Below are 72,089 nucleotides of genomic sequence, written 5' to 3'. Positions count from 1 at the left end.
CAGAAACGGAGCAATCAGAAGAAGATGAGTCCGAACAGGAGGAATCAGAGCAGCCGAATGTGCCAAAGGCCTTCAAAGCTCCGAAGGATACCGATGCCGCAAAGTCAATAATGGAATAGCTCAAGGAATTCATCTTCTTTATTGAATTTCTAGAAAGAAAGGTATACCTCGGTTCAGGCCTCAGCCCCGAACTCCGACTCACACTTATTGAGTTTTTAAAAGCTAACACCGAATTCTTTGCCATATCCTATTTGGACAAGTATCCCACCGGAGGTGGTTATCCACAAGCTCAGTGCTGATCTGAATCATCCCCCGGTAAAACAGAGAAAACAACTACTTTCTTTGTTCGCAACCAATTTGTCAAGGCGATGTTAACTAAATTCCTTAAAATAGGGCCAATCAGGAAAGTACGATATGCGGATTGGTTAGCTAATCTAGTTGTAGTTCCTAAAAAGCTCAAAAAGTTCAGGATGTGTGTAGACTTCAAAGATTTAAATAAAGCATGTCTGAAAGACTCATTTCTCTTGCCTCACATCGATCAAACAATTGATGCTACGGCGGGACACGAGTTGCTCAACTTTTTAGATGTCTACTCCAATACAATCAAATCATATTGGACCTATCAGATCCTTTGGAAATACAACATGAAATTGAACCCGGAGAGAAGCATGCCTCACTTGCAAAAAAGAAGAATTCTTCATTGCACGAAGAAAGTGTAACTCAGGAATGTTAGTCCAACCATTTCGAATTGCACCAGCAAGGAACAAAGTTAGAAATGCGGCGTGATAGGTATACCCAATAGACTGTAAGAACTTAGACCCGAAAAATATGATGGAGTCTAAGCCCAAGACTCGTCAGAAAGTTTTTGTGGCTTCATTAATCACCAAAATTGGTGAGTGTGGCAACATCTTCCAGGGCTTCCTGTCATCATTATCTATCAGGTAAGCTAACTTTTGAAGCTCATATATATAGATGGATCGAGAGGGGCACAATTTTAACAAAAATTAAAAGGAACAAAATGTTAATATGAGCACAAAAATCTCTAACACAAACATAAATTATAAGTTTAGTCCAAAGTTAGCATTACATATGAAAACTAAAGATCAAAGTTAAAAGATGCACGTGACCCTATTTTGTGAAAAATATTCAAGTCCTATTCACATCTAAGGTCTTCTTGATTTCAGGTAGGGCTTTCAGAATATTGTTTATCTCAGTTATATCCGTACGAGATTTTAAATACAAAAATGTCTTTCCTTTTTATTTTTCGGAATTTTACTTTTTATCTTTATTTAATATTATTTAAACAAAAAAAAAACCTACACATCCATAGTATTAGAAATTACATAAATTGGTTCCCCGTAATATTGGTTAAAGCACTTGCCTTAGTGGCTTGTGCTTGGAGTCAGCCCTGAATGTAATTAACCAGTCAAGCACGTCAACCAACACATCATAGGCTCTCATTGACGGGTCCACTAGACCTAACAATGATCCCTCGCAGATAAAACTATTAGACCTAAAAAGTGGGCCTTCGCAATAAAAACTACTAGACCTGAGAGAATGGACCTCATGGATAAACTGCGAGACCTAAAGCAATATGATACTGGTATCAACTTAATAATACGGAGCATCTAAGATATACAATGCGGTTTATCATTATTAATTGATGCACAAATAATCATGTCATGGAATGTCACTACATATGTAAACGTGACATATCATAACATGCGACTAATCAATGCAATTATATACCATCCTCAGTTTATCATATGTATCACGTGCTTTACAAGTATCATGTTCTAGTCATAAGGAGTATAACATAATCGTGTAAAAGGTAAAATTCTCAAATACCGCATATTAGCTCAAAAGTATCATACATGTCCTAGTAAGACCTTGCCCAACAACATACTTGTCACGACCCAAATCGGAGGGCCGCAACCGACACCCGATGCCCTGCCTGGCCGAGAGTCACCATACTATTCATTCTTTTTCCATTATCCTTATGTGAGCCCATAAACCATTTATTCTTACTCATTATCAACTTATCATAAAACTCAGCAAAACTCTTCGTAGAGAATATACATGAATATGCAGATCTATATGACTGCTATTGACACTGTCGACATCTGGACACACTATACACAAGGCATAGTATGCAAAGTCTCGAATATAGACCAAGATACCATAACATAAGTCAGGACAGGGCCCCGACATACCCATAATGCATATGAAACATATATGTACCTACGTACTCCGACTCGGCAATACTCCAAACAAAAATAGAGTTCACCAATCCAGCTGATAGCCCGGGAACATCCTACTGCAAGTGTCCTCTACTCTTGTCTACATCTACGTGACATGAAACACAGTGGCCCTAGGGAAAGGGACGTCAGCACGAATAATGAATCGAGTATCTAAGGCAGAAACAAATCAATATATCAGGACTCAACTGATAAGAAGAACGTAAGAATCAACCTGTACCTGTGACTGCCACTGAAGGCCATGAATATGCATACTGTACTTTTAAAAACATTACATATGTATATATATATATACCTTTACCCATTCGCTCCGTCGAGCATCATATCATATCGGCCCCTTTGGGCATCATAATCATCATATACCAGCTAATCAGGTGCCTAGCCTTTCTCTATCCCCATAAAATCATGATATATATATATATATATATATGTGTGTGTGTGTGTGTGTGTAGAGAGAGAGAGAGAGAGAGAGAGAGAGAGAGAGAGATGTATATGATGTATGCAATGCACGACAGAACTTATAAGACCTGTAACTCCCTTCGGAGGAACTTTCAAGTTGAACGCCTTCGAGTTACATAATGAGCATCATTATTATTAAGAGGTGCCCCCTTCGGGATGTTAGAACCAATCATGAAAGTGTATCTGAAAGATGATAATTCTATGTATGCCCCTTAGGGACTTAGGAACTCAAGGAGCAACATACTTTAAAGCTCAATTATATGAATGACAAAGAATAGACCACTCTAATGCTCTAAGAGTAGAGTCGTTATGGAGTAATGTTCAATTACGTATCGTTTCATCTCATATGGGTCATGCCAAAAGAAAGAAGGGATAGCCTTAACATACCTGGTTCACTTATCAGTAGTATTAATCCCTTCGTCGCTCAACGTTCGTCAATCCAGACAAGACAATCAAGAACTAAAGTCAATCCATTACTATGTCCATAAGCTACATTCAAACTAATAGGTGTTACATATAAATTTGGGCAGCATTTCCTCTATAATATTGACTCCCATCCAACGCCAAATTTAGCCAACCACAATACCATAATATTTACAATAGCATACATGTAATCGTTTCACAAAGATATTCCTTAAAACTTTATAATCCTATCCAACATCCCACAAGTAACATGCTTAGTTCTGCTTCCCGATTAAAGAATATGCCTTTATTTTTGGTGATCTAACCACGAATGCATGAACATATATGCAGCAACATCATAAATGTCTAATTCATACCATTAACCACGTCTTTCATTTAGTACAATACTCATAATCATCTCAAATCAGTCCATCAATATAACACGAACATATATGTAGTCTTTTACTTTAGTCTCAAGATTCATCAACTAGGCAACATCATCAACACTTTTAGTCCATCAAACATGTAGATAAGGGTTGAAATATTACCTTTGTAATGTTACTTCATCCCAAGCTATCCTTTAAAATCAGCAACACAACATAAAAATAAATGGCCGGTTTGGTCTATTAACTTAGGAGAGGTTTGGAGGTTGTGTATAGAGAGTTTTAGGGTCAGGAGCGAGGTGGAAATAAAAATAAATGAACTGGATATCAATATATATAACCACAAAGGCCGGTTTGGTCGGCCACCGCCTAGGTTTCACGGTCCGTATATTGCAATCGTGCAATTTTGTATGAGCCTTAACTTTCACCATACTTCTCCAAATTGCGATCTATCAGTTGCATTGGAAAGAAGACTCGCTGAACTTCAATTTACATTGGTTAAGCACTCCATAACTACTGATATTCTAGGAGATATACCTCCCTCAAGTTGGACCAAAAATCCTTTCCAGAATTCTGTCAAGTTTTCCCAATGTTTCGGCAAACTTAATTTCTTTGATTCGCTTGATCCTGGAATCTTTAGATACTTTCTTAATAATTGTTTAAAGTTTTACTTAACCTTATAAGGGTTCCGTGGGTTATTCCACGGGCCGTTAATCCCACCGTGAAACAGTCCACTTGTCAATTTCCGACGAAACGTATTCTTTCCGATTTGTTTAGCTTCCAACTATTACATCCTCTAGGAAACATTTTGATGATCATGTACTACCTTAATACGTGCTCGTAGGCTGCTTGTATGAATTCCCAAAAGGTTCTCAACACGAGTCTATATCAATTGGATTATAACGATACCTCAACGTACAAAGAGGCTGGAGTGCAACCCTATTACCTTTAGGCAAAATAGATCGGGACCACCCTGAACTTGTCGATTTTTATTCAGTGTACACATAAAATTTACGTTGGCCTAATTACCCCCCTAAACTTGAAAATATGATAGGCATGACCCCCCTGGACGCTGACAACCCATGGAGGTGGTCAACACGCGCTGCTACATGGATTTTTTTGTCCATGTGGCATTTTTTAAAGGATAAAATATATATTTTTTACTTTTTAAGTTCAACAATTATTTGAATCATCTTTTTTGGGCCAAATTTGTAAAAAAAGAACTTGAAAATATTTTGACTATAGTTTTTTTATTTGCCTAAAGATAATGATATTCTAATCAAGTTATTTTTATATATTGTCTAGGAAAAGAAGAAATACACATTAAGAACAAATAATCATTGAATCTAAAAAAGAAATCAAATAAAATATTAACCAAATATTTTACGAATTTGACCCGAAAAAAAATAATGCACAGTTGAAATAAATAGTACTTCCATGAAAAGAAAAATACACAATATTTTTGTAGACAATACACCGTCTAAACTTCATTACTTTTGCTAAACCTTATTTTTATTTGAATAAAATAAATAGAATTTCAAGTTGAAACTTTCAACTAAGTTATTTAGATTTGGATCCAAAAAAAGAAAAAAAAATACATAGCTGAAATAAATAATCATCATATCGAAAAAGAAAAAAACTCAATTGGGATAAAATATGCAATGTATATTAAGAAAAACCAATAAGAAATACAATTGGATCAAATAAAATCATTATATTGATTATGTGGCAATTAATAGTTGAAAAATACCTTATTTGGAAGCTGATTTTTCGATTTTCACCCTTCCACGCGCCTAAAAGAGAGTGTATTCACGCTCTTTGTCACATCAGCGTCTAGGGGGGTCCAGGCTATCATATTTTCAAGTTGAGGGGGGTAATTAGGCCAACGTAAAGTTTAGGTGTATACTGAATAAAAATCGACAAGTTCAAGGGGGTCCTAGACCATTCTGCCATTATCTTTACTAATTTTTAAAGGAACTTTATAACTTGCCCCGCTTATGTTGGCTTGCATGCGACTCGAATAACGCAAAATTTTCCAAGGTGTAACAATACTAGGCATTTAAAAGCATTAAATGCAAGTTTTGAAACATGCTTTTAAAAAATCATGTAATCCAATGATTAAAGTCTCACTTACCTTAGAACTAGCAAGTTTGCTAATTTTGAAAGCTCAAGTCACCTCTTAGTTGATCTCCAACTACCGCAATCTATAAAAAAAAAATCGATCAATAATGTCCATTATGCTAATTGAGGTCAAACCCCTATTTTTAGGTCAAGCCTAAGTTAAAAGTCAACGCAAAATCAACCCTCGATTAAATTAGTCAAACCCCAAAGTAAATTACAGATTTAGATTATCTATAAGCCAGCGATTTCAAATATGTAAATTTATTCCTAATTAAGATCCAATTACTTAGTCAAATTGTCAAATTTCAATTTTGACATTCAAATCTCACGATTCTATGGTCAAAATTTCTCTATGTTTGAACATAATCATCATAGGATGTTAACGAATCATTACTATTCAACAAGAAGTCACCCACAAGCTCCTTTTTGCCAAAAAGGTAAAAGCTCAAATCTGATTCTGTCACTTTTGTAATTTATACTATTCAGGTAACTGACCATGATCACGGTCCATTGGTGCTATCGTGGTAATCATGGATTGGGCCTTAAGTGTTATCACTCTCCTTCAGCACTATAGGTGTTGTCCACTGACTTTGCTCAGTGCCAATCATGTCCTTCAGTGATATTAGCATTGTTCACAGACTTTATTCAATGCTAATGGCGCTCCTTCAACGTTATTGGCATTGTTCACAAACTTAGTTAATTAGCATCATTGGCATTGTTCACATACTTTTTCAAATGCTAATGGCTCTTCTTCAATATCGTCGGCGCCCGCACCAGACACCAAAATTTTCAGCTTCTGTTTTAAGTTTCTAACTACTCTGATACCAACCCCAGCCCCTCAAATCTCTATCCGAGTCTTACCAAAAGTCCCAAAACATAATACTAACCTATTCAAAGTCTCAAAATATGATTTAGAACACAAATACTCAAAATGAGGGATCAGATTGTTGCAATATAATATATTGAGAAGTGGAGTTTTGACCGCAACGATGGAGAGTTCATTGAGTTTAAAGTGGGTTTGATAGTGGTGAACTGGAGGGAATGGAGATGGCCGTGGTGGTGGCAGAATTAAGAAATTATTTTCTTTGTTCTTTTTTTTCTTTCCCACTCTCAAAAGAGTGTGATTTACACCCTATGTCATGTTAGCAAATTGTGTTCAATTGGTATACTTTTATTGGGTTGGAGTGTTTCATAGATATTTATCTAAGTTGAAGTCTCAATTAAACGGGAAATGGAGTCAACTTATATATCATATTTGTATTTGCCCTTAACTTTACTTTCTTTGTGCCGAACATTTTCCACCAAACAAACCAAAACAAAATTATAGAATACCTTTAATCAGATATTAAAGAGGCTTCTCTTGGAAAACATTTGAAAGAACGTAAGAGATATACTTTACTTTAAGCATTCAAGTCAATTTATCATGTGAACATATAAGGGATGGTATTATTTCTGTAATAACCATACCAAAATTTGAAGTTAAAATGTGAAAGATTATTATTATCATCTTGAATATAAGCTTCTCTAAAAATCCTATGTTGATATATTAGACAGTGTATATCTTTAAACCTTCGTATATGTGTAATTTGATTCTAGAGTTTACCTTTAACTAAGATTCTCTTTTGGAGAAGGCGGGAAGATTGAGGATTTTGATTCTTCAAAAGGAACTCAATAGACTAAGAATGGGTCTACAGCAATGAAAGTAATCATTACAACAAGTTGAAAGGGGCTTTGAGTAGTATTGGTTTTGAATCTTTTGATACAAACACAAGAACAACATACCTAGTGTAATCTCAAAAGTGGGGTTTGTTACGGTTTGCTTTTACGCGGGTAAGCATAAAAGTTATTACGAGGTTGTTGGTGCTCTCATTGTATTTTAGTATTTTTTTAGAGTCGCCACCTAATTTATTTTGGAAAACTAGGAAAACCGGGTTTAAAGATTTTTCCAAAAAATAAGTAAAAATCTTTTGGACAAAAGTTCGAGGTAAGGGTTCTGGTGATCCCCTAGGAAAGGTTTTACGCACCCTAATATCAAAGATCCGTAGAATACGGTTGACCTACGAGCTTCAATGTGTGATTAATGTACTTATTTGTTTACAAATGTTTAGTTTTTTGCAAAAATGTCATTTTTTGATATCATATCATAATTTCAAGGAAAAAATTGGCAAAAAGTCCCCTTATAAAAGGAGTTTTTGGATTTCAAAAAATCCCCTTAAGTGTTCAACTCACTTTGTTGCCGGACTAGAATACACTCGGGATTTCTCCCGTGTAGAGTCACTACTATTCTAGTCCTAACAAAATGGGTTTAGTACCTACAGGTTTTTATACATATATATGAAAATATGGAGTATATCTCCTTGTTTGTACTTATATATTTACATATCTATATATGAAAAAATATAAGTTATTTATGAAAAATCAGTTCCGTTTCCTTGTTTATTTGAAGCCATAGGTCAATAGTATTCTAAGTCCAAATCCATCTTATTCTCATATTTGGTCCAAAATGCATTTCAGTCCAATAAAATCCTTGGGCTTTTAGCCCAACAGTCGAAATTGTTTAAGTAAAAAACAGTCCATTTCCATCAACCCAATTTTCTCAAACCTCAAGTTTCATAGTGTTTAAAACCATTTCCAAAATTTGCTCAAATACTTAAAATATCTCAAAGTCTGTTGCCATCAGAATGAGCCTTATTCCACATTTTTCACCCAAATCCATTCCTTAGCTTAACATTCAAACTCGCAAATAATCAAAGCCAACGAGCTGAAGGCCCAAAATCGTTTCCCCCCTTTATTTTAGAGTAAATTGTTTCTAGATTCTCTTGCCAAAAGTCCAAAATTTTGCTAATTAACCATTTGAGAAAAAACCATTTAGAGCATGTTTGGATGGGCTTAAAAAAAGCATATCATAAGCTGAAAACAACTTATAAGCAAAAAAATAAAAAAAAAATAAGTTAGGGTAGCCCAACTTAGTTTTTTTGGCTTATAAGTTGTTTTCAGCTTATAAGCTGCTTGGTTTAAGCTAAGCCAAACGGGCCAACTTATTTATTTGAGCTTATTTTAAGCACAAAATGGCTTATAAGCTGGCTAGCCAAACACTTAAAAAAGCTGAAAACAGCTTATAAGATAAGCCAAACGGGCTCTTACTTTATCCAAAAAATGTGAGTTGATTTTTTAACTTTAGGCAAAATCGGATTAAGTACCAATTTTAGTCGTGCAAAAACTAGAATTGACCAGGTTTGAAAATGTTTTGAGTGACTTCCTAAAATACTAAGCGTTGATTTCCTAAATTCTACACATGCATAGGGGTTTCATTATTTACATATTTGATACATATACAACATCTATACATGTCAAGTAAAAATAGAGAAGAGAAAAGTAAACTTTTAAACTGATGGGCCTACCCAAGCCCATCAGTGCCATTTTCACCCATTGGCTGGGCCTTCCAATATGAATATTTACTTCCCTTTCCATTTCTTTAGCGGACTCGATCAAAGAGAAGGAGGTTGGGCCTTAGGCCCAACAAGTATTGATGCAAGAAATAGCCAGAAGGGCCCAAGATTGGTTCCCATGAAACATACAAGAAGACTAGGATTAGTACTTGTCCAATTAGAATACTAAATCCCAAAACAACTACATTCAAGCCAAATCAGTGCATAAGCTAAACAAGTAGGTCATATAATGGCAATATAATTTTTTGGCAGAAACAGTGTAAGGCCCATAATGTTAAAGAAAATCCCAAAGCCCGCATGGACTATTTACTCAGATTCAGGAGAAAAGAAAAAAACATTCAAACCAAGTATAGAATTTGTCTAAAATACTAGAGGAGGCCCAAACTTTAATTTAAACAGTCGGCCCAAGAGACTAAGCTGACACAAATATGGGATCATATTCACAAGTGGCACGAGTGATATACCTTAAGTATACTGGATATATCCACTTCTATACACCTGTGAGGGTATAGAGGTTAATATACCTTGTATACTTTGGTATATCACCTAGTATATAGGGAAGAAAGCTAATGCATCGAGAGGAGATGAGGAAAAAAAAACTATTCAAGGTCTTTTTAGACTTATATAAACCAATCAGTAGCAAATTCAGAGCCCAGAACCAAAGGGTAAATAAACAGACACATAAGGCTACTTTCCTAAGCAAAAAATGAATAATGTTAATCAAACAAACATACACCACCACCAGCCAACATACCATAGGTTTACACACCCATGGAGAGATTAGAACAGCCCCAAAAGGAAAGCTCTTACCCTCTTGTTCCTGATGCCACACAAGATCCAAGGGGTTTCCAGTGTCACGCCCTGAACCATGGCCTGGGCGTAACACGATACTCGGTGCCTGACTGCATGTGACCGAGCGAACAACATGGCTTGTTGAATCATCATGCGGCATACATGAGCGGAAATATAACATGAATGTGATGAGCTTTTATAAAAAACATGAGAATCATAACTTTAATAAAATACTGATTTAAAACATGAATGCGAAAATATCGTAAATGAGCCAAAATGGCTATCCGACTCTGAACATCTGACATGATATGTCTGACTAGTCTAGTCTATGAAACCTCTACATAAGTCTGAACATGAAAACATACTCGCTGGGTCAAGGTCCCCAGCATACCTTTAAATGTATATCTTATCATGAAACTAATAAATAATAAATGTCTAAGCCCCGAAAGAGATGGGGCTCACCAACAAGCTGATAAGTGCAAAGTCCTACTAGGCAGATGCGTCGTCCTATAAATCAGTACCTCCGTCGTGAAATGCAGGCCCCCGGGCAATAAAAGGGGACGTCAGCACGTTGAATGTACTAGTATGCAAAGCAACTGAATGAAATAACATGAGACATGGAAATAACATCATGAAACCTGAAACTGAAACTGAAGTCTGGTCATGAACATGAATACATATAGATATAACATGTGTAAAAACATTATAAGTAGGGAAAGCATTGCATAAACCGATAATATGATATCACCACGTGGGCAAGTGGAGTCTGGTACCTCGCCGGACCAGCAGAGCTCCCACACCTTGCCAAGGGTATGAGATGAAATCGTGACATGAAAGGATCCATTCAATATAACATGAAGGAATCGTCCTAACTGGGCGGAGCGATCCTTATCCTACGGTGGCTAACGTAGTTTTAGGCTACTTGAGCCTTCTCGATAATCTGTGTAACTCCCAAAAACATGAACATGATATAGTTGGCTAAGAATCCCATGAATTATATAACTTGCTTGTAAACATGATTTTTGCTTGTATTAGAACATGAAGATAATATATAATATAACTTGTATGGAAATATGGAAAACATGTAGAAGTTCATGAAAATAAACATAGTAATTAATAACTTGCATGTAAGAACCCATGGAACACAAAGGATGGGTTTTCATGGATTACAGACAGATTTTCAATAATCAAAATGATGTATCAAGAACACGATAACAAATTAATAATAAGTCAATACATAGTATAACATGGTACATGGACCTAGGGTTATCATGAACATGGTTAAAACCCTAGTTTTGATGGTTTCTGGCATAATCATGGAAGAACGTGGCGTGAGAAAGAACAATGATGTTCCCACACGTAGATAGAAACTCTACATACCTGGTAATGTTCCAAACTTGTATTAAAAATATGTTCTTGGAAGAAGAATCCGAAAGCCTAGTCTTGAATTCCCTTTAGTTTGGGTTTTCTTGAAAACCCTATGTTAAGAACATGAAATTCCTACTTAGAATTCATGGGTAATTGATGGAATTCACTTAGGATTGTCTTAAGGAGCTTACCTTGATGCTTGGAGAAGTTGAGAGGAGAGAACTTTCATGCTAGGGCTTGAGAGGAATGAGACTTATGAAATAAAAACTGAATTCCTGTCTTTTAATTGTTGCAGTCGCGGCACTGTTACGGATCGTGTTACGGTCCCTAACACTGGACCGTAACGCGTGTCAAAATTCCAGAGAGGGTTAAGAGAAGAGGTTGGGTTACGGAGACGGTCCGTAACGATGAACTGTCCTTTGGTCCAAGTTACGAGACGGTGATTTTTCGAGCCTCACCAGTTACGGTATGAACGGCGGCCTATAACACACGTTATGATCCGTCCCTTGAAGCGTAACACCGGGTTTTCTGAACTGAAACATATTTTTGATTCCAACACTCTCCTTCTTGGGTTTCTAACCTCCTGAGTCATGAATATGGTTTAGTACAAATTTACGAGATGTTACATCCAGGAACCCCAGGCATGGTAGACACGAAGAAAGGTTTGAGCTTCATCCCCAAGTTCTGTTTTGCCTCTCCACTTATGTGTTAGGCTCACAGTATTATGGGAGATGAAGTGTACATAAATGGTGTCAACAAACAACCTCCTAATCAATATGTCTAGGTATATATTTAACAGATTTGGATACCTTAACATTAACATCAACATCCTACTAAATTCAATCATGACTAATGAAGTGCTTAAGTAATCTATTTATACAGTCAAGACAAAACAAAGAATGAACCATAATTTCATAGATACAGAATCAGTGTCTAACCTATTCATAGCATCAACACTTAACTAATTCAAGAAGGCATTCCTCAATACATGAATTTAAATAATAAGTGACTAACCTCCAAAGAAAAACAGTTAATAGATATTAAGTGTCACACACAAGTTATCCAAAGAAAAACAGTTATTAGATATTAAGTGTCACACACAAGTTATCAAGTAAGCGACAGTTTCCAGAACTTGTTCATCTCTCAAAGAAGCCAAGTTTCAAATCAAACATCACTTGTCAACATGAGAAAGTATAAGGACTGCTGCACTCACTTAGTAGACTTTAATATACTCAAGTGAACTACCTAGAATTCTACTTTGGTTACCCTTCAGGTGAGACAACAAAGCACAGTTTAAAACCAGTATTTTATGAAGGACAAGTGCTTATTTTTTACCTTAGTAAATAAGTGAAGACTATTTGAGCCAAACAAAGTGATAAAGCAAGCCACATAACAGGTTGTCATTTACTTAGGTTAGACTATCTCAATATCAACATAGCCAATGAGTCTCACCAAAAAAGAGGTTTGACAGTTCTTAAATGACTTAAGATATTCCAGTTTCAAAATCTAATAGTACCAACTACAAATTAAACATTTTTTCCCAACAGAAACTTCTAACACAAGAGAGCAATTAGGAACCCAAAGGCAAATTTAAAACCTAAACAGATCATCATTCAGCCAAAGGTGTTTAACTCTTTTAACAAGAAAATTCAACCAGGCACAAGATCAGACAAAGAACACTGACCAGGTAAGTTAATCCTGAGTGTCTCACTCTTAAGCAGTGTCCCAAATAAAAGAAAGAGTAAAATGGACTTGGTTTTAAGCATGGTTATTCACTAGTCTTTAAAACCTTTTTGAAAACAGAACTTAACCAGAAAATTATTGCATATTTATTTAGTTTCAAATTGTTGAATGGATCATGTAAAAAAAAACAAAGCTGGACTCAAACAGGGAAAATAGTGGCTGTCCATGAACCAAGCTGAGTCAAACATCAAACAGAACTGGTTTTTAAACATGACAAAAAGACTCCAAAACATTAACTAAAACACATTAAAACCAAGTAAGGATAATGAACTTTACAAGCATGTTGTGACCAAACAATTTTAAAACTATCAGATGCCTAAGCTTACCTATTACCTTTTCCTAATCACTTAGTTAAGTAATAATCTTCACTTTTATTCAAACATCATGTGACAGTATCAAACTCTTCCTTTAAAGTAAATGATTTGTAATCAAATGCATCCTAGAGTCACAAACATCCCTCATTCCACTCAACCACAAAAGGAAATGATAAACTAAAAAAAGACTAATGATACCCCTCAGATTCCCTTAGACTCAGACTAACATGCCTTTCAGGCTCATAAACTAACAAGTAACTAGGATTCAATACTACAAAAACAATTTCATACTTAGTCATATTAAAAGCCAACAAAATCCATAAGATAAGACACTAACAGGTTAATCATGGCACATTAGTTCATTCAAAATACAAGTGACTTAAACTTAGTCAAATACTTCAGATTTCATGGGTGATTTTTATTCAAAACAGACCTATTCTCATAAAAAAAAGACAAGCAAATTATAAGCCAAGTCATTGTTTCTGATCACAGGGACATATCAACTAAAAAGTATGATCAACATCCCAACACATACATCTAGTGAGCTTACAACAATACATTAACAGGAGACAACGAAAATGGGAAATGGTTAAGTAGATCCTAAAATTTATCACACATCACTGACCAGAGTTAAACAGACACAATTAAATTAAGAGATTTTAGACTTAACAGACTCATGATTAATTAGTTTTGAACACATAGGTCACACTTCAAACCATCATAAGATAAAAAGAACATAGCTTAACAAGATAACTTAAACCACTGATTGTTAAAACACATCTCTTCATAAGTTAATAGGACACTTATCTAAACTGATTCATAACTTAATCAAATGATATACCAATGAGTTCTTAAAGCCTACATAATTAATATATAAATGCACACAAGACTAACCTACTACAGAACAAGATTAAACAAAAACAAAACTAGCTTCATAAGACTAAAAGCACCGTAAACAACCACAACATCAAACCGCACAAGTTGTAGAGCATATAAATGACTGAAATGAACTAAAAACTTACTAAGGGAAAAGAAAATCACCTTTTTGATGCGCAACCTAGCCAAGAATGAACTTTTTAGAAAAGTTTCCTTCCACCCTCAGCTACACGCAAAGAACAAGTATCTAATATTTTAACTAGACCGAAAAATTAAAGGTTTCTAAGCAAATTGTCTAAACCCTAGTTATTTCGATCTTAATACGCAAGTGATATTTTTTTCAAATGCCTTTTTCAAAGTCTGCTCAATAATGTGAAGTAAAATGTCCTATATAAAACCCCAGGTCTGGAAAAAAAAAACAAACCTCAACTCGATGTGGGACTTTCACAAACCTTTGAGAATCAACCCTTGCTTCAACATCCAAAGGTCAAGATTCACTCTCAAAACACATCAAAGGTCGAGATGGACCTAAAATTTGGTCAATCCCTTTGGTCTCTTATGAACCAATCAAAACCCGTGATTTCAAACAAATGCAAACAAAAACAATTAAAGTTTTACAGAGTTTTGACCGTTTAAAATTCAGAAAAGCAAAAGAAAAGAGAGAGGAAGAGGGTTATACAACGTTTGTGGTTGGATTAGGTGAGAAATGGCAAAAACATTTAGTGTTTTGCCTTTATCGACCTTGCAAGACCTGCACAAGGCTATTGCCTTTTAAGAAATTGCCATTTCAAGCGTGGATGACAAAGAGAGAGAAAGTGAAATGCCTGGCGGCGCTAGGGTTTTTTAGGAGAAGAAGGGGTAAGGGGGTGTTTGGCATGAAAATGGGGAGGGGATAGGAGTATTACTCCTTATTAAATGAGGTGGGCCTGGTCAATCCCTTAATGGGTTGGCCCGGCCGAATTTTAAAGGAATTATAAGGGGCCTAGTTTGATATACATGTATACATGATATACATGTGTGTATTGTATACACATGTGTATATTCATGTATACATGTATACAGGGAGGACATACATGCAAATTTAAATAAGTAGCCAAATGGAAATAATGTCCATTAATTGGATATTTCAATTATGACTGGATAATAAATCAATTTGACCAAATTGAAAGCTAAGTTGCAGGAATGACCTTAATTGAACTCGTACCATGAAATTGGCTACCTAAATTAAAGCCATGTTTGAACTAACAATTAATTATCTCAATTGTAGCCCTTATTAACCGTATAGTAAACAATTCATGAAATTGACCACAATTAAACACTTGATTAATTATGTTAACTCAAAAATTGCACAAAAATGCAAACTGACTATGCAAATTTTAAAAATTGAAGGATAAAATGATTAATTATTTTAATTAATCAGGTTTCTTGAATTAAATAGAGTGAAATACTTACTAATTGCCAATTTAAAAATTTAAATAATTAAATAAATAATTATCATAAATTATTTTCTTCCTTGGTTAAATTTGGCAAAAGTATCATGATTGTAAAAAAATGTAAATTAATTTCCAAATGATTTATCATTTTATCAAATAAGAATGAAAAAATATTATCTAAATAATTTATAAAATTATTTTGACTTCTGAAAATACATATTTCACTCTGTCTATTATTCAAGGGCTCTGGGTAATTAAAATAAATTACGAGAGGTAAAAAATTAGGTGTCAACAGGGTTTAAGGAAGGTAGAGTGTACGCAAACCTTAACTCTACCTTGGGAGGTAGAGAGACTATTTTCAAAAGACCGCCTGCTCAAGAAAACACATGAAATAGGGTCAAAAGAATTGACGAAAGTAAATAAGCCATGATAAAATACTATAGATAACCATTATGAAGAAAAGTAACAGTAACTGCAGCAAACTAATACGATAAACGAAGTAGAAGAGACAACAGATAGTAACAGATAATCGAAGGGCAGAAAACTACAAAGATATATAATACTATGCCTACTAGTATGGAAGGATACAAGAGACAGCGTTCTACCTAATTCGCGTCCTCCACAACCTCCTAACTAAGTTCATGTCCTCGGTAAGCTGTAACTGCACCATGTCCTGTCTAATCACCTCTCCCCAATACCTCTTCAGCCTACCTCTACCTCTTCTAAAACTATCCATAGCCAATCTTTCATACCTCCTGTAACGACCTGTTTGGTCGTTTGGGATTTTGACCTTTTTACTTCTATTGACCCTTCCCCTAGCTTCGTTAGAGCGTGTTTGACTCGTGGGGATGGGTAGCACGGTTCCCTAGGTGATCGGGACTGGTTTTGGGGAAATTTCAGGCTTAGAGTGAAAAACCTTTGACCGTGTTGACTATTGGGTAAACGAACCTTTTTGGAAATTTTGTCAATTCTATGAGATTCGGAGAGTCATTTATAACTTGGTTGGATGATTGGTTCGGTTCTCGAGGCACTCGGGAACGTTTTGGGTCCTTGGTTGGAAACTTGCTTTTGGGGTTTTGGGGGTTAACCGGGTCAAAATGACCTCCGTTGGGAATTCTGAGGACACGGGTGAGTTCGTAGCATGTTCTTACCTTGGTCTGTATATTTGGTTTGTATCTGGGAGGTCTTGGATGGATGTTGGGTGTTGGGTTTAACTTGGTGAAAAACCAGATTTTTCTAGTTTCTGGTGTCCCGCTTCTGTGGGTGTGGATTCTCCTCTGCTGGTCCACCTGATGTGCCGTGAAATTATGGCATATTTGATGCTTTTGACTATAAGCTTTACTTGATTTTAAAGAAAGTTTTGGTTGTTTTTGATGTGTTTGTGTAGTGTGCAGGAAAGTGGAACTGTAAGGCAGGAAAAAAGATGTTTTTCAGAAACTGAAGGCAAAGTTGGAGAAGTACGGGCCGTACATCAATGTACCTCTCGTACCTCTTCCCCGTACCTTGTTGGAAAGTAACAGAAAGGCTCGAGTTGATTAAGGTGAAGTACGAGATGCAAAGTACGGGCCGTACATCAATGTACCATACCTCGTTCACGTACATCAGCAGAAGTTACAGAAAGAAGTGAAGTTGGAAGCTAAAGAGAACAGAGCCCGTACATTCATTGTACGGGACATATTTTAAAGTACACCCCGTACTCTTTCCGATGAATATTGGATTTTTGTAGTCCTGAAAAGATTGAATTTGTGTCTTATAAATAACCAATAGGGTTTTTTAAAACAGTACCACTTCAATATCAGTTTTTAGTTTGAGACTCAATTTCATAATTTTGGTTACTCTTGGTCTTATGCAAGGCTTTTGGACAAAATGATTAATTTCTTCAATTCAATTCAATTGTAAGCTTTATGATTTCCATAAATTCTTATTGTTCTTCTTTTTCTATGAGTAGCTAAATTTCTTTACTAAGGTTGTGAACCCAAGAATGCGTGTTTTGTGATTGGGGATTGTGATTGATATACGCATAATGGATTGTTAGGGTTTATTTGTTCTTCGTTTTAGTCATATAATTAGTGGTTGCAAACATTAGCTAACACCATAAACTGTGGTTTATTTGGGAAAATAACTAGGGTTTGGTAAGAACAAATAACAAGAACGCAAGGCTTTAAACCTTGTTTAATAAATTCACTTAGGAATAAGAGGAATTTACTTAGCATAATTAACCGTTCTTCATGCATACTTTCTTATCTTTGGGAAAAGCATGGAAAGAAATAATCTTTTCTTATTGGGAAATAGTCTAGATTCACATAGAGGTTAAGTGCATTCATACAATGATCCATTAGAAGTATATCAAGATCAAGAACCATGATCATATACTTTATCTAAGGGGGCACAACCTTGGTTCTTTTGACACATATATTTACAACTCTAAATTACTAGTCTCTCTAAATTAGTCCACAAACCAAAACTCTTATCAAACCCTTTTTCTGGAATACACCAGGACCGCAAGATTAGTATAATACTTATTTAGTAAACTTTTCACACCATATTCTCTATGGGATTCGACCCTAACCTTGTTGGGTTACTATATTTGTCATCGTCCGCTTTACGCTATTAAAAGGTGTAATTTGAGTGTATCACCGCCCATGTGCGACTTGGCCCATAGAAACTAGGGGATGATGTGTCAAGTGGCTCCGCTGATGCGAGCCCCTTGTTCGCGGAGGAGAGTATGCATCTGCGAACAAGGTGTCCCGGGATGCGGAAAACGCTGAACAGAAACCTTTTAAGTTCCCAATTCGAACCATTTCTATTCCATTCACAAAATTGAGACTTAGAGGAGACGTTGGAGCGATTTGTGGAAGCTTGTGAGTGATTCTTCTTGGGGTAAATTCCTTACACCCTCTTTTACTTTTAATTATGGCTCAAGTTTGGATTCTATGGTAGTTTTCATGAATTTGTGGGGAAGATGGGGTCATAAACCCTAGGATGACTATTATAAATCCCTTTTCAATCTAATTGAGTTTTGTTGGGAAATTTACTGATTTCTATCATCTAATCAGTGGGTAATTAGTCACTAGGCTTGAATCCTCCTTTTATTTCGAGAACCTAAGTCATGGAATTTGGGGGTTTTCTCTAAATTTGGGGGGTTTTCGATTAATGAAAGAATTAATGCTAAATTGGAATTAGATTGTGTAGATTATTTGTGTTTGGACTTCCTAGCCTTGGGGTTAACCGTTTCCAACTTAGAATTTCCATTTTTACCCTTGTGGGAGCGGGCTTTTTCTTTTAAAGTTCGTTTTCGATTCGAGTAATTGTATGGCATTATGGGTATCGTTAGTTAAGTATTATAACATAGATTACGTTGTTGAATAGACTTTGACCGTTTGGAAGATCTTCGTAAGGGAAAGGCTCGTGTGGGATAGTTCATGACACCTGCTCGACACTGAGGTAGGTTACTGTAACGACCTGTTCGGTTGTTATTGCATTTCCGGCCCTTTTTGACCTTTTCCCGAGCTTGGTTAGCACACTTTTGACCCGAGAGGACCGTTGACATGCTTCCCGATGTGTCTAGACTTGATTCGGGCGACTTTTTGTGAAATTTGGACTTAAAGCGAAAAAGAGTTGACTCAAAGTTGACTTTTGCATAAATAGACCTTTTTAAAAAATTCGTCGATTTCGAGAGGTCCAGATGGTCAATTAGAGCTTGTGTGCATATCTGGTTCGGTTCCCAATGCACTCGGATGCATTTTGGGATTTGGGTTGGGAAATTGGAATTGAGGTATCGAGTGTTGACTCGGTCAACGAGACCTCCATTGGGAATTCTGAGGCCACGAGTGCGTTCGTAGCGTGTTTTTATATGTGTCTGTGCATATGACTTATGAGCAAATGGCTTCGGGAGTTAGTCAAAATTCGGGTTGAGTTGCGAAAATTGGAATGATTTTCTGGTGTCTGGTGTCCGCTTTGGCGGTAGCGGTACCGCTGTAGCTGTCACCCTACCGGTGAAGCGGCCGTGCCATTTAGGTATGACCGCTGGAGTGGTCACATTGGGCCTACTGCCCAGGTGGTTTGGCCAATAGTAGGCCAAGAAATATTAAATGGTTAAAGAACCTAACATAGCTAAGTTATCTGTCATTACGTGCGATTATCTCCACTATAGAAAGAAAAAAAATCTAGTAAAGTAACTACTAGAACCAAATAGGCTTTCTACATATGCATCGTCTAAAACAACGATTTTTATCAGCTGTAGCAAAGAAAGAAACTTGATAGAAGTCAAAATAGGAAAAAATAAAAATGCCTAGCAACTTTTTTCTATGGATATAAGGCTTTAATTGATAGAGATAGAGGAAGCACCGTAAAGATCAATTTGCGAGGTTTTGGGTCGATACAATAATAATTGCGTACTTATCTCATGATGTGAGATAAAAATTAGGAATTAACTTATGTAATAGAGTCGATCCACTAAAGTCTTGAGCAGTGGTGTAGGATCAGATCCCAAAGATAGTAAGTATTTTCTTTCTTATGAAAGAAAGTCTTTTTCAAAGATTCTATATAAATTTATCTATGAAACCGAGATAGTTACCTTTCATAAAATTCTAACACTAGTAGAAAATCTTATGCTTTATTCTTCTGAAGGTGGGAAAAAAGATAAAACTAAATAAACGGATTATTCATCCAAATTTAAGTTTGAAACTCATGTAATTAACCTATTTTTCTTCTGGTTAACCCTAAAACTGGGATAGATCCATGAGAAATCTCATTAGATTTTATTAGATATGGTATAGATCAAAATGGGACACCAAAGAATTGACTGCTGAGCCATAGGAGGTAAGAAATTCTCATGTACGGTTCTAAGGGAAGGAATTGAACTACCTATTCTGACCGGGGAGAACAGGGCATTCAACAGGGAGATTCTGAAATTGTGGAGCCTTGGTTTGATCAAGCTGTTAAGTATTGGAAACAGGCTATAGCGCTTACTCCCGGTAATTATATTGAAGCGCATAATTGGTTGAAGATCACGAGATGTTTCGAATAAAAGACGACCCCGTTTATTTATTATCCTTTATTTAGAATCTTAGTCTATTTTTTTTTCATTTAGAATTTAGATATTTGTTAGAATTAATTCTTTGTTGGACCCATCAGATGAGTTAACTAAAAAACGGATCGTTCCTTTGCTTTTGGAAGACCCAATCACATAATTTCATTAACTCCCTTCTAAGCCTTCTATTTCACTTCTATTTCATTTGCTATTTTTTTAGGAATAAAACAGGATACACAGATAGAGTACAAAATAGACTTCTTTTTATTATATTTTTATTAAATTAAACAAAATTCTTATTATTAAAGCTAATAAAAGAAACCTTCGAATTACTAAATATATATACACCAGGGATGTCTCTTAGTAATGTCTCATGGATACTCGCGTGATTTGGAATAGAGTAATTAAAATCTTCTAGGTAAGAAATTAAAGAGCTCCATCTAATAACTTCTATGAATATACACTAGGTTGCACAAAAAAGTTTTTTTTAGATCTATTCAATGCTCAAAAAGGTTTTGAAAAGGTCCGTTGAGCGCCTCAAGGCTATGTCATAATAGATCCGAACACTTGCCCCGGATCGACTTCCAGATCATAATTGCTCTAGTAAATAACTAAAGAAAATAGATAGATAGGAGATAGAAAAATAGAAGAGAAACGAACTAATTATAGAAATATCTCTCTATCTCTAAGGTTCACTAATTATTTGACTATTGGCGGGCCTCTTTGTATGTGTTGTCCGAAAAGAGGAGGACTCAATGATTATTCGTTCGCCGGAACCAGAAGTCAAAATTTTGGTAGATAGGGATCCCGTAAAAACTTCTTTCTAGGAATAGGCCAGATCGGGTCATTTCTCAAGAACAATAGCTAAAGGGCCTGATACTACCACTTGGATCTGGAACCTACATGCCGATGCTCATGATTTCGCTAGTCATACCAGTGATTTGGAGGAGATCTCTCAAAAAGTATTTAGTGCACATTTCGATCAACTCTTCATCATCTTTCTTTGGCTGAGCGGCATGTATTGCCACGGTGCTCGTTTTTCTAATTATCAAGCGTGGCTAAGTGATCCAACTCACATTGGGCTTAGTGCCCAGGTAGTTTGGCCAATAGTGGGCCAATAATTTAAATGGTGACGTAGGAGGGGGTTTCCGAGTAATACAAATAACCTCTGGTCTTTTTCAGATTTGGCGAGCATTTGGAATAACTAGTGAATTACAACTCTATTGTAAAGCAATTGGGGCATTGGTCTTTGCGGCGTTAATGCTTTTTGCTGGTTGGTTTCATTATCATAAAGCGGCGCCAAAATTGGCTTGGTTTCAAGATGTAGAATCTATGCTGAATCACCATTTAGCAGGGCTACTAGGACTTGGGTCTCTCTCTTGGGCGGGGCATCAAGTACATGTATCTTTACCGATTAACCAATTTCTAAACGCTGGAGTAGATCCTAAAGAGATACCACTTCCTCATGAATTTATCTTGAATCGAGATCTTTTGGCTCAACTTTATCCCAGTTTCGCCAACGGAGCAACCCCATTTTTAACCTTGAATTGGTCAAAATATGCGGACTTTATTACTTTTCGTGGAGGATTAGATCTAGAAACTGGGGGTCTGTGGCTGACTGTGTTACATCTCCCATTTCGATACATCTTTAGTTTATGGTACATTAATCATTTTGGCCTCGAGTTTTGAGATTTGTCTTCTACGTTATGGGATGTCGGACATGTTTAACCCTTGTATATGAGTTGCCAAGTTTAAGTATTGTAAGTATTGAAAGCATTATAAGTTAAATGAATCGGATAAAATAATTTTCGTTGAGGTTCAATATTTATTTGAATGAAATACGGTCCAAGCTATAATACCCCGTATTTTTGGACTAGGAAATTGGACCATCCAACATGATTAAATGTACCCGAGCTCCGAAGATTTAGCCATATTCAAGCATGCAAATCAAGAGCTCAGTGTACAAAAAGATGGAGTCCCGAAATGATTTAAGACGGAAAAGTGTGACGACGAGAACTGGGAATAATATTTAGTGTTTGTATAAAGAGGCTATGGACTAGAGTTATACCACATTATTATGACAGTGAATATATGAAGTGTGTTAAAATTAATATACTATTTAAGCAATGGAGAAAAAGTGGGCAAGTTGATATTATAGTGGATAAGTGTTAAAGATAACTATTTCCACGTGTGTGCTAGCCACAAGGCAACCAAGTGACTAATACATTCATATACCCTTTTGATGACACATATGGGGTAAGTCTTTCCTTTTTATAAAGATAAATAGGGTGGGACCCATGGCTTATAAAAGGTAGTAAACTTGGGGGTTTTATTTTAGAAAGTCATTATAATGAAAATGGGGACAACAACGTACTACTCCATAAACAATAAGCTTAGTACTTAAAAGATTAAGCAAGCAGCAATGTGATTTATTTGTGGTAGAGCAGCGACGTTAATTATAATTTTGGCAGCAGCATGATTTATTCGGAACAACAGCTATGTTATACGATTTGGTTACGGGTTTCGATTACCACTTCAATCTCGTTGTTCCGTTATTGAATCCGGGCTTTCTTCAAAGTAAAGTAAGATTGAAGAAGAGTAGTTCTTGGCATATAAGGTAAGAATTCTCCTATTCTTGATATATTTAAGTTCATCCCGATCATAGCTAAATTGTGAGATGAGAACTACGAAATTAACTGTGGGAAATCGGATAAGTTATTGTTGTTGTTATGTGAGCTGATTTGAGGTATATTTTTTGGTTGTGTTGTGCTGGAAATTGTTGGAGAAATTTAAATATATTGTTGTTGTGGTCATTGATATGTATTTTGAAGGAAAGAAAAATTGGAGAAGTGTGTTTGATAATCCTATCCGGGCTTGTCGCTCGTCGTGAAATGTTTATGCCTTGTTGTTGCTACATGGTATCTTGTTATTCATGTATACACTTGCTGGAGTGTTCTGGTTGTTGTTGTTGATATATGGAGTTTCGGGAACTGAGAAGAATGGGGAGATGCTGCCCATTTTGTTTTAGGATAAGTTTAATTTTCGTTATACGATTAAGAGAATCGTTGTATAATTAACGATAGCATTATTATTGTTATGATCATATAGATCGTGGAGCAAATACGAGTTAAGTTCTTGAGCCGTTGAGCTAAGACCAAGCATGTTAAGGCTATCCCTTTATTCTTTTGGCATGAATCATATGAGAAAGAATGAACGAACGAGCGTTATCCATAATGATTCTTTGGATTCCTGATAATGTTATTGTTTCATGTTTATGATTCTTGAATTTGTCTCATGATCACTGATCAAGTAGAAGTGAAAGATGTTGATGATATTAGATCCATAATGATGTTCGGAGGTTACCGACTCTACGTCACTCCGAAAGACTCAGATGTTATCTTTACGAATCTTTCATGCATTTGTATATATGTACAGCTATTTCCTCACACCGAGCCGCGCTATAGTCAGCCGGGTATGGCACATAGATATGCACACCACTGCAGTGGGTACGTTATGATGTTACCCCAGACGCGGGATGATATTATATATGGATCGGACTGCACGTTCCGCAACACTAACATTTATGGATCGGGCTGTGCGTTCCACAACACTAATAGTTATATTATGATATATGTATATGATTTTTGAGAGAAAGCATGCATATCATACGCCCTCGGAGGCAGTTTCAGTTTTACAGAGTTGTACAGTCACTTTCAGATATACAATCATACAGATACATTCAGATATACAGATTGACTCTCATGCCATAGATTCCTTTCATGATTCTTGTGTATATGCTATTTTCTTGCCTTACATACTCGGTACATTATTAGTACTGATGCCCCTATTGCCTGGGGGTTGCATTTCATGCCCGCAGGTCTGCAGATACAGGTTGGTGATCCATCTATTAGGATGTTAGCTCAGCGGATTAAGTTAATGCACTCTGTTTTTTCCGGAGATGCCAGGAGCCAGCATAGTCTTATGTATATATATAGATATGTGCGCATATATGTATGGGTATGGCGAGGCCCTGTCCCAACCATGTTATATTATGTTTTCCAGTAGAGGCTTGTAGATAGATATGTACAGTCAGTTGCGGTCCAGACTTGAGATTTCATATGTCATTACAGATGGTCATGATAGCCTTACCGGCTCGTACAATATGTTCAGTATTTTCACAGATGAGTCTTCAGAACAGTTGATGCATGTATGTTCCTTATGAGTTTATTGAGAGTCATAATACGGCCCTATTGGCCCACCTATGTTTATGTTGTTGTCACAGATGTAAGTAAGTTGGTACTTGACTAGTACAGTCAAGTGCCCGTCGTGGCCCTTCAGTTTGGGTCGTGACACAAAAGTGGTACCAGAGTAGATCTGTCCTAGGGTTGTCTGCAAGCCGTGTCTAGTAGAGTCTTGTTTATGGGTATGTTGCACGTCACACTTATAAACAAGAGGCTGCAGGACATTTAGGATGGTTACCTTCTTTTCTATTCTAGATCGTCCGATAGAGCTAAGTCACAGGACATAATATTTCCAACTCTAACCTTGATTGTTTTGTAGTTGTGAGATGGCTTCTGTGAGAAAGAAAGCTGATAGTCCAGGGGCTTTTAGAGTCGGCCAATCTTATGATACATACCCATCGGAGAATGTGCCCTCTATCGAGACAGATCCATCTGAAGTTATGTCCTCCATAGAGATAGATCTTTCTGAGATCTAGGGGAACCCACTGAACAAGTAAAGGATAGAAAAGTATTGGGAAATGACCATTTGTGTAATCCCAGAGTGACGGTATCCGTAGAATGAGGGTCAAACGAGAATAGTGGTAAGTCTGGGAGAGTCAGTATCATTGGTACTATTGTAGAAGGTGTGGGTGCCCTAGAACAGCCTATGGAAAAGCAACCAGAAGGAGAACTTCCCCAACCACCATTAGACCGAATTGTACCGGATCAGAGTTCTCGAGTGGGGCCAAGGTAAGGGTTTCTGTTATTGGAACTTCAGGACGTCAGTGCTTATATAAGGAAGTAAAGTTTATCGTTCAGTCATTTTGGAATATTACAGGTAAGTTATGTAATATGAGTATTAATTGAAGTAGTAAATCCAGATTCACTTATAAGGTGTTAAAAAACAGATGTCAACCTCCGTGAAGGGAGTTGATTGATGAAATGTTTAGAAGGAAAAAGATGAAATTTAGAAAGAGTGTTCAGATACAACTTATGAGACGAGCTTTACTACTTTACATTCTTTTATAGTAATCAGCCCTATGTGGTTGAGTTGTATATCATCTGTGTTTCTATATGTGGCCTTCTAAGGCATGAGATGTATTTTCTGGGTTGTGTGCAGGTTTGGGATTGTTATATTTATAGAGGAAACTCTGCCGAAATTTCCCGAGAATCTAAGAGAAATTGTGGAAACCTTTAAGTTGGATCATGACGATAAGGAAGAAAGGGCCTAGTAGCGAGTGATTAGAGATGAAGTTAGTAGTCAATTACGGGATAAATGTATCATGTATTAAGCTAGAAGGAATGATGTTTAGGTCAGGATAGGATAAGAAACATGCGAAGGGAAAACGATGTGCTTGGGGTTGAAACAAGCTTTATGTGCCAAGGAGAATTAAAGAGATAAAACATTCCAGAAGGAGTTCACATGTCAGAAGAATTTTACTAGCCCTTTTATCTTTTTGAAAGATTGAGTTATGAAATGAACTTGATATATATGTATAGGCCTATGCATGTAATACCGATTCAGATTATTAAGTTAGATTTTACCTGATGATTATAGCAGGAAAACTTTTAGGTCACTATGAGCCAGCCCTATTGACCTTAGCGATACCTCGAGGTAACAGACCGAAAGGGATATGTTTACTTAAGCTCCTTTCCTGGTAATGGTTGATCTTATCATTGCAGTTGCGCTATGTGTTATAGTTCATGTTATTTATCCTGGAACTTACCCAAATGGTTACATGATCGGAGTTTATTATTACTGATATGAAGGAAAGTGTAAGATGCAGAAAGGAAGAGATTCAGACTATGATAATGAAAAATGAGATAAGGTTGATCAACGTAACAAAAGAACGATGAGTGACGAATGTCTAGTATGTGTGATGTGTGTGATAAGAAAAAGAAAAACATGCTGGAGAGAGCGAAGGAAAGGTAGAAGTGAGGCAAATAAAAGGAATGTCTACTAGAGTAGTAACCCGGTACACAGAGTATGAGAGAGAATCAAACTCTATGGATATCCCAGTACTAAGCGAGAATATTAATAGATGTTATGAAATGATTGGGATTTTGAATCGTATTATAAGTAATGGGTGACTAATTAGATTATGACGAGGGATATGGGATTATTTGTTGAGTAAATTATCTGATGCATAAAGAGTGACTTTATGCACAACATCTCTCCAGAGACTTCCAAAAGGACCACATACTACCCTGTTACTAATATATTGAGATAGCGGAGGACAATGCTCCTATGACAGTGCGAACTAATCTGAGAAGAGTATGGAATGATTGACGTTGAGCCTTAAGTTATAGTTTTACTAAAAAGAAGTCAATGGTATTCTGGAATATGCTTATGACTATTGTACTATGAACGACATCATTTGAGTAAAAGGATGAGAAGCAAGACAAAAGAAAGAACAAGATCTGACCGTAAATGTTACACCTCGGAAAATCTTCCGTTGGTACGCAAGTGAATGAACTAGTGAAATACGAGTATCGGGTTAATGATGACTTAAGGGCATTTTGGGAAAGAGTTATAACGTCCCTTAGATTGCTAATGAAGTGTTAAACAAGTGTTAAGAAGGTTCCATAAGGATTGGAGATCAACGAAGTGACGAGAACAAGTTCAGTGGACTGGTGAGTTTTACGGCACATTACACGGACCGTATAATATTTTACGGACCGTATAATGGACCGTAAAACCATCACAGCGAAGGTTGCTCACTGGTGCAATTTTACGGTCAATTATACGGACCGTATAAATTTTTACGGCCCGTATAATGAACCGTCAAATGGTCACAGTGAAGGGTGAAGGAAAGGCACGTTTTACGGTAAATTATACGGACTGTATAATGGACCCAACAAATCGGTGAATGGGTTATTTAATAGGGACCAAGTTCATAAAATCATTTCCACATTTCATCCCTTCTCTCTAAAACATCTCTCTACATTTATTACACAAGTTTTCAAGGATTATAAGCCATCAGCAATATAAATCAAGTGAATCAAGGGTAAGGAAACCCATTAAAGACCATTCAAGTCAAGAAATCCAAATGGAGGAAAACTAGGGTTTTGCTCAAAGTGGAGTATTATCAACTAAAGCTTGTTTCTACAACATCTAAGGTAAGATTCATGATATTCATATGTTGTTTAAGGTATTTGAGAGTTAAAATGCTTGGTCATTAGAAGAGTATAGCAAAATGGGTTATGAATGATGAATAGTGACGTTTTTGAGAAATAGTTTGAATTGAATCATGATTGTTGTTGTGTTGTGATATGAATGTGTTATAAATGACGTTAAGACCATGAAATAGACATTGTATATGAATGGACGAAGTTGGGTGTTGTGACCATGAACATGGACAAATGAAAGTAAATTGAGAAACCTTGATAATGTGGATGATTAATGGCCATTGATATGATATTATGAATGTATTTTTGACGTTTGGGAGTTGAATTACGATATGGGCAAATGTTTTATAAATAAAGGAGATGCTGTCCGATTTTCTCTAGCTTTGGCCATGTGTGTTAGTTATCGATTCTAATGATAGTATGACCTTAATGAAGGTAGAAACGTGAGCACCGAAGGAGTACGTGCAAGTGTAGCATAGTTCGATGAAAAGGTATGTAAGGCTAACCTTTCTTTCATAAGGCATGGTTCTTTGGCCAATTTCTAAATCCTCTATACGAGTATGTTGTCTTCAAATGATTGATCTTCCGAGCTCGTAAACTCATAATCCTTGATATGTACTACGATTGTACTACGCTCCTCATGTGACGAGTAAGCCTATAAGATATACGTAACGATAATAATGATGATAGAAATGTTAATGATAATAATAATGATGCGAAAGGTGCCTATGGGCTATTATACTTATGTGTGCCTATGAAGGGCTATAATGAAACCCCGAGCTTATAACGCCTGGTAGAATATATATATATATATATATATATGTATACGATTACGTAACGCGCGCACACTTCTGCAGATGGTACGGATAACCCTGAAGCTTTGGTAAGGCCAGGTAGATATAACCTTGAGCCTTGGTTGGCCAAGTATGTATGAAACACCGAACCTCTATGGTCGGGTACGCTATGTATGCCTGTATATATATATATATATATATATATATATATATATATATATATATATATATATATATATATGTATATGCTATGTATATGACATCATTAAGAGTACGAATATGTTATGAATATGAGATGTACATGATTATGAGGGTAACCAAGTGCGAATATAGGTATATGTATGCGGATACGCAGTAGAAACAAAATGTCTCTATGGAAAGTAAGTAAGTGCCATGATGATGATATTATTGACTCCTCCCCTATGCAACTTCACATGTTATTCATTATGCTTCTATATCGATGTTGATCATGCTTAACATACTCAGTACAATCTTCGTATTGACGTCCTTTTGTTTGTGGACGCTGCGTCATGCCCGCAGTTGCACAGGGAGACAGACTTGATCCGTAGCTACTTTCTCAGAGATTTCATAGCAGAGCTCCATTTCATTCGGAGCCATAGCTTTTGGGGTACTCATTCTTTTGTGTATATAATTATGGGCATAGCGGGGTCCTGTCCCGCTCAGGTGATATGTTATACTCTTCTTAGAGGCTCGTAGACATGGGTATGTGGTTAGATGTGTGCGGCCTTGTCGACCTATATTTTGTATATCATTTTGTTGGCCTTGTCGGCCCATGTACATTGATGTGGCATAGATGCCTATGATTATATAAGCAATGTTATTGTCCAATTGGGACTAATGCGATTGATGCATAGGAATGCATGTTAATTTATGTGGTTCACCTAGACGTAAGTATAAAGAGAGTCAAGGGGTGCCCGGGTGGGCTTGCACCGGGCGCTCTTCGCGGCCCCCTAGACGGGTCGTGACAAAAGTGGTATCAGAGTAGTTCAGTCCTAGGGTGTGTCTACGAGCCATGTCTAGTAGAGTCTTGGTTATGGGTGTGTTGCGCGCCACACTTATAAACAGGAAGCTGCGGACATTTTAGGAATAAATGACCTTCTTTCTTCATAAGAATCGTGTGATAGAGCTATGATGTAAGAAATTCTTGTTCCTTAATAGTGTGTTGTGTATTTCAGAGAATGCCTGCAAAGAGAAAGGCTACAGCGGCCCAGAAGGGCAAGACGGTGGCAGAAAAGTGGGCTGGAAAAGCACCGCCACCGGTAGTAGAAGAAAATGAGGCCAAGAGTGCGGCTCAATCCCAGTCCTCCCAGACAGTGCCTGTTACTGAGGAGCATGAGGGAGCTCCAGCTCCTCCCCCGGATGCTTCAGGCCAAGATGTCAAAGAGGCCATACAATTGCTTACACAGTTGGTTGCTGTTCAGAGTCAGCGGCAAGGTACGAGGCAGGGTGACTGGGCTGTTAGTGCAAGGGCCCGTGATTTCATTACTTTAAACCCTCCGGAGTTCTTTGGGTAAAAGCCAGAGGAGGATCCTCAGGACTTCATTGATGGTATGTTGAGGACACTCCGATTGATACACGCTTCAGACACCGAGTCGGTGGAGTTAGCGTCATATAGATTGAGAGATGTCTCGGTCCAATGGTATACGGTTTGGATGGCTTCGCGGGGAGCCAATGTACCTCTCCCTGTATGGCAAGAGTTTGTTGATGCTTTTCTCCAACACTGTATGCATCCGGAAGTTCAGCGAGCTAGAGCCGATAAGTTCTTGAATTTGAGGCAAGGTAGTATGAGTGCTCTAGAGTTTAGTCTCCGCTTCAATTCCTTGGCTAGGTATGCTTCAGCCATGGTAGCGGATATGGGTGATCGAGTGCACCGGTTTGTGAAAGGCCTAGGGCCACACTTGATGGATATATGTTTGACTACGTCCCTTCAGGACGGTATGGATATTGCACGCATTCAGGCCCATGCTCAGAACTTAGAGGAAAGCTTGCAACAGCAAAGAAGTGAGCGTGAGCAAGTTAGGGGTCATAACAAGAGGGCAAGATCGTCGGGTTCGACAGGTGAGTTTAGAGGTGGGCATAGGCAGCAGTTCCCCAGACATTCAGGCTATTCTATGACCAGTGCGCCTCCACGGTTTTCAGGCCAGAGATTTGATAGATCTACTCGTTCAGGGCCGAGTCAGAGTTTCTCAGGGTCTCAGTTTAGAGGTGATTCGGGTCAGGCGAGGCCACCCGTAACACGATGTTCCCAGTGTGGGAAGTTGCATTGGGGTCAATGCCGATCAAGTTCAGACGTTTGCTATTCATGTGGTCGGCCAGGCCATATCATGCGTGATTGCCCCTCGGTTCATGTTAGAGGCGAGACCCAGCCATCAGGGTCGGTAGCCGGATCTTCAGCATCTGTACGCCTTATGGGGCCAGGTTCACTTATGCCAGCTGTCCATGGTAGAGGCAGAGGGAGAGCTCCCCCTTCTAGCGGTCCTCAGCACCGTATTTATGCATTGGCTGGACGCCAAGATCTTGAGTCTTCTCCTGACGTGGTCACAGGTATGTTATTGGTATTCTCTCATGATGTATATGCTTTGATTGATCCGGGCTCCACATTATCATATGTTACACCATATATTGCGGGTCGATTTATAGTCGAGCCGGAGTCGATCAAACCTTTTGAGGTGTCTACACCCGTGGGTGAATCGGTAATAGCTAGCCGAGTATATAGAGATTGTGTAGTTATGATTTGTGATCGTCGTACCATGATTGATTTGCATGAACTAAAGATGGTAGATTTTGATGTCATTATGGGTATGGATTGGTTGGCTTCTTGTTATGCCAATGTTGATTGCCGGATGAAGATGGTTCGTTTCCAGTTTCCGGGAGAACCAGTTTTAAAATGGAAAGGAAATACGGCATCACCAAAGGGTAGGTTTATTTCCTACCTAAAGGCAAGGAAGATGATCACAAAAGGGTGCATTTATCACCTAGTGCGAGTTCAAGATGTAGAAGCTGAGTCGCCAACTCTTCAGTCAGTTCCCGTAGTGAATGAATTTCCATATGTATTCCCGGAAGAGCTTCCAGGCCTTCCTCCCGAGCGGGAGATCGATTTTGCTATTGATGTGTTGCCAGACACTAAGCCTATATCTATTCCTCCCTATAGAATGGCACCCGCTGAATTGAAAGAGTTGAAGGAGCAACTGAAAGACTTGCTCGAGAAAGGCTTCATTAGGCCTAGTTCATCCCCGTGGCGAGCACCTGTATTGTTTGTCCGAAAGAAAGATGGCTCTTTGAGAATGTGTATTGATTATCGACAATTGAATAAAGTAACGATTAAGAACAAATATCCTCTTCTGAGGATCGATGACTTATTTGATCAATTGCAAGGTGCCAAATGGTTTTCAAAGATCGATTTGAGGTCCGGGTATTACCAAGTGAGAGTTAGGGAGAAAGATATCCCTAAGACAGCTTTCAGAACAAGATATGACCATTTTGAGTTCCGAGTAATGTCGTTTGGGCTAACTAATGCGCCGACAGTATTTATGGATTTGATGAACAATATATTCAGGCCTTTTTCTGGATCTATTCGTGATTGTATTCATCGATGATATCTTGGTGTATTCTAGATCTGAGGCCGAGCATGCGGATCATTTGCGTATTGTCCTCGGAGTTCTTCGAACTCGAGAGTTGTTTGTGAAATTTTCTAAATGTGAGTTCTGGTTGAACTCAGTATCATTTCTGGGCCATATTATTGCAGCCGATGGTATTCGTGTAGATAGCTAAAAGATTGAGGCCGTGAAGACTTGGCCAAGGCCCACAACTCCTACGGAGGTTCGTAGCTTTCTGGGCTTAGCAGGTTATTACAGGAGATTCGTTGAGGGTTTTTCTTCTATTTCAGCACCACTCACAAAGTTGACCCAGAAATCGGCAAAGTTTCAATGGACAGATGCTTGTGAACGTAGCTTCCAAGAGTTGAAAGATAGGTTGACTTCCACACCAGTCTTGACATTTCCAGAGGGATTGGAAGGATATGTTGTTTATTGTGATGCCTCAGGTGTTGGGCTAGGCTGTGTATTGATGCAGCACGGTAAAGTGGTTGCATATGCTTCAAGGCAACTGCGGAAACATGAGCAGAATTATCCGACCCATGATTTAGAATTGGCTGCAGTGGTTCATGCATTAAAGATATGGAGACATTATTTATATGGTGTCCATGTGGATATTTATACCGATCATAAGAGTCTCCAGTATATCTTCAAGCAGAAAGAGTTGAATTTGCGGCAACGACGATGGCTACAGTTGCTAAAAGACTATGATGTTGATATCTTATATCACCCCGGAAAGGCAAATGTTGTGGCTGATGCTCTTAGCCGTAGATCGATGGGAAGTCTAAGTGACGTACGACCAGAGAAGAGAGAAATGGCCCGTGAGCTCCAACAGTTAGCTAGCCTAGGAGTCCGGGTAGTGGACTCAGGTACCAGCGGAGCTACTATTCAGAATTCTGCAGTCTCGTCGCTAGTAGCAGAGGTGAATGAGCGATAATATGAGGATCCCATGCTAATGCAGTACAGAGATACACTCCCTCAGAAAGAGGAGTCATCATTTGATGTTTCAGGAGACGGAGTCCTTCGATGTCGAGGCAGATTATGTGTTCCCGATGTGGCGGGGCTACGCCACCAAATATTGAGATAAGCTCAATGTTCCCGTTATTCTGTCCACCCCGGAGCGACGAAAATGTATCATGATCTCAAGTCTGTATATTGGTGGAATGGGATGAAGAGAGATGTCGCGGAATTTGTGGCTCAATGTCCTAATTTCCAACAAGTGAAAATCGAACACCAAAAGCTGGGCGGATTGCTACAAGCTATAGAAATCCCAACTTGGAAGTGGGAAGTGATTAATATGGATTTCATTACAGGCTTACCCCGTACTCGACGTAAGTATGATTCCATATGGGTGATTATGGATAGACTCACTAAATCAGCTCATTTCTTACCAGTCAGAACGACGTACGTGGCAGAAGATTATGCAAAGCTTTACCTTAAAGAGATAGTGAGACTCCATGGTGTTCCAGTATCGATTATCTCAGACAGAGGAACTCAGTTTACAGCTAATTTTTGGACGTCTTTCCAAGAGGGTCTAGGGACCAAAGTGAGCCTTAGCACGGCATTTCACCCACAGACCGATGGGCAAGCCGAACGTACTATTCAGACTCTTGAAGATATGTTACGGGCATGTATGATAGATTTTGGAGGTAGTTGGGATGATCATTTGCCACTCATTGAATTTACTTACAATAATAGATATCATTCTAGCATTCAAATGGCACCGTATGAGGCTTTATATGGGCGAAAATGTAGATCCCCAATTGGGTGGTTCGAGGTAGGCGAGACTAAATTGGTCGGGCCAGACTTGGTCCAGCAAGCCATAGAGAAAGTCAAGCTCATACAAGATCGGTTGCTAGCAGCTCAAAGTCGCCAAAAGTCCTATACGGATAATCGTCGAAGGGACTTAGAGTTCCAAATTAAAGATTGGGTATTCTTGAAAGTGTCGCTAATGAAGGGCGTTATGAGATTTGGCAGAAAGGGGAAGCTTAGTCCCCGGTATATAGGGCCTTATGAGATTGTGCACAAAATAGGCAAAGTGGCCTATCAGTTAGATCTACCTCCAGATTTGGAGTCAGTCCATCCAGTTTTCCATGTCTCGATGCTTCAGAAATGTGTTGGAGATCCTACGAGGATCGTCCCAGTAAATGATGTTCAAGTGACAGAAAAGTTAACTTATGATGAAATACCCATTGCCATATTAGATAGGCAAGTACGGAGGCTTAGAAACAAAGAAGTGGCCTCAGTTAAGGTTTTGTGGAGAAATAGCAATCGAGAGGAAATGACATGGGAAGCGGAAGAAAATATGCGATCCAAATACCCACATTTATTTCAGCCTTTGGACGAGGGCCAAGATGAGACGTCAAAATAATAAGGTATGTATGATTTCCTTTTTATGCTTTTGGGTCGTGTGTGGCCAAATTTTAAATGCTTTTGTGTTGTGGCCCTGTGAGGCATCGATATTATGGGTTGTTGTGACAGGTTGGTAGTGCCATATTATAGGGGAAAGTCTAGCGAAATTTCTGTAGAATCCCCGAGTGCTTAACATTCGAGGACAAATGTTCTTAAGGGGGGAAGAATGTTACACCTCGGAAAATCTTCCGTTGGTACGCAGGTGAATGAACTAGTGAAATACGAGTATCGGGTTAATGATGACTTAAGGGCATTTTGGGAAAGAGTTATAACGTCCCTTAGATTGCTAATGAAGTGTTAAACAAGTGTTAAGAAGGTTCCATAAGGATTGGAGATCAATGAAGTGACGAGAACAAGTTCAGTGGACTGGTGAGATTTACGGCACATTACACAGACCGTATAATGTTTTACGGACCGTATAATGGACCGTATAATGGACCGTAAAACCATCGCAGCGAAGGTTGCTCACTGGTGCAATTTTACGGTCAATTATACGGACCGTATAAATTTTTACGGCCCGTATAATGAACCGTCAAATGGTCACAGTGAAGGGTGAAGGAAAGGCACGTTTTACGGTCAATTATACGGACCGTATAACAATTATACGGACCGTATAATGGACCCGATAGATCAGTGAATGGGTTATTTCATAGGGACCAAGTTCATAAAATCATTTCCACATTTCATCCCTTCTCTCTAAAACATATCTCTAAATTTATTACACAAGTTTTCAAGGATTATAAGCCATCAACAACATAAATCAAGTGAATCAAGGGTAAGGAAACCCATTAAAGACCATTAAAGTCAAGAAATCCAAATGGAGGAAAACTAGGGTTTTGCTCAAAGTGGAGTATTATCAACTAAAGCTTGTTTCTACAACATCTAAGGTAAGATTCATGATATTCATATGTTGTTTAAGGTATTTGAGAGTTAAAATGCTTGGTCATTAGAAGAGTATAGCAAAATGGGTTATGAATGATGAATAGTGACGTTTTTGAGAAATAGTTTGAATTGAATCATGATTGTTGTTGTGTTGTGACATGAATGTGTTATAAATGACGTTAAGACCATGAAATAGACATTGTATATGAATGGACGAAGTTGGGTGTTGTGACCATGAACATGGACAAATGAAAGTAAATTGAGAAACCTTGATAATGTGGATGATTAATGGCCATTGATATGATATTATGAATGTATTTTTGACGTTTGGGAGTTGAATTACGATATGGGCAAATGTTTTATAAATAAAGGAGATGCTGTCCGATTTTCTCTAGCTTTGGCCATGTGTGTTAGTTATCGATTCTAATGATAGTATGACCTTAATGAAGGTAGAAACGTGAGCACCGAAGGAGTACGTGCAAGTGTAGCATAGTTCGATGAAAAGGTATGTAAGGCTAACCTTTCTTTCATAAGGCATGGTTCTTTGGCCAATTTCAAAATCCTCTATACGAGTATGTTGTCTTCAAATGATTGATCTTCTGAGCTCGTAAACTCATAATCCTTGATATGTACTACGATTGTACTACGCTCCTCATGTGACGAGTAAGCCTATAAGATAGACGTAACGATAATAATGATGATAGAAATGTTAATGATAATAATAATGATGCTAAAGGTGCCTATGGGCTATTATACTTATGTGTGCCAATGAAGGACTATAATGAAACTCCGAGCTTATAACGCCTGGTAGAATATATATATATGTATGTATACGATTACGTAACGCGCGCACACATCTGCAGATGGTACGGATAACCCTGAAACCTTGGTAGGGCCAGGTAGATATAACCTTGAGCCTTGGTTGGCCAAGTATGTATGAAACACCGAACCTCTATGGTCGGGTACGCTATGTATGCATGTATATATATATGTATATGCTATGTATATGACATCATTAAGAGTACGAATATGTTATGAATATGAGATGTACATGATCATGAGGGTAACCAAGTGCGAATATGGGTATATGTATGCGGATACGCAGTAGAAAAAAATGTCTCTATGGAAAGTAAGTAAGTGCCATGATGATGATATTATTGACTCCTCCCCTATGAAACTTCACATGCTATTCATTATGCTTCTATATCGATGTTGATCATGCTTAACATACTCAGTACAATCTTCGTATTGACGTCCTTTTGTTTGTGGACGCTGCGTCATGCCCGCAGTTGCACAGGGAGACAGACTTGATCCGTAGCTACTTTCTCAGAGATTTCATAGCAGAGCTCCATTTCATTCGGAGCCATAGCTTTTGGGGTACTCATTCTTTTGTGTATATAATTATGGGCATAGCCGGGTCCTGTCCCGCTCAGGTGATATGTTATACTCTTCTTAGAGGCTCGTAGACATGGGTATGTGGTTAGATGTGTGCGGCCTTGTCGACCTATATTTTGTATATCATTTTGTTGGCCTTGTCGGCCCATGTACATTGATGTGGCATAGATGCCTATGATGATATAAGCAATGTTATCGTCCAATTGGGACTAATGCGATTGATGCATAGGAATGCATGTTAATTTATGTGGTTCACCTAGACGTAAGTATAAAGGGAGTCAAGGAGTGCCCGGGTGGGCTAGCACCGAGCGCTCGTCGCAGCCCTCTAGACGGGTCGTGACAGTACATGATCGGTGGACTGACTTTACATGTATGTCAAGACAGCAACCAATGGAATCGTATCCCTGGTGAGTTATGCGGCAACATGCGGTAGCTGACGCTCTTAGTCGTAAATCCATGGGTAGTTTATCATACTTGCAGCCACATAAGAGAGAGATGGCTCGTAAAGTTCGTCAATTAGCTATCCTTGGAGTTCGGTTGTTGGACTTAGGTGATACAAGGGTCACTGTCCAGGATATCACGATATCATATTTGGTAGCTGAGATAAAGGAGCGTCATTAAGAGGATCCTATTTTAGTACATTACCGAGATACGACTCCTCAGAAAGAAAAGACACCCTTTGTGATTACAGGAGATTGAGTTTTCAAGTATCGAGGTAGATTATGTGTTCCGAATGTCGCAGGGCTTCGTTAGCAGGTTATGGCGGAAACTCATTGTTCTCCTTATTCTATTCATCCGGGCAGGACAAAAATGTATCATGATATTAAAGAAGTATATTGGTGGGGTGGTATGAAGAAAGATATAGCGGAGTTTATCGCTCAATATCCAAATTGTCAGCAAGTTGAGATAGAACATCAGAAGCCCAGAGGCTTATTACAAGCCATCGAGATTCCAACCTGGAAACAGGAAGTCATTAATATGGACTTCATTACATTCTTGCCTCGTACTTAGCATAAGTTGGGGTCGAAGAAAGTTATACAAGAAAGATTACTAGCGGCACAGAGTCAACAAAAATCTTATATAGATAATCGACGACATAAGTTAGAATTTGAGGTAAGCGATTAGGTCTTCCTAAAGATCTCCCCTATGAACGAACTAATGAGATTTGACAAGAAGGGTAAACTTAGTCCTCGATATATTGGGCCATACAGAATTATTTGTGCAATGGGTAAGGTAGCATATGAGTTAGAATTACCTTCTGATCTAGAGTCTATACATCCAGTGTTTCATGTGTCCATGCTCCGTAAGTGCATAGGAGATCCCTTGAGAGTCGTACCAGTAGATGATGTCCAGGTGACTGAGCAGTTATTATACGAAGAAACCCTAGTGGCTATATTAGATAGACAAGTCCGTCGGTTGCGCACTAAGGATGTGGCTTCAATTAAAGTGCATTGGAGGAATAATAACGTAGAGGAGATGACTTGGGAAGCTGAAAATGATATAAAATCCAGATGTCCACATTTATTTCCACCTCTCGAGGAAGTCCATACTTTAAGTATGTGATATTTATTCTATTTGGTCGTGTGAGGCCATAGTTATTATTGTTTCATGTAGCCCTGTGAGGTTTGGTGTTGTTGGGTTGTTGTACGACAGGTTGGTATCGGTAGAGTTATAGACGAGACTCTGCCAAATAATTTATAAGACTCTATAGACTAAACATTCGAGGACGAATGTTCCTAAGGGGGGAGAATGTTACATCTCCCATTTCGATACATCTTTAGTGTATGGTACATTAATCATTTTAGCCTCGAGTTTTGAGGTTCGTCTTCTAAGTTATGAGATGTCGGACATGTTTAACCCTTGTATATGAGTTGCCAAGTTTAAGTATTATAAGTATTGAAAGCATTCTAAGTTAAATGAATCGGATAAAATAAGTTTCGTTGAGGTTCAATATTTATTTGAATGAAATACGGTCCAAGCTATAATAGCTCGTATTTTTGGATTAGGAAATTGGATCAACCAACATGATTAAATTTACCCGAGCTCGGAAGATTTAGCCATATTCAAGCATGAAAATCAAGAGCTCAGTGTACAAAAAGATGGAGTCCCGAAATGATTTAAGACGGAAAAGTGTGACGACGAGAACTGGGAATAATATTTAGTGTTTGTATAAAGAGGCTATGGACTAGAGTTGTACCACATGATTATGATAGTGAATATATGAAGTGTGTTACAATTAATATACTATTTAAGCAATGGAGAAAAAGTGGGCAAGCTAATATTATAGTGGATAAGTGTTAAAGATAACTATTTCCACGTGTGTGCTAGCCACAAGGCAGCCAAGTGACTAATACATTCATAGACCCTTTTGATGACACATATGGGGTAAGTCTTTCCTTTTTATAAAGATAAATAGGGTGGGCCCCATGGCTTATAAAAGGTAGTAAACTTGGGGGTTTCATTTTAGCAAGTCATTTTCATCTAATGAAAATGGGGACAACAACGTACTACTCCATAAACAATAAGCTTAGTACTTAAAAGATTAAGCAAGCAGCAATGTGATTTATTTGTGGTAGAGCAGCGACGTTAATTATAATTTTGGCAGCAGCATGATTTATTCAGAACAACAGCTATGTTATACGATTTGGTTACGGGTTTCGATTACCACTTCAATCTCGTTGTTCCGTTATTGAATCCGGGCTTTCTTCAAAGTAAAGTAAGATTGAAGAAGAGTAGTTCTTGGCATATAAGGTAAGAATTCTCCTATTCTTGATATATTTAAGTTCATCCCGGTCATAGCTAAATTGTGAGATGAGAACTACGAAATTAATTGTGGGACATCGGATAAGTTATTGTTGTTGTTATGTGAGCTTATTTGAGGTATATTTTTGGGTTGTGTTGTGGCTGGAAATTGTTGGAGAAATTTAAGTATATTGTTGTTGTGGTCATTGATATGTATTTTGAAGGAAAGAAAAATTGGAGAAGTGTGTTTGATAATCTTATACGGGCTTGTCGCTCGTCGTGAAATGTTTTTGCCTTGTTGTTGTTACATGGTATCTTGTTATTCATGTATACACTTGCTGGAGTGTTCTGGTTGTTGTTGTTGATATATGGAGTTTCGGGAACTGAGAAGAATGGGGGAGATGCTGCCCATTTTGTTTTAGGATAAGTTTAATTTTCGTTATACGATTAAGAGAATCGTTGTATAATTAACGATAGCATTATTATTGTTATGATCATATAGATCGTGGAGCAAATACAAGTTAAGTTCTTGAGTCGTTGAGCTAAGACCAAGCATGTTAAGGCTATCCCTTTATTCTTTTGGCATGAATCATATGAGAAAGAATGAATGAACGAGCGTTATCCATAATGATTCCATTCTTAGAAAGCTAGAAAGCTCACATTTCTTTGGATTCCTGATAATGTTATTGTTTCATGTTTATGATTCTTGAATTTGTCTCATGATCATTGATCAAGTAGAAGTGAAAGATGTTGATGATATTAGATCCATAATGATGTTCGGAGGTTACCGACTCTACGTCACTCCGAAAGACTCAGATGTTATCTTTACAAATCTTTCATGCATTTGTATATATGTACAGCTATTTCCTCACACCGAGCCGCGCTATAGTCGGCCGGGTACGGCACAAAGATATGCACACCACTGCAGTGGGTACGTTATGATGTTACCCCAGACGCGGGATGATATTATATATGGATCGGACTGCACGTTCCGCAACACTAACATTTATGGATCGGGCTATACGTTCCACAACACTAATAGTTATATTATGATATATGTATATGATTTTTGAGAGAAAGCATGCATATAATACGCCCTCGGAGGCAGCTTCAGTTTTACAAAGTTGTACAGTCACTTTCAGATATACAGCCATACATATACATTCAGATATATAGATTGACACTCATGCCATAGATTCCTTTCATGATTCTTGTGTATATGCTATTTTCTTGCCTTACATATTCGGTACATTATTCGTACTGACTCCCCTATTGCCTGGGGGACTGCGTTTCATGCCCGCAGGTCTGCAGATACAGGTTGGTGATCCATCTATTAGGATGTCAGCTCAGCGGATGAAATTAATGCACTCTGTTTGTTCCAGATATGCAAGGAGCCAGCATAGTCTTATGTATATAAATAGATATGTACGCATATATGTATGGGTATTGCGAGGCCCTGTCCCAGCCATGTTGTATTATGTTTTCCAGTAGAGGTTTGTCGACAGATATGTACAGTCAGTTGCGGTCTAGACTTGAGATTTCATATGTCATTACATATGGTCATGATTGTTACACCCCGTATCTTCGAAGAAGCACTTATCAAATTTGAAACATAAGTACGTTGAGTTATGGTTAAGTAAAACCACTTTGGAATATAAGAAGCAAGCATTATTAAGTATATTTAATGAGGAAGGATATATATAAGGTATATCAGAAGGTTTTATAAGGAAATGAGTGGAAGAAATGGAGTAGTACGATTTTGGAGAAAGGATGGGTAATGTTTTGTGTGAAAATTTTGGTCCAACTTGGGGGACGAATATCTCTTAGCATATGAAGTGTTTTAAGGTGAAACAAAATCCTAAAATGAAGTTCGTCGAGTCTAGGTTCCAACGCAACAAAACAGATCGTCGATTGGACTTCAGAGTAAAGAATTATGGACGTTACAAGTTCAGCTGACAAAGCAGAAACACGTGCTACAGGGGTATTTTGGTCATAAAAAGTTTATGAATGGGGAAAAACCCCATTTGTTTTCACAAAAAAATCAGATTGGGAGCTCCGCACATATAGGGGTATTTTGGTCATAAAAAGTTGAGAGAATTGAGTGATTTTAGCTAATCAAGGCTCGGATAGTGCGTAGTCGTAATCACGGTATTAACTTGCGTTGGATTTAGCTTGTATTCAAGGTGGAATCTTGAAGATATTATCGTTTTGACAAGAAAAATGTATGAATCTTTCTCTTTCGGTATTATTTAAGGCTTATTTACGGAGATAATGTCGTTAAATAATTGTGTAGTAAGTTGGTTAGTTATGAAATTTGGAAAACAGCGTGTGGGCTGTTTTATGGTACATATTGGTGTTGGAAATGATGTTATTGATGTTGGTATTGTTGTTGTTGTTGTTGGTTGCTGAATTGAGATTCCGGGCTAGGCATATAAACAGGGGAAATGCTGCCCGATTTTCAGCAGGATATAAAATAGTTTGACGTGAGAGCTTAGCACAAATATACTACGATGAGTCTAACGATTGTGTGAATTCTCTTAAATGTAGACTTGCAAGCTCGGACAAATAAGTGTAGATAATTGGAGGCTGAACAGGTATGATAAGGCTCGTCCCTTTCTTTCAAAGGCATGATTCCTATGGTATGATTTCATAAATGTTTCCGTAACCTTCTTGTTTTCAAAAACTAAAAGTCCATGGTTCTTAAAGCTTCTCATGATGTGGAGGATAAGAATGATTTTATGATGGTGACAACGATAATGATGATTTCGTGTTTTAAGAACTCAAGTTTATGATTTCAAAGCGAATATGAGAATGTGGAGCTACTTCTAGATTTTCTCAATTTTACTCATTGATGATGACTCTACTTCTAAAGGCTCCAAAGTGTATGTAAAGCTATCCCTTCTTTCTTTATGGCATGAACTACATAAAGTGAGCGAACGACGAACATACATGACTCCAATGAACTCTAATTCTCAGTGGTACTTGACATGATAATTGTCTTTGATTCTCAAGGGTTGGTTTATTCTAATTATTCTATTGAGTCTCAGATGATGATTTAGTTTGCATATGGTTGCTCATGATATTCTACTCGTGCATACCGTTAATATATCATTCACCGAGTCCCGGGTCGGGTACGTAATCGTGCACAGTTTCATTGCATTGTTCACTGAGTCCCTCACTAGAGGGTCGGGTATGTATATTATATATTTCACCGAGTCCCTCACTAGAGGGCCGGGTACGTATTATATTTCACCGAGTCCCTCACTAGAAGGCCGGGTACGGTATATGTATGATTATTTCACTGAGTCCCTCACTAGAGGGCCGGGTACGATATATTATATATGCATGCATGACTCATCTTATAACGCACAGATGCATTGGTATCTTTGATTATAGTACTCGTCTCCTGTCAACTTTTTTCTCAGCCATGATTTTCTTTTTTGTACTTCATGCTTTACATACTCAGTACATTTTCCGTACTGACCCCCTTTCTTCGGGGGCTGCGTTTCATGCCCGCGGGTACAGACACTCAGTTTGGTGATGCTCTGGCTTAAGACTTCTGCCCGGCTGCTTGGAGAGCTCCATTGTTCCGGAGTTTGAGTTTTTTTGGTACAGTCCTTTTTGATGTAGACTTTGTTACACTCTTAGAGGTCTGTAGACATATGTGGGTTGTGTATATACAGTTTGGTCAGCTATATCGATGTAGTTCGTCTTGGACGTCCCCGTGTATAGCGGCAGCCTTGCCAGCTTGCATATTTGTTATGTTTTGGTTAACTGTGACTTCCCAGCTGACAGGTTCTTTCTGATGTATGATATGATGAGTTCACAACATGTTTTTACAGAATGCCATATTGTTTTCACTTTCAGTCTGATTATATCTAGCGGGTCGTATATGGGTGCCCAGCTCGGGCACTAGTCATGGCCCATCGGTTTGGGTCGTGACAAAAGTGGTATCAGAGCAGTTCATCCTCGGAGTGTCTACAGACCGTGTCTAGTAGAGTCTTGTTTATCGGTGTGTTGTGCACCACATCTATAAACAGGAAGCTACAGGACATTTAGGATGTCATCTTTCTTTCTGATCATAGATCGTGCAGTAGAGCCAATGATAGGAAAGCTCGTTCTTGGTACGATTTTTGTTAAATTGCAGGATTGTATTGGAGAAGAGGAAAAGTTCAGTTAATGGGAGCGTAAGTGAGGCTCCGAAAAGGGACATGAGACCCGTATCGCCCGTCGACTCAAGATCGAGGATGTCAAGAGGTATAAGAAAGAGCATCAGTTATTCTATTGAGGCGGACCCATCGGAGGATATGGCTCCAGTAGGAGGAGACCCGACTGAGAAATCATATGACAAAGACCCGTTTAAAGGTCACGAGACTCCTGTGGATGAAGACGTAATTGAGGAAGTACAAAGTTGGCACATCTAGATTTTCCTTACGTTTTAGCATTATGTTAGGCCAGACTAGTAGGCGGTGGGAAGACAAGGATGAAGAGCACACTTCACTCTATAGCCTACCAGATCAGGCTAAGAACCGATCGGCTACAGGTATACGTGTTCTTATTGGAATTTCCTATGTGCGTATGTAATTACTTCAGGGTAATACTGAATAGTGATGAGCGGAAATCCTAAAGGGGATCAGTGACTTAAGTATTTGGAGGTAGCTGCGACTAAGGTGTTGTCGCCACCATTGCGAATCTTTAAATCTAGGATGGAAGGTAGTCATATACACAGATGAAAGGTGATTATTGAGGATTTCAAAGGCCAAAATAGCATTTGCTTAGTCGGAAGAGTAAGAGATCCTTTTAATCCGGAGGGAGATGCATTACGAGAATTTATTGGGGCCCGTTAGAACTTCAACTGGTTCTAGGTCATGTGAGGAAGGTCACGCAGTAAGGTGTATGCGATTATACCAGCACTAACGCACCGGATTTTTTTATTAGAGTTTCAAGGTTAAGCGTGCTAAGGTGAGAGAAATACTAGGATGGGTGACCCCCTGGGAAGTATATTAAGAGTCCTACAAATTCAGACATAAGAGACAGATGAGAAGCTAGAGTAGCCTAAGGGAAATTGGAGTATGCGGAGTGATTGGAAACCCTAAAAGGTCGCGAAGGATGAGGCGGACGAGACCTGCAAAGAGAAAAAAAAAGTGCATCACAGCTCTAGAGTTAGGATGAGTTCGAATAGTATTAGGAAGTACTTTGTAAGCGAGGTGTTCGTAAACATACATACATACATACATATATACATACATACATACTTAGCTGTCATTCCTTGTTGGCTTTCCCGGTGTGTCCATTCCCATCTGTGGGGCATAACCTTACCTTGATGGTTCATATAATTCTATAATACATACCCTTATGCTCAGTATGGTTAGTGACCCGTGATATACTTTCTAATTTCTATTGATGCTACTGCCTTTCTATCTGCACACACATCGTTCTTCCTCTCTTTAGAGATCACCACACCGCTTATCGTTACTCCCTTTGTTAATATTCTTATATTTTTCCTTTAATCTCAAGATTTTCTTCCGTTGTAACCCAAAGTGTCCTTTGTACTTATCATCCATTTCATCATTCTCTTTGTAGTTAGCTTGCAGAGCTTTCTTACTCTCTTTATTACTCTTTAGGATACGCCGCTGCCTATTTAGGTGCAGTACAAATTTCCCTGGTCTAGAAATATCATATCTCACGTCTGCATGAAATTTTCTCTTGATTCATTTTAATTCCTTTTCATACCTGCTTTGTGGTATGCTTATCTTTAATTCATTCCTTCTCCCTCTTAATGCATTCTTGGTATGCCACTACGTCCCGAATTTTGGCCTCCTTAAGCTAACCTCTTTCTTTCCTTGGACTTTTGACAATGCCATACCTCGTTTCAGGACTAGATCCGCCCTTCCCCCCTTTTTAAGGGTGTTCTTATACACTAGTAACTCCCGAGTATCAGTAGTCATCGGCCTACCCTAACGATCCTTCGACTCTTTTGGTCTCTTATAATACCGGAATTCTCTCATCGCATAGCTTGACTTATTTTCCTTTCTGTTAATCGAGGGCTTTGCATTTGCATGAAGCGCTTATGCATTACAGATCCATTCTTGCTGCCTTTTTTTAAAGGACTTTCTACTTCTACCTTTTATGACTGAGCATTTCCCGAATCAACGGGTTAATGGAAACATTGGAATCCATCAAAACATTTTACGGAACGTTTGGTCACACTTTGCTCTTTTTATCCCTCGTCTTCCTCCACAACTATTATTACTGAAATTCTTCTTACTCTGAATTTCCGATTTCACTCTACGTCTACAATATATCATTGAGGGTTAATATGCTACACTCTTCCCCTTCCACTATCGATCCTTTTATTCTCTTGGCTCACGTATCCGAAATTTTCCTTGACTACTTATTTGCGTCCCACCTATGCGTTGTAGTTCTTCCAGTGTTCTGCCACTTCTTGTTCGTGTCATGAATTCCTTGCAAATATACTCTCTTCTTTCTTCTCCTTCCTGCCGCCAAGGCTAGTCCATACTCATAAATATTTCTCATACATCCTTCTATTTCCTTTATAATTAAACCTCGGTATTCCTTATCCTCATCCCATGTCATTGATGTACTACCTCCCGGTTAGCTTTGTTAGTTCATTAACCTCTCTCTTGTCCTTGTTGATTGCTCAATTTTTCTTTTCTTCCTTTCTTCTTTTTTTGACCATCCCATTAGTGTACCTTTCCTGCTTTCATCCTGAAACCTTCCTTGAGTTCCTTCCTCTTCGAACACCTTTCTCCTCTTGTTATTTGTAGTATCGGCTCTGAAGTTCGTGAAATATTTCTTTAAACGCGCAAATTTGTTTTATTCTTAAGTCATCTTTGTGGAAAGCTTCTCCATGTTCGAGGCAACCGTGTTAATTTGACCACACACTTATCCCTTTTATACACCTCTCGAGAGCTGGAAATCTCTTAGTATCGTTGCAAGGCCTAATCATTCTCTCTCTTACTTCACATCCCTATTTGTGATTACTATCCTTTAGTCCCACTTATCGAAGTCTATTTACTGGCCCCACACATTCATCTTTTGTTTCACACTACCAAACTTTATCCCTTTCGCATGCCTACCTTCGAATTTTATCCAAATAGTCCCTTACCTTACCCATCGTCCCTCTTGGAAGCTTCACTTACCCTCGTTTCTTACACCCTTTTTTTTCAAGGCATTCTAATCTCTTTACTTCCTATATATTCACTTTCGTGCTTTCCCTGATGTTGTTGCATTAGGACTTTCCAACTTTAGCCTGTGGTGACAATATCATCAACTTACCTTGTAACATTTGTCACTTGAACTTCACCACCCTGTTCGATTGATTCCTTCAGTATACCGCAACGTCGGTTGCGGGGACACATATATCGGTTGGCGCAGCCACATATGGGATGTCATACACATACATGTATCTATCTATCTATCTATCTATCTATATATACTACAGTGACCCCGACCCGAATTTGAACTTTATAAAATGGGGAAAAACCCCCATTTGTTTCACAAAAAAAATCAGATTGGGAGTTCAGCACATATAGGGGTATTTTGGTCATAAAAAGTTTAGAGAATTGAGTGATTTTAGCTAATCAAGGCTCGGATAGTGCGTAGTTGTAATCACGGTATTAACTTGTGTTGGATTTAGCTTGTATTCAAGGTGGAATCTTGAAGATATTATCATTTTGACAAGAAAAATGTATGAATCTTTCTCTTTTGAGTTCCGGAGCTTGAGTTATTTTGGTACAGACCCTTTTGACTTAGACTTTGTTACACTCTTAGAGGTCTGTAGACATATGTGGGTTGTGTATATACGGTTTGGTCAGCTATATCGATGTAGTTTGTCTTGGACGTCCCCGTGTATAGCGGCAACCTTGTCGGCTTGCATATTTGTTATGTTTTGGTTAATTGTGACTTCTCAGCTGACAGGTTCTTTCTGATGTATGATATGATGAGTTCACAGCATGCTTTTACAGAGTGTCATATTGTTTTCAGTTTCAGTCTGATTATATCTAGCGGGTCGTATATGGGTGCCTAGCTTAGGCACTAGTCATGGCCCATCGGTTTTGGTCGTGACAATGATAGCCTTACCGGCTCATACAATATGTTCAGTATTTTCACAGATATGTCCTCAGAACAGTTGATGGATGCATGTTTCTTATGAGTTTATTGAGAGTCATATTACGACCCTATTGGCCCACCTATGTTTATGTTGTTGTCACGGATGTAAGTCAGTTGGCACTTGACTAGTACGGTCAGGTTCCCGTCGTGGCCCTTCAGTTTTGGTCGTGACAGACTAATATTGCCCATCACCATTTAGCTATTGCAATTCTTTTCCTAATAGCGGGTCACGTGTATAGGACCAACTGGGGTTTTAGTCATGGACTAAAAGATATTTTAGAAGCTCGTTAAGGTCCATTTACAAGTCCGGGCCATAAAGGTCTCTATGAGATCCTAACAACGTTATGGCATGCTCAATTTTATCTTAACTTAGGTATGTTAGGATCTTTAACTATTGTTGTATCTCATCATATGTATTCCATGCCCCCTTATCCGTATCTAGCTACTGACTATGGTACACAACTGTCATTGTTCACACATCACATGTGGATTGGTGGATTTCTCATATTTGGTGCTGTCGCGCATGCAGCCATTTTTATGGTAAGAGATTATGATCCAACTACTTGGTACAATGATCTATTAGATCGTGTCCTTAGGCATCGTGATGCAATCATATCTCATCTAAACTAGGCATGTATATTTTTAGGCTTTCACAGTTTTGGTTTGTATATTCACAATGATACCATGAGCGCTTTAGGGCGTCCTCAAGATATGTTTTCAGATACCGCTGTACAATTACAACCCGTTTTTGCTCAATGGTTACAAAACACCCATGCTTTAGCACCTGGTGCAACAGCTCCTGGTGCAACAGCAAGCACCAGTTTAACTTGGAGGGGTGGTAATTTAGTGGCAGTGGGTGACAAGGTTGTCACAACCCAAACTAAAGGGCCACGACGGGCACCTGACCGTACAAGCCAAGTACCATCTGACATACATCTGTGACAACGACATAAACATGGGTGGGCCAATAGGGCCGTTATATGTCTCCCAATAAACTCATAAGAAACATGCACGTATCAACTGTTCTGAAAGAGTCGTCTGTGAAGATACTGAATATGCTGTATGAGCCGGTAAGGCTATCATAACCAACGATGATGACTTATGAAATCTCAAGTCTGGACATCATCTAACTGTACATAACTGCCTACAAACCTCTATTGGAAAACATAAAACAACATGGCCGGGACAGGGCCCCGCCATACCCATACATATGTGCGTACATATCTATATATACATAAGACCATGCTAACTCCTGGCATCTCCGAAACAAACGGAGTGCACCAACTTCATCCATTGAGCTGACATCCTAATAGATGGATCACCAAACTGTATCTACAGACCTGCGGGCATGAAACGCAGCCCCCCAGGTAATAGGGCAGTCAGTACGAATAATGTACCGAGTATGTAAGGTAAGAAAATGGCATATACACAAGAATCATGAAAGAAACTTATGACATGAGAGTCAATCTGTAAATCTGAATGTATCTGTATAACTGAAAGTGTCTCTGAAGGCGTATGATATGCATGCTTCCTTTCAAAAATCATATACATATATCATAACTGTTAGTGCTGAGGACGTACAGCCCGATCCATAATGTCATTGCTGTGGAACGTACAGTCCGATCCATATATCATATCATCCCGCGTTCGGGGTATCATCATTATCTGCCCACTGCAGTGGTGTGCACATCTATGTGCCTTCCCAGCCGACTATAGTGCGGCGCGGTGTGACATAATAGTTGTACATATATATATATAAATGCATGAAGGACTCATAAAGATGACATCTGAGCCTTTCGGAGTGACGTAGAGTCGGTAACCTCCGAATATCACTATGGATCTAATATCATCAACATCCCTTACCTCTACTGGATCAATGATCATAGGATCAATTCATTAATCATAAGCATAAAACAAAAACATTATCAGGAGTCCACAGAAGCATAAGCTTTCTATCTTTCTTAGAATGGAATCATTATGGATAACGCTCGCTCGTTCGTTCTTTCTCGTATGATTCATGCCAAAAAGAATAAAAGATAGCCTTAACATACCTGGTCTTATCTCAACGGCTCAAGAACTCAACTCGTATCTGCTCCACAATCTATATCTAACAATAATGATACTATCGTTAATTATACAAAGGATCATCTTAATCGTTTAATGAAAATTTAACTCGTCCTAAAACAAAATGGGCAGCATCTCCCCCGTTCTTCTCATTTTCCAAAATTCCATATATCAACAAAAACAACCAGAACAATCCAACAAGTACATACATCAATAACAAGATACCATGTAGCAGCAACAAGTCATAAACATTTCACGACAAGCGACAAGCCCGGATATGATTATCAAACACACTTCTCCAATTTTTCTTTCCTTCAAAGTACTTATCAATGACAGCAACAACAATATACTTAAGTTACCCCAATAATTTCATGCCACAACACAACCCAAAAATATACCTCAAATTATCCCACATAACAACAACAATAACTTATCCGATTTCCCGCAAATAATTTCGTAGTTCCCATCTCACAATTTAGCTGTGACCGGGATGAATTTAAATATACCTAGGAGAGAATAGCTCCTACCTTATATGCCAAGAAATGATCTTCTTTCACCTTACTTCCTTTCGAAGAAAGCCTGATTTCAACAACGCGATAAAACGGAACAACGAGATCGAAGCTGTGAATGAAACTCGTATGATGTTCTTCACGTTTTTTTTTTCTTCAGCACAAAAGAATTCTTCCACCTGCACATGTTGCTTGCCACCTTTATTCATACTGTAGATTTCCTATAAATTAAGGTGAGGAGAATTATATGTCTTCTCCGTAACTAGACATGGATGCTGCCTCCTTACTTATTCAATATACATACAAATATATGTGTCCTAAAATAGGATAAGCATTCACACAATTGTTGGACCATGGGGTCCACTTAGTCACCACCTTCCAACAACCTCCCCATAGTGCCACCTATAAGAGATATAGGACTTAGACATTCCTTTTCTACCAGCAACGTGGACTATGTCCACTAACATGATTAATTGACTAATCACTTTATTAATCTCCCACTAAAAATTCAACATTTAACTAATTATACTCATAATTAATTTCTTGATCTCAACTGACTTAAATAGCAGTTATTTTTAACATACTTCGTATACCCATTACCATGACTGTGTGATATAACACTAGCCCATAGCCTCATTTGCCACACATAAAATATTATTTTCAATCATCATTGTCACACTTTTTCGTCTTAAATCATTTCGGCACTTCATTCCTTGTATACACCGAGTTCTTGATTTTCATGCTTGAATATGACCAAATTCTCCGGGCTCGGGTAAATTTGCTCAAGTTGAACAGTTCAATTTCACTGGTCCACTATACGGGATGTTATAGCTTGGACCGTATTTCATTCAAATAAATTTTGAACCTCGACAAAACTTATTTTCTTCGATTTGTTTAACTTCTAATCCTTACATTACATCTATACCATCACTCTAACCACCTATAAGCTTCGGGGATAACCTCGTTTCCATTACTAATGTCATTTAACTTGCACGATTTCCAACGCATGAAAACACGGGATGTAACATCCTTCCCCCCTTTAGAACATTCATCCTCGAATGTTAAACTAGTCATGTATAAGTATACTGGTAATGGTGATTTTATAACAACTCAATTCTAACTATAACTCGTCTATCATGTTGTGCCTCTCTTTGCTTAACTTAATACCATTCTCCACTTGGCATCAGTTAATATTGAATTTCCAAAATGAGTGATCATAATTTAGCTACTTTGGTAATTGACTGCAACTTACTATATCCATCTACACTTGAATCTTAAGTCGAGTTTTTCTTGTTTTGGAGTTATCTTTCCAGTAAAATTGTAGAATAGGAGTTGTCTTTCCCTTGGGTAGGTTTACCATCTCATATTGGTTCGTCCTGTTCTCTCTTCTAATTCTTATAGGTGTACTCCCACTCTTTATTTAGATCGCATAGTCCGCAGCGTACATCCTTCTTGGAGTCATCATGTTAACCTCTGACATGCATTATCTATAACATTCCCTTTGAATAGTTGAAAATGAGTTTCCTTCTTAGTAATGACTCTTGGTTGCAATACTCCCTTGACACCTCAGGAATATCCTTTCAAGAGATATAAGTGAGTCACTCTCCTGATATGATCCTCCTTGATACTTGAACTCGTCGATCCTTTTTCTTGCTCAATCAGTCTAGATACCTTTCGTCCTTATCATAACTTCTTCCCATAATCTTAATCATATAGTCATTACCTCTATGCTCGCATTATTAAATCAACCATGTGAATCCTTTGTTACATATTGATATCATGTCATCTCTTAACCTCTCGCGATTACGTAATAATCAGGAAACTTCTTCTTATCTTTGGAATCCTCTCCGAGTGTCTCTTCTTGCTTAACTTATATCTGAACAAAGGTTACAATACATGATGTATCATCTTAAGGGGTTTTAAATCCCATGTTAATCATGTCCCGTAATGAATCTCTCGAGAGCACTTCTTTGAGGTAAATACTCGTATCACATCTCGAGTGAACACTTATATAGGTAGTTTTACCTATAGCACCCCTATCATCACATTGAGGTGAATACCTCTCTTCTATCATATGCCCATTTTTCAAATCTATTTCACAGTTTGCATTACCTATCTTGACCTTTTCGTCCCTCTTTCGTCCTTCGGTCCATACCTTTTACCATTTCATCCTTACGTCTTTGCTTGTCATATCACCTCATAATGCCGAAGGTCAATTTCCCTTCGTTGTCTAACATCTATAACTATTTCACCATAGGATAGATGCCTTTGTCATAATGTTCTTTGCCATAAATTCATTGAGACCTATAGGTCATCTTACGCATTAGTCATTTTCATTAATATAGCTCGTAACTAATCTATATTTCCTTCACTGCACCGTTCTAAAACTTGCCATCTTTGGATATGCTTTTTCTTAATAATCTCTTCTCCTTGCCGCATAACTTACCCGGATTGTGACTTCATTTGTTACCGTCTTTGTATGTACATAACATTGGTCTATTGATCATTCAAGATTATACCTTATCCTTTTCCTTGTCTTATTTCTATTTTGTTTTTGCTCAAGTAATTCCGTTAGTAGCACAATAACTACAAGTGCAATCACAATACTTTCAGCTATTCGTTGATAGAACTTGGACCCACAACTCAACATTAATCCCTCCATAATTTTCTCCGATCAGCTCACACTATTATGGGAACATTCTTCTCTGCTATCCTAATGTGGTAGAAACGGGGTAATATGTGGTCCTTTTAGAATCCCTTGGGCAGATGTTACGTAGGGTCACTTTCTTCTTTGTGCATAAGGTGTTTTACTCATCAAATAACCCTGTACCTCTCATCATAATCTAATTAGTCACACATTACGTATGATCACATATTACTTATGATACAATTTGAAACCTCAATCATCTCATAATAATATCCATTAACATTCTCGCATAGTACTAGAATATCCATAAGGTATGATGCTCTCTCGTACTTTGCTCATCGGGTTATTATTACTAGTGGACTTTCTTTTTATTCGCCTCATTTATACTTTTCCTTCTCTATCTTTAACATGTTCTTCCTTTACTGATCATACACATCGCACATACTGGACATTCGTCACTTGTCGTTCTTTTGTTTCGTTGATCAATCTTATCTCGTTTTCCATTATCATAGTCTGGATCTCTTCCTTTCTGCATCTCTCACATTCCTTCGTGTCAATAATAACAAACTCCTATCGTATAACCATCCTGGTGAATAACCTAGGCTATAACACAGAACGTAGTTATATTCATAAATTCAACAAACTACCAAGCGAAGAGCTTTAGTAAAGATATTCCTTTCCATCTATTATCTCGAGGCATTTGTTAAGGTCAATAGCCCATAGTGACTTAAATGTTTTCCCACTTTAATTATTGGGTGAGGTCTAACTTTCCAATATATAATGGTATTACATACGTATACATATACATGTACACATCAAGCTCATCCCATGGCTCAATCTTTCGAAGACATATAAGGGTTGGTTAACCTTTTCCGATTTGTTAACTTCTTTTGGGGTGCTTATCTCTTTAATTCTCTTTTGATACATAAAACTTCTTTCTACCCCAAGCACACATTTTTCCTTCACATTCTTATATCCTATCCTCTCTCATCTGTCATAATATCTCGTTATTCCCATTTCTGATCTAATGTTTATCTATTAAACCAGTCCCATAACTGACTGTCAATTTCACCTCTAATTACTTCACTGCTGCACCCTTTCTTTCTTCTCGTAAATAATCCCACTTAAAAGTTTTCACAATTTCCCTTAAGTTCTCGGAAAATTTCGGCAGAGTTTCCTCTATAATTGTAACAATCCCAAACCTGTAAACAGCCCAGAAAATACATCTCATGCCTCACAAGACCATATATAGAAACACATATGATATACAAGTCAACCACACAGGGCTGATTACTACAAAAGAATGTAAAATAATAAAGCTCGTCTCATAATTCATGCCTGAACACTATTCCTAAAACTCCATCTTTTTTCCCTTCTAAATCTCTTCATCAATCGACCCCCTTCAAAGAGGTTTACGTACTCGCAAATCATATATTCCTCTTATTTTTCTGGTCTTTGACACTTTATAAGTAAATCTGTATTTATAACTACAATTAATACTCACATTACCTAACTTACCTGTAGCATTCCAAAAGTTCCAAACGATTAACTTTACTTCCTTATATAATTACTCACATTCTGAAGTTCCACAACAGAAACCCTTACCTTGGCCTTACTCGGGAATTCTGATCTTGTACAAATCGGTCAAACGGTAGTTGGGGAAGTTCTTCTTCTGGTTGTTCTCCCACAGGCTATCCCATGGCGTCCATACCTTCTATAAATGTACCAATTATACTGACTCTCCCGGAATTTCCATTGTTCTCATTTGACCCTCGTTCTGCAGATACCATCAATTTGGGATTACACAAATGGTCATCTCCCAATATTTGTCTATCCTTTACCTGTTCAGTGAGTTCCCCCTGGAGCTCAGATAGATCTGTCTCGATAGAGGGCATATTTTTCGATGGGTCTGTATCATAAGAATGACTGACTCTGGAAGCCCCTGGACCATCAGCCTTCTTCCCTATAAATTCCATCTCACAACGACAAAACAATCAGGCTCAGGATTAGAAATATTATATACTATGACTTAGATCTATCGCACGATCTAGAATAGAAAAGAAGGTAACCATCCTAAATGTCCTGTAGCCTCCTATTTGTAAGTGTGGCGCACAACACACCCATAAACAACACTCTAGTAGACACGGCTTGTAGACAACCCTAGGACAGAACTACTTTGATAGCAGTTTTGACACGACCCAAACTGAAGGGCCACGACGGGCACCTGACCGTACTAGCCAAGTACCATCTGACATACATCTGTGACAATGACATAAGCATAGGTAGGCTGATAGGTCTGTTATATGACTCCCAATAAACTCATAAGAAACATGCACGTATCAACTGGTCTGAAAGGGTCGTCTGTAAAGATACTGAATGTGTTGTATGAGCCGGTAAGGCTATCATGACCTATGAAATCTCAAGTCTGGACATCATCTAGCAGTATATAACTGCCTACAAGCCTCTACTAGAAAACATAACACAACGTGGCCGGGACAGTACCCCGCTATACCCATACATAAGTGCGTACATATCTATATATACATAAGACCATGCTGACTTCTGGCATCTCCGAAACAAACGGAGTGCGCCAACTTCATCCACTGAGCTGACATCCTAATAGATGGATAACCAATCTGTATCTGCAGACCTGCGGGCATGAAATGCAGCCCCCCAGGTAATAGGGGAATCAGTAAGAATAATGTACCGAGTATGTAAGGCAAGAAAATAGCATATACACAACAATCATCAAAGAAACTTATGACATGAGAGTCAATCTGTAAATCTGAATTTATCTGTATAACTGTATATCTAAAAATGGTTGTATAACTCTGTATAACTGAAAGTGCCTCTGAGGGCGTATGATATGCATGCTTCCTTTCAAAATTCATATACATATATCATAACTGTTAGTGCTGAGGACGTACAGCCCGATCCATAATGTCAGTGCTGTGGAACATACAGCCCGATCCATATATCATATCATCCCGCGTCCGAGGTATCATCATTATCTACCCACTGCAGTGGTGTGCACATCTACGTGCCTTCCCGGCCAACTATAGCGCGGCGCGTTGTGAGAAAATAGTTGTACATACATATATAAATGCATGAAGGACTCATAAAGATGACATCTGAGCCTTTCAGAGTGACGTAAAGTCGGTAACCTCCGAATATCACTATTGATCTAATATCATCAACATCTCTTACCTTTACTGTATCAATGATCATGAGATCAATTCGTTAATCATAAGCATAAAACAAAAACATTACCAGGAGTCAAAAGAAGCATAAGCTTTCTATGTTTCTAAGAATGGAATCATTATGGATAACGCTCACTCGTTCGTTCTTTCTCGATTCATGCCAAAAAGAATAAAAGATAGCCTTAACATACCTGGTCTTAGCTCAACGGCTCAAGAACTCAACTCATATCTACTCCACAATCTATATCTAACAATAATGATACTATCCTTAATTATACAAACGATTGTCTTAATCGTATAACGAAAATTTAACTTATCCTAAAACAAAATGGGCAGCATCTCTCCCATTCTTCTCATTTTCCCAAATTCCATATATCAACAAAAACAACCAGAACAATCCAACAAGTATATACATCAATAACAAGATACCATGTAGCACCAACAAGTCATAAACATTTCACGACGAGCAACAAGCCCGGATACGGTTATCAAACACACTTCTCCAATTTTTCTTTCCTTCAAAGTACATATCAATGACAACAAAAACAATATACTTAAGTTACGCCAATAATTTCCAGCGACAACACAACCCAAAAATATACCTCAAATCAGCCCACATTACAACAACAATAACTTATCCGATTTCCCGCAAATAATTTCGTAGTTCCCATCTCACAATTTAGCTATGACCGGGATGAATTTAAATACCTAGGAGAGAATACTTCTTACCTTATATGACAAGAAACGATCTTCTTCCACCTTACTTCCCTTCGAAGAAAGCCCAATTTCAACAACGCGATAAAACGGAACAACGAGATCAAAACGGTGAACGAAACTCGTATGATGTTCTTCACGTTTTTTTCTTCAGCACAAAAGAATTCTTCCACCCCCACACGTTTCTTGCCACCTTTATTCATACTGAAGCCTCTAAATTAAGGTGAGGAGAATTATATGTCTTCTCCGTAACTAGACATGGATGCTGCCTCCTTACTTATTCAATATACATACAAATATATGTGTCCTAAAATAGGATAAGCATTCACACAATTGTTGGACCATGGGGTCCACTTAGTCACCACCTTCCAACAACCTCCCCATAGTGCCACCTATAAGAGATATTGGACTTAGTTATTCCTTTTCTACCAGCCACGTGGACTATGTCCCCTACCATGGTTAATTGACTAATCACTTTATTAATCTCCCACTGAAAATTCAATATTTAACTAATTATACGCATAATTAATTTCTTGATCTCAACTGACTTTAATAACAGTTAGTTTTAACATACTTCATATATCCATTACCATGACCATGTGATATAACACTAGCCTATAGCCTCATTTGCCACACATAAAATATTATTTTCAATCATCGTCGCCACACTTTTTCGTCTTAAATCATTTCGGGACTTCATTCCTTGTATAGACCGAGTTCTTGATTTTTCATGCTTGAATATGACCAGATTCTCCGAGCTCGGGTAAATTTGCTCATGTTGGACGGTTCAATTTCCTGGTAAAAAATAAGGGATATTATAGCTTGGACCGTATTTTATTAAAATAAATTTCAAACCTCGACGAAACTTATTTTCTTCGATTTGTTTAACTTTTAATCCTTACGATACATCCATACCATCACTCTAACCACATATAAGCTTCGGGGATAACCTCGTTTCTATTACTAATGTCATTTAACTTGCACGTTTTCCAAAGCATGAAAACACGGGATGTAACCGCAAGGTGGCTTTGTTTCCTATTCCATTAGGAACCGCTAATTTCTTGGTAAATCACACTCATGCATTTATGATTCACAGTATTGATACTCTTGAAAGATGTTCTATTTGCTCGCAATTCCCGTTTGATACCGGATAAAGCAAATCTTGGTTTTCGTTTTCCTTGTGATGGACCTGGAAGAGAGGGTACCTGTCAAGTATCTGCCTGGGATCATGTCTTCTTAGGACTATTCTGGATGTACAATCCAATTTCGATAGTATAATTCCATTTCAATTGGAAAATACAGTCAGATGTTTGGGGCAGTGCAAGTGATCAAGGGGTAGTAAATCATATCACGGGAGGAAACTTTGCGTAGAGTTCTATTACTATTAATGGGTGGCTCCACAATTTCTTATGGGCACATGCATCCCAGGTAATTCATTCTTATGGTTCTTCATTATCTGTATATGGCCTTTTTTTCCTAGGTGCTCATTTTGTCTGGGCTTTTAGTTTAATGTTTCTATTCAGCAGACATTTTTATTGGCAAGAACTTATTGAATCCATCTTTTGAGCTCATAATAAATTAAAAGTTGCTCCTGCTACTCAGCCAAGAGCCTTGAGCATTATACAAGGACGTGCTGTAGGAGTAACCAATTACCTTCCGGGTAGAATTGCCACAACATGGGCATTCTTCTTAGCAAGAATTATTGCAGTAGGATAATGGCTAGGATAATTTGAAAAGCATTATGGCATTACGATTTCCAAGGTTTAGCCAAGGCTTAGCTCAGGACCCGATTACTCGTCATATTTGCTTTGGTATTGCTACCGCACATGACTTCGAGAGTCATGATGATATTAGTGAGGAACGTCTTTATCATAATATTTTTGCTTCTCACTTCGGTCAATTAGCAATAATTTTTCTATGGACTTCTGGAAATCTGGTTCATGTAGCTTGGCAAGAAAATGTTGGTACAGGACCCTTTACATGTAAGACCAATTGCTCATGCAATTTAGGATCCTCATTTTGGTCAACCGACCGTGGAAGTTTTTACTCAAGGGGGTGCGCTTGGCCCAGTGAATATCGCTTATTTTGGTGTTTATCATTGGTGGTATACAATCGGTTTACGCACTAATGATGCTCTTTATACTGGCGCTCTTTTTTTATTATTTCTTTCTGCCATATCCTTAATAGGAGGTTGGTTACACCTACAATCGAAATGGAAACCGAGCGTTTTCTGGTTCAAAATTGCCAAATCTCGTCTGAATAATCATTTGTCTGGACTCTTTGGCGTAAGATCCTTGGCTTGGACAGGGCATTTAGTCTATGCTGCTATTCCTGCATCCAGAGGGGAGTCCGTTCGGTGGAATAATTTCTTAGGTGTATTATCGTATCCCTAAGGGTTAGGCCCACTTTTTACAGTTCAATGGAATCTTTATGCTCATAACCCCAAGTCAAGTAGTCATTTATTTAGTACCGCGGTCAAATGACTGCTAGGGCGGCGCCGCTGAAGTGGTCTTAGTGACCGCGGAGCGGTGATCGAGTAGTGACTGGGGTATTTAAATGATATAAAATCCCAAGTCTTTTCATTCATTTTTATTCCGAAAATGTTCATATTAGGAGCAGTTCTAGAGGATTCTTAGAGGAGATTCTTGGTAGTAAGTCCTTCTAATCTCCTTGCTAACTCATTATTCTTAATCATCTAGAATTCTTTTCCCTTGTTAATTCCTTAAGTGATGAAGATAAAAGTGGGTTTAATGGATATTTTATCTAGGCTTCTAAATGATGAAATTGATCGGGTTTATGATAGATTATGATGTGTCTAATATTGTTAATCATATATCTCCCATTATTAGTGTTGAATTCTTGAATCTAAGAGTTAGGGTTTATACCCAAAATCAGGGGTTTTGCTTGAATTTCGAAATTGAATGAATCTTTGAGTTAATTTAGCAATTAGTTGATGGCTTTTGATCACCTAGTGTTTAATTAAGTATTTTACCCTCGAGTTTCCCATTTTTACCTTGTGGGTCCCATTTTTCCAAATTCTAGGGTTTGGTTTTGACCTAATTTGAATGATAGAAATATAGGTATCGATCTTCATGATTTCTAATCTAGATTTCGAATATGCCTGGACTTTCTTGATCTTGAGCTCAACGGAAGGGCAAGGCTAATGAGTGATTGTGGTGAATTATTATTCGGCCATCCAGGTAGGTTATGGCTTATCCTTGGTGATACTTCGTGTAGCGAAGCATATATTTAGATTATATTATCGGAGAAAGCATGTAAACCTTCGGGTATGAAGTTGGGTCGGATATTGTATTAGGTTGGGCCCTATTGTGTGATTAGGGCTAGCCACCCCGTTGTGTTGTGACTAAGTTGTCCTATTGTTATGGGCTTAATGCAGCATAGTGATAGTGGATATTGGAGACTATTGAGATATCTTGCTCATGATATTGTGGTGCCCCACTTGTCGGCATTTGATTTCGGGGATAGTGTCTTTATATGACTTGTGTAGTCTTTCATGATATTATTGGCGTACCCATGTTTGGTACTTGTGCTATTGATCTGATTATTCATATTGTCTTATACATCGCACGCATTCACATCTCTCATGATATATTGTTGATACATTATTGACACTTGCATGAGAGTGATATGAGTAGTCCTATGTCTGATAGTTGTCACGGCGTCGTGGATTGTGTGCAAGTGATGTGAATAGTCCGATGTCCGATGGTTGTCCCGGAATCGTTGATTATGTGAAAGAGAGATGAGATTCTGTGATCTGAGGTCATGTACTGGAGCGGAATGTGTCTGATAATAGATCTTGTTGTTGTCATCAGCATACTTGAATCATACATTGAGCACTCATCTTGAATATACATATACATATACATATATATATATATATATATATATATATATATATATATATATATATATATATATATATATATATATATATATATATATATATATATAAGGCATATTTTACAGGGCGATGATGATGTGGCCTATGTTGTTTGGAAATACTTGGGAGGTTTTATACTAATTGCACGACCATTCTGTGCTGTGTGATACGGTATGGTCGGCAGGCATAAAGGGTGGAAAGGTCGTCTCTATGCTGTATGATACGGAGCGACATAGTACATGGACTTCGCGGGTCCCCCATGGGTTGTGCTACCGGAACACCGATACTTTCGTTCGCAGTACATGTGTACACTGCATTCCATTGCATTGGCATTATTACATCATTGCATTGCATTGCATTATGGCTTATATTGTGATGAACCGGTGATTTACTTGTATTGTTGATTTCGGATTGGATATATACTGAGACTTGGCATACTTGGGTTTAGATGCTTCAACCTAGGCAATGACGGATACTTGTTTCTGATTGTTTTTAACTTATACTTGCTGATTTATCTACCTATCCTGCTTTATTGTTTGAATTATGTTAGCTATACTTAGTCGGCTTGTATTCTTTTATGAATGTATAGTTCCAGGTTGGATCTGTTTCCGTCTCCCGTGGCTGACAGTCGTTATTAGTTCAGCTTCGAGTTTCCAGGGTGAGCACGAGAAGTTCTTTGCCTTGAAGACTCACTCTTATTTATGTCCTACTTTTCCATTCTGAGACATATATAGATTGATGTATTATTATATTCCAGACTTGTAAATTTTCATTTAGATGCTCTTGCATGGATTAGACCAAACCCTGGGGGTATTTCTTATTTCTTCACTTTCTTCTATATTATTATCGTAAGAGTTACATGAATTATTCTCTTCCGCTTAATTGATTCATTTATTGTGCCTTTATTATCGTTGGGTTGAGGGTTCACTTACCGAGGTGGGAAAGGTAAGTGCCCGTACGACTTAGCCAGATTGGATCGTGACAAGTTAGTATCAGAGCCCTAGGTTACCTGGTTTATAATACAAGAGCGTGTCTAGTAGAGTCTCGTGGATCGGTACGATGAGCTCCATACTTATCTGCGAGAGGTTATAAGACATTTAGGAAACTTCAATTCTTTCATTCTCTCGTGCGACTTCATTCAAATTTGGTATCTAGTCGATTCCAATTGGTATCTGAAATTTCTTATCTTAATCTCCCACGGAGGGTGGACACTCGTCCTTAAATTCTTATGCAAATGGTTAATCTATGACGTGTCGTGGTATGGTATGAGATGTGTCATCCTGATTCGGACGCGTGATCCAGTTCAGTCACTAGTTATGGCCTGAGGTTTCAATTGTGCGGAGTCGCGACTAGACTCGGTTGCTATGTGGAGTTGCGATTAGACTTGTTTATTGTGGAAGTTCGTGAGGAATTAGAAGATAGTTCAGAGGGGTACAGGGTCTCCATGGTTAAGAATTGGGTTGCTCGGAGGTGGCAAAGTGCATTTATGGCTTCACTATAGTGGGCTGCTCGATGATATAATCGGTTTGACTTTAGCTTCGTCAAGACTTTATGATGGTGTGCATGACACTGGCGAACCAATGGTGGGTCGACGATTCAGCAATGGTAGAGTATAAGACTTTGGTATGTGAGAACAAGTGTAAGTTCGGTGATGGCATCGAATGTGGGCAACGTATTGTGATCCCGTGTAATAAAGAAAAGAAGTTGACAATAAGGACACGAAGGAATACTTTGGTGGAAAACATGTAGCGAAGCAAGACTTCTTAGAGTATCTTGGACATGAGTGCTTTTCGAGAGATTGGGAGGGGAAAAATTAGTATCTGGCATGATTGTCGGGATAAGGTTGCGACTAGTGCAAAAAAATAATTCTTGATATGAGCTCGATGATGTTAAAAGACTGCTCGGTTATTAAGTGAATGTTATGGACACATCGTTTGATCGATAAATTGACTGGGTTTTAGACTTCTGAGGAGTTAGTAATCAACTGATGGAAATGACTTCAAATATGGGCGTATGCGATAAGTTAATAACTTAAGGAGTTACCGGGTGTTCACTTAGATGAGAGGGAAGTATTGACTTTGTTTGTGGTTTGTCGGGCTTAAATGGATGATTGGTTTAGAGGATCGAGTGGATTTGAGCGTTTGTTGGTTAATAGTGATAAAAGTGATTTGAAATGAAATACGAGAATTGAAGGGCTTCAATGAGAGACCTTGCTATCGGGTTCAGGGGATTAAGTTTCGTAAGACTTGAGGTGAGGAAATATAGGTGCTTGAGTCATGTTGGATTGCGGGAACAGTATATCATGATGTATAGTAAGGGGTGTGGCCGATGAGGTTGATGGGTGTCTACAAGGTTTAGGGCATAAAGGAAATCGTTGAAGCAAGAGTTAGTGATGTGGGAGTTTGGTTGCAGTGTACAGTGTAGAGTGTGTTTAAGAGTTTATGGATGGGTTGTATTTTCGGTTATGTCATAGACTAATAGAGATTGGTGGTGGACTAATGTTTGGAACCTTATATTCTTTGTGTTATTGGCAAGATCCCTCTACTAGTGTGTTATTACTCGGCTTGGGTGATTGAATAAAAAGGGGTAGTCGTGCAAGTGGTTAGAGGTATTCAAATTCGATAATTGAGGTAAGAGGTGATTCTTCGAGGACTAGTAACGTTAAGGATTTGAGTAAGGGATTAGTGAACATGGATACTTGAAATGGTAGATAGATAATGGGTTAACTGAGTTGAGTTCGGGATAACATTTCAGAAATTGAGTAAGGCAATTCGGGCAAGGAAACTTCAGTGAGATACATAAGGATATTAGTAATATTGTTGTATGATACGCTGGAATTAGAGAGTGTTCAATTTCGAGTTATAAGTGCTAAGAAAACTCTAATGTGCAGAGTGTGTGGTATGACCCTATCTCCCGGATTGATTCGGCTAGCTTGCAGAACTTATGATTATGTGGTATTCGATTGAGTGGATTCGAGGATTGACTATGGTATTGATGATCGTGAATTGATTAGAAATTGGGAAATTGACGAGTCGAGAAAAGGTATAGTTGACTGTGAATCGATATTTCTTAGGCCAGTATGGATCATGGTGTCATTTCCCTGCACATTCCAGTTGAGATGTGATTGTTGCGTGAGCCTAAGAAGGAAGTCGGCAGGAATGGACTATGTGATATGACAGAGTTCTGTGAGGTTCGTGATCAGCGACTAGTGAGAAGCAATTTCAGTGAACCGACATGTTGAGGCTTATAAGAAATGACTTGGTGGTACACCGTTGCGAAAGTTCGTAACCTTCTACAGTGAATGAGTCGGCGTGTTTTAAGAGAAAGGATTGTGGAATTCCTATCAGATGAGGACTAGAATTATATTTTGGGGAGGACTTTGCTCGTGGTAATACAGTGTGATTGGAAGTAATATTGACTGGACAGTTTGGGTAAGAGCTTTTGGTTATTAAAGACTTGGGGGAAATTGTGTGAGATTTCGAGTGGCAGTGTAGGATTGGATGCCTTTGGAGAATTTACGAGCATATCGAGGTGATACTTTGAGAGGTTCGATGGTTATATAATTACTATATGAAGCTTAAGATATGCACTGAAAAGTTCGGGTCAGATTCGCGTATTGGGTAAAGGTTGAGAAACATGAAGTTTGACATCGTAAGGTATAGCTCTTCAGTATTAAGTTGATAACTGGGACAGGACTCTACTTGTGGAATCGAAAGTGATGGACAGGATTTGTTATGTGTGGTATGGCTGTGAATGATTTCGAAATTCGAAGTCAGTTCTAATGATTATTGGTGATTTTCGAGAGTTGTGCATTCATTCAGGGTCAACATGGTTCGAGTTAAGCTTAATAGTCTATGGTTATATTTCTAGGAAGATATTTAAAGATTCAATGCGTTTCGGCTCAGATTCGAGGTAAGACAGACTTACCGAGCTTTGTTAGGATTTCCCTAGTGGATTTGATGATATTTTTTTAGATCATTTACTTGGACAGAATAATGGTATACAATGAGCCTAGTACAGATTTGAGGAGAAACTATTGTGCGAGAGGTCTGTGTAGTGATCAGTTGTTTGCTCGATGAGATATTCAGTGGTATGGTTCCTATATTGTGATTTGAAAGTTCAAAAAGATTTGGAACCGGCCAAGTTGGCTGCCGGTAAGATCAGTTTTGATAGAATTGCGTAGAGATCACAGATGAATCAAGGATACTTCTGGCGAGAGTAAGTTATGAGTTCAGAATTTTGGTATGTGTGTTCATATGTTTCTAAGAAATCGCGGTGCGAGTAACGACTTTAGAAAATGTGGGAGAAGGAGTTAGCGGAATCAGAGTATTTTATCAGTTCAGAATGGGCTATGGTTTATGACCAGGTTTCAGAGGATTACGTTGGTTTGGGAAGTTTTTGTGGGGCCTATCGATCGCGTTCAGGATTGCGGTGTTATCTAATCAGAGAATCCGGGTAAAAGCAAATTGTTATTCGAGGATCAGTTGTGAAGGAAATTTGAATGTGGATATTCAACAAATGGAGCTTGAGCGAAGTTAAAGAGTTGTGACTGGTAGAGTGAATGATCAGGTTTTAATGTTACACCCGCCAAGGGTGTCGTGCCATTTAGGAAGGAGGGCAAGTGAGCCCGAGGTGTATTGGCCGTTGAGACTACCCGTTGTTGGGCCCTTGTTCTATAAGTTAGTTTTTCACCAGATCTGTCGAATGTTCATTCGGTTTTTCCATGGTTCTGTATTGGAGAAGTACCGTTCTGGTGGTTTCTGTATCATTCATTAGGATTCAGTTTTGTTCGATGGGGATCTTTCCTGTAACGAGAATTTCAACGTGCATGGCCGATATCTTTAGTTATTGCCGATTCGACAATTCTTTTCGTCCCCTCTTCCTTCTCGCTCGAGAACAAGCGATTGTTTAATTGGTATCTGATGTAACGACCCGTTTGGTCATTATTGCATTTCTGACCCTTTTGTACCCTTTCCCGAGCTCGGCTAGCTCGCTTTTGACCCGAGGGGATTTTTGACACGCTTCCCAAGGTGTCTAGACTTGATTTGGGTGGCTTTTTGTGAAATTTGGGCTTAAAGCGAAAAAGAGTTGACTCAAAGTTGACATTTGGGTAAACGGACCTTTTTCAAAAATCTGTCGATTCCGAGAGGTCCGGATGGTCAATTAGAACTTGTGTGCATATCCGGTTCGGTTCCCAATGCACTTGGATGCATTTTGGAACTTGGGTTGGAAAATTGGAATTGAGGTATCGGGTGTTGACTCGGTCAACGAGATCTCCGTTGGGAATTCCGAAGCCACGAGTGCGTTGGGAGCGTGTTTTTACGTGTGTCTGTGCATATGACTTGTGAATAGATGGCCTCGAGATTTAGTCGGAAATTCGGGTTGAGTTGTGACAATTGGAATGGTTTTCTGGTGTCTGGTTCCCGCTTTGGCGGCACCAGCACTTCGACAGCGGTACCGCTGTAGCGGTCACCCTGCCGCTAAAGCGGCCGTGCCATTTAGGCATGACCGCTGGGGCAGCGACTCTGAAGCGGTCTGAGCGACCGCGGAAGCGGTGATCGGGCAGTGACTGGGTATTTAAATGACATAAAACCCCAAGTCTTTTCATTCATTGTTATTCCGAAAGTGGTTCATATTGGGAGCAATTATAGAGGATTCTTAGAGGAGATTCTTGGTGGTAAGTCCTTCTAATCTCCTTGCAAACTCATTATTCCTAATCATCTTAGAATTTGTTTCCCTTGTTAATTCCTTAAGTGATGAAGATAAAAGTGGGTTTAATGGATATTCTATCTAGGCTTCTAAATGATGAAATTGATCAGGTTTATGCTAGATTATGATGTGTCTAAGATTGTTAATCATATATCTCCCATTATTAGTGTTGAATTCTTGAATTTAAGAGTTAGGGTTTATACCCAAAATCGGGGGTTTTGCTTGAATTTCGAAATTGAATGAATCTTTGAGTTAATTTATCAATTAGTTGATGGGTTTTGATCACCTAGTGTTTAATTAAGTATTTTACCCTCAAGTTTCCCATTTTGCCCTTGTGGGTCCCATTTTTCCAAATTCTAGGGTTTGGTTTTGACCTAATTTGAATGATAGAAATATAGGTATCGATCTTCATGATTTCTAATCTAGATTTCGAATATGCCTGGACTTTCTTGATCTTGAGGCTCAGCGGAAGGGCAAGGCTAATGAGTGATTGTGGTGAATTATTGTTCGGCCATCCAGGTAGGGTATGGCTTATCCTTGGTGAGACTTCGTGTAGCGAAGCATATATTTAGATTATATTATCGGAGAAAGCATGTAAACCTTCAGGTATGAAGTTGGGTCGGATATTGTATTAGGTTGGGCCCTATTGTGTGATTGGGGCTAGCCACCCCCATTGTGTTGTGACTGAGTTGTCCTATTGTTATGGGCTTAATGCCGCATAGTGATAGTGGATATTGGAGACTATTGAGATATCTTGCTAATGATATTGTGGTGCCCTACTTGTTGGCATTTGATTTCGGGGATAGTGTCTTTATATGACTTGTGTAGTCTTTCATAATATTGTTAGCGTACCCATGTTTGGTACTTGTGATCTTGATCTGATTATTCATGTTGACTCATACATCGCACACATTCACATCTCTCATGATATATTGTTGAAACATTGTTGACACTTGATGAAACACTGTGATGAGCTGAGGTCAGTTTGCATGAGAGTGATATGAGTAGTCCTATGTCCGATAGTTGTCCCGGCGTCGTGGATTGTGTGCAAGCGATGTGAGTAGTCTGATGTCCGATGGTTGTCCCGGAATCGTGGATTATGTGAAAGAGAGATGAGAGCCCGTGATCTGAGGTCATGTACCGAAGTGGAATGTGTGTGATAAGAGATCTTGTTGTTGTCATCAGCATACTTGAATCATACATTGAGCATTCATCTTGCATATACATACATATATATATACATATACGGAACGAAGAACGAAACTTTACGTCAGCTTTTTCGTAGACGTTCACTTGCTTCTAATGAGTGATTGTGGTGAATTGTTGTTCGGCCATCCAGGTAGGTTATGGCTTATCCTTGGTGAGACTTCGTGTAGCGAAGCATATATTTAGATTATATTATCGGAGAAAGCATGTAAACCTTCAGGTATGAAGTTGGGTTGGATATTGTATTAGGTTGGGCCCTATTGTGTGATTGGGGCTAGCCACCCCATTGTGTTGTGACTGAGTTGTCCTATTGTTATGGGCTTAATGCCGCATAGTGATAGTGGATATTGGAGACTATTGAGATATCTTGCTAATGATATTGTGGTGCCCTACTTGTTGGCATTTGATTTCGGGGATAGTGTCTTATGACTTGTGTAGTCTTTCATAATATTGTTAGCGTACCCATGTTTGGTACTTGTGATCTTGATCTAATTATTCATGTTGACTCATACATCGCACACATTCACATCTCTCATGATATATTGTTGAAACATTGTTGACACTTGATGAAACACTGTGATGAGCTGAGGTCAGTTTGCATGAGAGTGATATGAGTAGTCCTATGTCCGATAGTTGTCCCGGCGTCGTGGATTGTGTGCAAGTGATGTGAGTAGTCTGATGTCCGATGGTTGTCCCGGAATCGTGGATTATGTGAAAGAGAGATGAGAGTCCGTGATCCGAGGTCATGTACCGAAGCGGAATGTGTGTGATAAGAGATCTTGTTGTTGTCATCAGCATACTTGAATCATAGAGATCTTGTTGTTGTCATCAGCATACTTGAATCATACATTGAGCACTCATCTTGCATATACATATATATATATATATATATATATATATATACATATACGGAACGAAGAACGAAACTTTACGACAGCTTTTTCGTACACGTTCACTTGCATCACATCATCTTCAACCAACCTCCACCCAAGAGTCCCGAACGCCTCACTTCTCACTTTCGGTGCTTATCTTCAATTAGAAGATGGTCACCCGCCCTAAGCAAGATCGGTTCAGCAGGCCAATTCACGCATCTTCCGCAGAGTACTAGCGCCAGCCAACGAAACGTTGCACTTTTCTTCTTTCTCATTCGGAAGGCTCAGTGCCACACCCTGACATTAATGATGGGAACAACCTCCGCACTCCGGCGCTCCACTGAACAACAGTTCTCCGCCAACTCAAGTGTTTTATTAACATACGATATTCTTTTGCCAACTCGCAGGTGTAAGCGCTATGTATATATATACATGTATATGTATGTATACATACATATACATACATACATACATATATACATATATATATATATATATATATATATATATATATATATATGTATGTATATGCAATATATATACATACATATCCATACATATATATACATACATACATACATACATACATACATATATATGTTTGACAGAGCGGTGACGATGTGGCCTATGTTGTTTGGAAATACTTGGGAGGTTTTATACTAATTGTGCGACCATTCTATGCTGTGTGATACGGGATGGTCAGCAGGCGTGAAGGGTGGAAAGGCCGTCTACATTGAGCACTCATCTTGCATATACATACATACATATATCTATATATATATATAAATATATATATATATATTTGACAGAGCGGTGACGATGTGGCCTATGTTGTTTGGAAATACTTGGGAGGTTTTATACTAATTGCGCGACCATTCTATGATGCGTGATACGGGATGGTCGGCAGGCGTGAAGGGTGGAAAGGTCGTCTCTATGATGTGTGATATGGAGCGACATAGTATATGGACTTCGCAGGTCCCCCATAGGTTGTGCTACTGGGACGTCAATACTTTCGTCCGGAGTACATGTGTACACTGCATTGCATTGCATTGGCATTCTTACATCATTGCATTGCTTTGCATTATGGCTTATATTGTGATGAACCGGTGATTTACTTGTGTTGTTAATTTCGGATTGGATATATATTGAGACTTGGCATACTTGGGTTTAGATGCTTCAACCTAGGCAATGACGAATACTTGTTGATACCAGTACTGTGGTTTTCTACTGACCTGCACTTGCTGCATTCTTTTATGAATGCATAGTTCCAGGTTGGATCCGTTTCCGTCTCCCGTGGCTGATAGTCGCTATCAGTTCAGCTTCGAGTTTCCAGGGTGAGCACGAGACGTTCGTTTCCTTGAAGACTCCTCTTATTTATGTCCTACTTTTCCATTTTGAGACATATATAGCTTGATGTATTATTATATTCCATACTTGTATATTTTCATTAGATGCTCCTGTATGGATTAGACCAGACCTTGGGGGTATTTCTTATTTTCGCACTTTCTTCTATATTATTATCGTAAGACTTACGTGAATTATTATCTTTCGCTTAATTGAATTTCTTATTTCCGCACTTTCTTCTATATTATTATCGTAAGACTTACGTGAATTATTATCTTTCGCTTAATTGATTCATTTATTGTGCCTTTATTATCGTTGGGTTGAGGGTTCGCTTACCGAGATGGGAAAGGTTAGTGCCCGTACGACTTAGCCAAATTGGGTCGTGACAAGTTACGGCTTACCTTATGGTTAGACTTCGATTAGTGATGCATATGTAGAAGTAGTTATTGATGGGGAATGCATGATAGGCCTTCGGGCATGGCGTGGAGGTGAAATCCAATTATTTTGATTCGAGGTCATTTACAGGAGCGAGAGAGTGCTCGATGCCTGAGGTGTACATGGACTTCGCGGGTTCCCCATGGGTCATGGCTATGAGACTTGGTCCTTAGCATGTGTGTACGGTACAAAAAGTTTGGTCAGTGCATTACATCGCATATACATTCACTCATTTGCATTGACTGATTTTGTGACTTAACTGATTGTTGTATTTCGATTGACTCTATATTTCGACTGATCGTATTCATGGTCCGAATTTATACCGAGACTGTTCTTGGAGTGTGCTTGACTGCTTATCTGCTTAATCGTCGATTTCTGTCTTTTATATATGTGAACTAATTGTTGTCGGCCTATGATGCTTACCAGTACTGTGTTGTACTGATACTACCTTGCTATATTCTTTTTCTGAGTGCAGAGTTCGGTTCTGCATCCTCATCACAGCCTCGCGAGTGATCCCGAGGCCTATCTACCGGAGTCTTCAGGGTGAGCACTGCCAGATCCGCAGCCCGGAGTCTCCTTCTCTCTATTATCTGTGATTTGCACTCTTTTGAGCAGTATCATTAGGATTGGGACTTAGTATTCCATTTCAGACTTGTTTATTTAGTAGCTCTTGTACTACGATTCATACCATATTCTTGGCTGTATGTTGTATTTTCCGCACTTTTACTTAGTATTTATATATTGAGACTGCTTATGTATTATCTTTATCTTGGTCTTCCGCATGTTTATTTAACTGAGCTATAGTAAGGGAAGGGTTCGCCCACCGGGGGGATAGCGTGGGTGCCCGCTCGACCCATGAGTTGGGTCGTGACACCTCCTCAATGGCCCCCGTGCATCTCCTCTACACATATTCGAACCATCTCAATCTCATTTCCCGCATTTTGTCCTCCATTGAGGCCACTCCCACCTTGTCCCGGATAACTTCATTTCTTATCCTATCTTTCCTAGTATGCCCACACATCTATCGCAACATCCTCATTTCCGCAACTTTCATCTTCTGGATGTGAGATTTCTTGACGGCTAACACTCTGCCACATACAACAACATAGTAGGTCTAACCACCACTCTGTAGAACTTGCCTTTAAGTTTTGGTGGCAACTTCTTATCACACAAGACTCCGGAGGCAAGCTTCCATTTCATCCACCCTGCCCCAATACAGTGTGTGACATCATCGTCAATCTCCCCATTTTCTTGGATAATGAACCCAAGATACTTAAAACTTCCTCTCTTTTGGATGGCCTGTGTCTCGAGCCTCACTTCCACACCCGCCTCACGTTTTACATTACTGAACTTGCACTCCAAGTATTCCGTCTTGGTTCTGCTCAACCTGAACCCTTTGGACTCCAGAGTCTGTCTCCAAACCTCCAACTTATCATTAATTCGCCGCCGATCTCTTCAATCAAAACTATGTCGTCCACAAATAACATACACAAGGCACCTCACCTTGGATTTTCTGCGTCAATTCATCCATCACCAA

General features: G+C 38.5%; 1 pseudogene; it reads left to right on the top strand.

Moving 5' to 3' along the window:
* The first annotated feature begins 21,179 nt into the window (after positions 1 to 21,179).
* LOC132633830 (photosystem I P700 chlorophyll a apoprotein A1-like) lies at positions 21,180 to 58,985 on the top strand (annotated as a pseudogene).
* The last annotated feature ends 13,104 nt before the right edge of the window (positions 58,986 to 72,089 follow it).

The sequence above is a fragment of the Lycium barbarum genome, chromosome 3 (genome assembly GCF_019175385.1).
Source record: "Lycium barbarum isolate Lr01 chromosome 3, ASM1917538v2, whole genome shotgun sequence".
NCBI classification, from domain to species: Eukaryota; Viridiplantae; Streptophyta; class Magnoliopsida; order Solanales; family Solanaceae; genus Lycium; species Lycium barbarum.
Note: the sequence above shows the minus strand (reverse complement) of the source record. Positions and strands in the feature narration are given on the sequence as shown.